Source organism: Arachis hypogaea, chromosome 3 (assembly GCF_003086295.3).
Source record: "Arachis hypogaea cultivar Tifrunner chromosome 3, arahy.Tifrunner.gnm2.J5K5, whole genome shotgun sequence".
Classification (NCBI taxonomy): Eukaryota; Viridiplantae; Streptophyta; class Magnoliopsida; order Fabales; family Fabaceae; genus Arachis; species Arachis hypogaea.
The window spans coordinates 133,304,195-133,374,003 of record NC_092038.1 but is presented as its reverse complement, the minus strand read 5'-3'; the positions used below and the strand labels follow the sequence as shown (position 1 = coordinate 133,374,003).

Sequence of the window (69,809 nt, the reverse complement as noted above, 5' to 3'; positions counted from 1 at the left end):
CCAAGTTTAACTCGATTATATCGCTTCCTCAAGAAAGTAGGCAAAACCATCAGGTGATAATCATGAACCCAGACAAAATCATCATCAGGATTGATTATTTCCATAACCTTGTCGGCAAATATTTTGTTTGCACAAACATAAGCCTGCCATAGTATGCGGTCAAAGCGATCACCATGATCTGGGCACACTGGTAGCATATAATGAAAGAGAGGCCAGAGCTGCTGCTTGCAAAACCCAAGATAGAACTTTTTCTGGAGATCATGCGATAGGAAGGTAGGTACACAATTGAAGTCATCCAGTAATCTCTGGGCAACTTCTTCCTGCTCACTGGCATCTATATCAACCTTAAGTGAACCCACATAAATTACCTCCGTATCAGAAGAAAAACCATCTTTCAATTGTAGTAAAATTGAATCCTCATCCCGACTGAAGCACCACTTAGAATTTTCTGCATCTCTTTTAGCATGCAATGGCAGCATGTTTGCGACAATGATCTTCCGCTCCCGGCAACCAGAGGAGCTAACATCTGAATCCCCATCATTAGCACCACAACTATCAAGGTCAGAGATAATTCCAGGAACAGTCATAATCCTTGGAAGAGCTCTTGGGGTGCGAGGAATATCCAGCAAATCTCCTCCAGAAGCTAAGTCAAAGAGATTAGCATATGATCTTGATGCCATGGCCAGTCAAGGAGTATCTTTCTTTTATGTCCTTCTCTCCTATCAAATCATAACTAAATAATAAATAAATAAATTACTTCTTTCTAGGGTCCCAAGAGAAAAGCAAGAGGCAAAGAAGCACACAAGTAAGTACTCTAGTGATCCAAACATGATAATGCCCAAAACAATTACTACAAAATACAATCCTCAGGGCATTCATGAACACTGTAATGATATAACTTCATGTAGATGAAGAAACATCCTCACTTTGCAAGTTTACCAGTTAGCTAGTTTTCATCTTTACCACTGACAGTCACTATTACCAGACAACCACTGTGGTTCAATTTTGTTCATGAGATATCCATTCACTCTAACATCACATCTTAACTCTTAAAACCATCACATAAGAAAGAGAAGATGAATTTAAAAATGATAACATCGTTTGTTCTTATCCATATGCACACACCACCTACATGAATAAAATTCTATTTCCCCCATAAATTTATTGTGTATAGAAATCATCTTTGCGACATTAACTCCACGGTTAAGAAAAATAAAACTAGTATAATTTTCAGCAGCCACAACCAAAGAGTTCAATCCACAAAATATAAAACCAACTTAATCTGTCTTCACAGTTTAAAATACGTGTGAAACAGAGAATAATGATAAACAGCCCTTCATTTCACATGATCTCAAATATGATAACCACCTTTCACAAAATACATAATGGTCCAAAAATCTCAATCCAAATCAAATCAAAAGAAACAATCACTTTATCATCTTCCCGTCTAGACCATTCTGCAAAAAAAAAAGTCACAAAACAGTGAACTTCAATGGATCATCAAAAAAGAGCACAAAAAGTTGAAAAACAAGATAAATAACTTGATCATGTGATGTGTATCCCAAAACCAGCACACACACAAAATAGCAGATTGGGGTTCGAAAAACGGTTAGATCCTTAAACGACGAAAAACACCGAATCAGCAGTTAGCACTTAGCAGTTCGAGATTCACAACCAGATTCAACCTAATAATCACCACGTTAATACGAGTAACTTCACTTCAAACGACGCCGTCGTTTTAACATCAACAACGATTCACACTCCATTTAACAACCAACCAACCAAGCAAGCAAAAGCAGAAGACGCAAACCCACTGAACCGGTAAACGATCAGCACCGTTTCGTTCCGGAGACGAAAATAACAAAACACACACAACAGAAAACCGTGTAACTGCCTAAACTTCACAGAACCATCACAACACACACACAAATAAATAAATAATTCAACACACAGATAGTAACGGATCACAGAAAGCAAAATCAAATTCCAAGTAAATAAATAAATAAATAAAAATGGAGATAGAGTCACAAGTCAAGTGTTCAGGACTCCGAGTCGAACCTTTCCGGCGATGGTGATGAAAAAGAAAGTTAGAGTCTGCGTTTTAGAGAGAGAGAGAGAGTGTGTTTGGAGAAAGGAAGAAAAAACGAGAACGGAAACTCTCGTAAGAGAGAGAGAGAGAGAGAGAGATTTTATAATTTTTTTTTTTATATTGCATGGGTCACTGTAAAATAAGGAACTCGATGAGTGGATGGATAGAGTTTTTTTTTCTTTAATTTTTCTTTTCAAATTTTTTATTTGAAAAACATTTTGTGTCTGATTGACAAGTTGGATAGAAATATGAACGGATAGGCTGCATGTGTGTCCATTTAGCAGCAAACTTCAACTGCAGTTTGCTTTTCTAACCATGGTTCACAATTCATCCGCTTTTACTGTTTTGCCCTTTTGGTTTCTAATCATAAATTTTTTTGAGTTGAATTCTTATCTTATTTTAATTTTATAATTAGATTTTTTTAGTATAAAAAATATTAAAATTAATTAAATATTTTTTTATAGGTGGAAGATATTTATAATTAAAAATTTAATTAAATTTTTTACTGCATTTATTTTAAAAAATATATTTTATTAATTTTAATATTTTTTAAATAAAAAAATCTAATTATAAAATTAAAAATAATATAAAAACTCAATTAAAAAATATATATATAAACCTAATTAAAAATTTAGTAAAGCTACAAAAACCAACAAAATAATTAAACCTTTTACAAATACTTAAAATAAGGTTTTATTATATATATATGATATAACAATAATTAATTATTCTTTATTTCATTCTTACTTTGTAATAGTTAAATACAATTGTTTTTCTCCATAACTATAGTTTATTGTGTTTTAAATATACATGCTAAGATATTTTAAAATTGTTATTACAATGAGAATCAATTTATCTGTTATAATGTAACTTTCAATGGCCAGATTATAACTTTTTGGCTCCAATTAAATTATGATATTTCCATAACACTAAAGCCTAAAAGTTGTCACGGCGTATTACATTCTTTTTAAAGCACCTTATATTATATTCTTTTTATATTAAAACATGTGTGTGTTTGGGTGTTTTAATTAAGGCAAGTGGGTTCCTTATCACCAAATGTGGTTGAAGTTGAATTATCTTATCCTCAATTTTCAAGTACATCCAGCACATTTCATTTTGTCAGACCAAGCACCTATGACCTAACTATTCTCACGCTTATACAAGGACTTTTACTCTTTAATAATAATATATATATTATTAAACACACACTTTCTCTCTATATGTTTAATAATATATTTTTTTAGACAAACCCTTAAAACTATAATAGCCCTTGGTCAATGATTAACCAATATTACACTAAATTTTTTATATTCTGCGATTTTTTTACTCATCTAAATTAGTAATGATTTGTATCATTTTTTTTACTACATCTCTATATTTCTCTTAATTTTTTTTTGCAGTGATTGAAATTATATTATTTTAAATTTTAACATTTGGATTAAATTTTAATTTAATTTTTAATATTTTAAATATTTAATTTATGTCTTAAAAAATTAAATAAATTTAATATTATTTTACTGTTAAATTTGATATTAATAATTAACAGAATGAGTAATATCAATATTAATAATATTACTAATTAAGTCATATCTCTTTTTATATATTAAAAAAATATCACCAAAATTTTTTTGTGACACTTTTTTTTTCTTTTTGCAAAATTTTAAATCTTAATTATTAATCATATATTAATGATCAAAATAATACTTTATTCATATAATAACTGTGTAATTTATTTTTTTTCCTTAGATATTTCTGCCATATACAGCATGTGTTGGTCCTTTTAATTATTGATTATTGTGGATTCCTCCTACTTAAATAATTGTCTAATCATCGGGGTCACGTTCGTACAACTTGCACATAATGGTGTTAGTTTCTAATTGCTCCATTTTTTTTATAAAATAAATAAATTTAAACCAAACAAATTATCTAATAATTAATTAACCGGGTTCGAAATATATTTATTATATCCCATCGGCAACCGGGTATTTATATAATTTATTCTATTATAAAAAATTTTTTTAATATATCAATATATTAATATTTTAATAAATTTTAACCGTTACTCTTAATTATATATATTATATATATTTTATAATTAAAATTAATAATTAAAAATTATTAAAATATATGATACACTTGAAAATTTTCGTATATTATAACTATGTCTAGTTATAAAATATTATTATTTCACACACGATATGAATGACCTTTCGAAATAATTCCGATTCTTGAACACATGAAAAGCCTTGGGCTACTTTTATAGTACTAGCAATTATCAATGAATAAAAACGTTAAATGTGACCCTTCATGGCTAAGATGCCTGAAGAATGTTAACAACTAACAAGCCCTTTTCTATTTTAGTTAAACAATCTTTTATCATCATAAATCAATATCACAACAACTAATCCTTATTAATTGTTGTAATTCCATTCCTACAAATAATAATAATAAATTTGGCAAAAATTTTTGCTTTATGTGTAAGAATGGAAATGTACTAGAATAATTTCACTCTTAATAAATTAGATCAGTAATAAATTTTATTGGTCTAAACTTATCCTATAATTTATTATAGACTATTTATTATTGAGTATTAGATCGGACCGGTTGATAAATCTAATTTAGTATAAAATATGTTAAAAAATTTAATAATTTCTAAAAGTAATAAAATAAAATAAAAAAATATTAAATATATTTAATTAAACTATTTCATAAATTTGAGTCTAACCTGTTAAAAAAATTTTAAGTTTTTAAAATAATTAAAACTTATTTTTTGTCAGTCCAGACCAATTTGGATAGGGTTTTTTCACCCGCACTCATGTGGCCCTTGACACTGCCTGCATGAAATGCATGCTGATTTAACAATGCAGCTGTATACTACTAGATACAGATAGATAGAGAGTATTAATTAATATGGTCCAATTATGGCTGCTGAAGATGGATAAGAGATTGATCCAAGTACTTTTTACCCAAAATATTCATTATTTCATACCAAACTCATCAGCACCATTCACCACTCATACTCATTGTTCATCAATGAAAGTCACATGTCACAGCCTATCTTAATTATTTAGGGTTTAGATAAGGCCTTTATTTTATTTTTTTAATTTTAGTTTAAACAAAAAAATAATTCAAAACAAAAATACCTATTCTAAATCAAAAATAATAATTTGCTGAAAAACATCACTAGACTTGGATCAGATCAATGATTAGGATTATTTATAGCTCTATATCTAATTATTTAATCTGTTACCTTATTTACTTTTTTAATTATCCAATCAAATTATACATACCAAAATCTTTAAAAAAAAAAATTAATTTTGTTAATTAAATTAACAATTTTAAATGTATATCCACTACTAAAATCATGCAAAAAGTGCAGAACGTTCAAACAATCCGTTTCACATACTCCCTTAGTTTGGAATAATAGAACTTAATTATATTATAAAAATATAACCCCAAACTTAATTAGCTCTATAGCTATATATGCCTAAAAGCCTAACACATCCAAATTAAATGACCAATGACAAAGGCAAGTAGGCAACCCAATTCATTATGAAAGATTTTTAGCATAGACAATAATTTATCATGTTATAGTAATGGCCTAATAGGATTCAGATAGCTTTTTTTTTTTTTTCTAAACAACAAAATTAGAATCAAAATAAATTTATATTTTATATTAATTTAATTTTAATGCACTATTTTCGATAAAATAAAATTTACTTATACATTTAATTATATATTATAATATTAATAAAAATAATTATTTTTTTACATTTGATACATAAATGATTATTGAAATAATATAAATGAATAATTGTATAAAATATTTTATGTGTTCAATACATAAAAAATAAACTCATTTTATATAAACATAAACATGCCTAGCAAATTTAAACCTACACCTAAGTAAATGAAAATTCGGTAATTGATTTGCCAATATACCGATTATTGTTGTTTTAAATAACTAGTGTATTTAATACTTATTCATTCATCATTTTATTTATTAAATAAATGTGTGTAATAATAAAAATATGATATTAATTAAAATGATAAGTGTTTTACATGCTAAATTGGGAGATTTTTAGCTCAATTTTCAAAAATATAAAAAACAAAATTATGAATATATACATGATGCTAAATAAAAGAAGTATTTCTAGCTCAAAAGATTGTATATAGTGTATCGTTATATCATATACTATCTTAAGTTCTTAACATCTCATAATTCAGTGATTTTGTGACCTTAAAATGACAAACAAATATTTGTCCCTTATAAAAAGCAGATGAATAAAAGTTACTTTTTTTTTTTCCAAATAAATATGCTATCTTTACCCCGAAAAAAATATATACTTCTTGTAAGGGCATTTGTGGTAATTATGTGCAAATAAAACAGAAAAGGGTTTAATACTTTAATGGGACGTTGGGCTACTTTGAAGTTTGAAAAGAAGACGAAGGGAGGAATGAATGAAGCGATGAGCTGGTAGCAAGTAAATGACAGCTAGCTAGTTAGCCTAGGGTGAAAAAAAAATAAAAATAAAAATAAAAAAGAAAGAAAATAAAAGAGGGCAAGGGATTGCAATTGGTAATTACAATGATGGAGGCTCTTGGAACGAGGGAAAAAAAAGAAGAGCTTGCACCTTTTTTTTTTTTATTCTTGTATATAGTATAAAAATAATTTTTTTATATTGATTTATTATAATAAATATTTAATAAAAAATAAAATTCTAAAATAAATAATTATAAAGTGACTTTGAGTGTTGGGTCATGGAGAGGCTGAGTCAGCTCCAACACACGCCATTTCCTAGCTGGCATTTGTGGATAAGTTCAGGCCACACGCCCCCTACCCTACACACTTTTTCCCATTTTTATTTTCACCTACCTTCTTTCCTCTCTTCCTGTTAAAACCTAAAAGAAAATTAAAAACAGAAATTCCTAACGCATGTTGGACTAGTTTTTTTTTGGTGACTCTATTGGACTAGTTTGAACTATCATTTTTTTTTTTAAAAATTAATAACTTTTATAAAAAATAAAAATAATTTTATGTTTGAATATTTTATTTAAAAAAATCTTTTTATTTATCAATTATATTTAGATAAAATAAGATAAAAATATTTTTTTATTTATTATATATAAATTATTTAAAAAAAATAAAAAAATGTAAATTATAATTTTTTTAAAAAAATTTGATTTTTTTAATGTTTTTAATTGTATTATTAAAAATTGACCAAACATATTAAAAAATAAAAAAAATTGAAAAAAATATTTTTTTATCGATTTAACGGTGTCTAAATAAATACATTAATTTTTAATATATTTTTTTATTATTTAATCAGTATAAATATTAAATTATTTTTAATAAATAAATTTTATTGCATATGTAAATTTTAAAAAATATGAGTATAAATTATATTAATTTATGTATATAAAATTCTAATAAATATAAGTATAAACTATATAATTTTTATATATAAAATATCTGTAAATATAAATACAAATTATTATTAATAAAATATAATAATAATTACTAGTCATATAACATTACTCAAATAAAAAAATAAATTATATTAGCCGCAAATTGTTTGGGATAATTGACATTCCGCTAATATTTGGTTTGATGTTATTTGCATCAAGAAGCTAATTCTCCTCATTTCACTGCGTATAGAAGGATTGTTTTAGAGTAATAATATAGTGAAAAAAAGTTGGGGTAAAAAATATATTGAAAAAATAAAAGCATCATATATAATGCATATTTTTTTTTTAACAATTCAGTTACAATTCGGTTAATTTCACTCCTTACCAAAAAATATTCCCTTGTTTTAAATATGATTTCTTCTGTGACTTAAATAATTAGGTAGCTCTTTTAGGTGGAACTACCAAATTATGGTTTTCCTTTCTCCTGTGTAGATAATATGTACCCATTAATCCATTAATAATGCCCAATATCCTAACTTCTGGATCATCTTATTTTAATCCCTTTTATATATAGTTAAAGGAAATGTCACCAATTGATTGATTACCTTACTACAAACATGCAAGTAGCTATTGTGCACCAACAACGTGCCAATTTTAATGCATTGGCATTCTATCCAAACAAAACCACAATAAGTGGCAAAGTGTCCATTCTCATAAATTTAAAGAATTTAATTAAGTCATTTATTAACAAGACAGAAAAAATAGATTTTTTTGTGAAATTAAAAAAATAAATTAAATACATAAAATATAAAATTATAATAAGATTTAAATTGTAAATTATCATATTTAGTACAAATTTTATAAAATTGATCAACTTATTTAATTATAATATTATAAATTATAAAAATTAAATCGAAATTGTAGCTATTATGTTATTAAAGTTATTATTAGTGAAAAATTTTTAATTTTTCATAAATATAATCATATATACATTAAAAATTTTGAGCTTTTTAACTTTGGATTTAGTTATCTTGTGCTTTAAGACACATTTTAAGAGGATAATAATAAAAAAAATTTAGCTAATATGTATCTTAAAGGTACGTGATAAGTTTATTATTAGTAAAATTTTTTAAATATTTTTATTTAATAAATATAAAATAAATATATTAAAAACTTAAATGTTTTATATTTTTAATAATTTTTTTTAATTTTATAATTTTAACATGTGTCCTAAATGCACAAATACACAAGATAGATAAATCTTAATAAAAAAATATTATATTTTGTATGTATTTAATGTACTAATACTAATAATAATAATAATAATAATAATAATAATAATAATAATAATAATAATAATAATAATAATAAATTTTAATAAAAAATTTATAATATTTTTAAAATATATTTTTTTTATTCTTAACTTATTTAAATTTTTTTATTAAGACTTTAATAATTATATTCGAAACATTTATTAGCAAAATTGTAAATTTAATGAACTCGTATGGTTAATATTTAAATTTGTCTTTAAAAAATTATTTATCTTTTAAATTAATTTTTAAAAAATTAAATTATTTATATTAGTCTCTAAAAGATATTACCATAAGTCAAATAAGTCCTTCTATTAAAAACGTTTGATTAGATAATAATGTGTTACATACATTAAATGACATATAACATAATGACATGACATGTTAATATTTTGGTTAATAATTTACGTTAATGACATCTGACATGCCATTTGTTATTTTAAAATTTGACATATCACAACTTTATATAAAATTAAATTAATTTCTCAAGTATACACATGAATTATTTTTAAATTTAAAAAATCAAAATGACTCATATGTATCTTTTAGAACTAATTTAACTTTATATAAATTTATGTCATATTACTGATACGACACATTAACCAATTATTTTGTGACATAATATTAACCGGACGGATCTACTCATATGGGTGTGGGAGCAAGTGTTTCCACTACAATTTAGAATTTTATTGAGTAGTATATAATAATAATATTTATTTGCCTCCACTAAATTATTAAATTTGACCCCATAATAATTTTTTATTCAACTTTCGACACTTGATAGCCAATTTGAAAACTTCATATTAGATGTCCATTATAATGATCAATTTTCAAATTTAAATAAGATTTGTGTTTTTTCTTAGAGATCGACTCGAAAGAATATTATCTATCCATTTGTGTTTCTTCTTTTAAAATTAGCTTTATTAGTTTTTTCATAATAACTACACTAATTGACTGAACTTTTCAACTATAAATATCATCAAAAGCTAATTTATATGAAAGTTGAGTTTTAAATGATTGTTTAACGACATATACAAAAAAAAGACATTTTAATTATATTATCAAGCTTCAAAATATGGAATATAAAAAATTAAATTTTAAATTATATGTTATTATTTAAATTACTATTTTAGTATTTTAATTTGTAATTAGATATTTTGAAACCTAATCATATTTTTACAATAACAAAATATAATTATAACAACAATTATGCTACGTATAAATAAAATAATCACTTGTACAGAATAAATCTTAAAATATAAATTTTGAAATACAAAATACATATTAAAAATAAGTTAAATTATATATATATATATATATATTTATACACAAATTTATAATAGATAATTTGATAGCTAATTTTTTATGTAAACGTAATATTTTTATTATAAAAATTATTATAATATTATATATATTTTGCCCCACTATCAAAATTTTATGAATCCGTCAATGATATTAACTTGTAATATTATCATATTATGTGTCACTAAATGTGACATGTTATTTGATAAAAAAAATTGACTTATGATATATCTTCTGAGATTAATACGACTAATTTAATTTTGAAGGAACCAATTTAAAAGAGTAAACATCCTATCTTGTCCTTGTTCATTTTCACGAAGGACAAGGTGCCCCTTGTAAAAAATAAAAAGGGACATTTTATTTTATGACAATACGATAAGTTAAAAAATCTGATAAATAGTAATAAAAATTAGTTTTGTGAAGGGTTTTATTTGTAATTTATGAGAGTTTTAAATTTCTACAAACTATTAATAAGTTTATTTTTAAAAAATTTCTTCGCCAGTGGTGGTTAAGTGGAGAAAGACCATTGCTGAATGATGTCGCAGCAAAAAAAATAATTACAGTACGGATACTTAAAAAAAAAAGCATCGAATAAGAAATAAAATAATATAATATTAATATTGATGATATTTATATTAATGATAATGACAATAGAAGAGATAACGATAGTGATAAAGTATAATTACATAATAAAAATAGTAGAGATAGAAGTGATAATGATAAAGATAAAAAAAGTGGTAGTAGTAATAATTATAATTAATTATATTGTTGAAAATAATTTTGTGAGAGTTTAAAATTCTTACAAATTATAAATAAAGCTCTCATAAAACTAATTAAAGTTACTATTTGACGAATATTTTAACAAAAGAATCGTATTATTTTAAAATAAAAAAATTGAAGATTAAAGTGATATTTTTTTGGATAAAAGATATTTTATTTTTCGTAAAATTAGACAAAGACCAATTAAATCTTTATTTTTTACATAAATCTCTCGGATATGAATTTATATTTATCTATATACTTTGTTAGATATATAACAACATATATAAATAAAAGTTGGGAACTCATATTTTAACATACTTGCAGAATGAACATTCTCATACTATCTAGAATAACCATTTGAGTACTAGGGATAATAAACATTTTTTCAAAAGCTTAAAACTGATTTTGGAGTTCACCAAAGATCGAATTCTTGACTTTTCGTATCTAGCGCTTTAATACCATGTCATGATACCACTAATCCCAAAAATTTCAACTAATAAAAAAAGATAACACTGATAATTATATCTCTAATACTCCCAAAACCTCTATTATACATATTGTATAAATATTCTATTGACTCCTCATATTTTTCTATTTATTAATCTTCTTTTTAGTACTCTTAGTTTGATAATCGATGATGATGGCTGTAGAGAGGTTAGCTTAGTCCGAAACATAGTTGTTTAGTTTTTTGTTTTTGGTTTTTTGTTTTTTCTGGGGCCTAGGCCTCGTTTTTCTACCCAATAAAAAATATTAATCCTTAATTCTTATATATCGATGGCGTCACGGTAATTAAGAGCAACATGGAGCCTATTGTGTCAAAATAATTTCCCTGAGGTTCACCAAACTCACTAATTTCCTAACATTATTATAAGTAAAAATAAAAAATAAATAAAAACAGGGCGTTCATTTTTAGCGCATTCATCCATTCGTTCTAGCCTAGGCACTTACCCCATTTTCCTCGTCACACCAAGTCTACTTCATCCAGCGAACCCACGCGCCGTGTGTTTACGTGCTCACGCGCATCACCATCAAACACGAGCCCAAGCGAGTGGGGCCCAGTCACCATCAAACCCAACCCACGTGACCAGCACGTGATATGAATGCCTTCATGCATCTCAATTCTCAAATCTCAATTTCATATTCTTTCTCATGATTGAAAATGAAATATAGAAGAATTATAACCAACGAAAAATATAAAATCTAAGAAATTATATAGATTTTTTTTCCTTTTTAAATGTTTGCAGTTGAGCCAAACTTAATGGTTAATTTTTGTCATTTTTAAAGTTTGTTTTTTTATTTAAATTCTATCTATTTTTATCTTTTATTATCTTTGAATTTGAACTTTTAATAAAAAAAAATTTACGAGAATAATTTATGTTTAAGTTATTGTAATAAATTTAAATATATTACTAGAAAATATTAAATACAAGTTGAAAAAATAATTAAAAAATTATATTTTTAATAAATAAGAATTTAATTTTAATATACTAATAATATAAAAAAATTATAAAATTATCTACCTATATTTATAGTTTGAAATATTCTCAAATTTATGTTCATTGAGACTAGAGGATCGTCCGATTTAGCTTAGCTCAAATAGGGCATATCGAGTAAGGACTACCAATATAAAAAAATTATAAAATTATCTACCTATATTTATAGTTTGAAATATTCTCGAACTTATGTTCATTAAGGCTAGAGGATAGTCCGATTTAACTTAGCTCAAATAGGATATATTGAGTAAGGACTACTTCTTTGCATCAGGAATATGGTGAATATGGAGGTATTGATGTTATAAGGTTTTTAAGTCGGATGAAGTTTGGTCCAATAAGAAAGTAGCGATGCTAGCTAGAAATATGAGCTTTGATCTTAGAAATCTTTATTATAACCGGTTTATCTATTCAGATATTGAGTGAAAATTTAAGTGGGAGCCTCCGCCTAGCGATACTTTTAAGGTCAACTGCGATGCTAATGTTCTTCAGAGAATCCAGTGAGCTGGTGTTGATTGTATTATGAGAGATGATAGAGGAAGATGAGTGCTGAACCGTTCAGGTGCTCTTTCTTTTTGGTTTGTTTATCGTTGTGAGCTGCTGGCATCTTGACAGGGACTGATGTTAGTTTGGAAAACTGATTGCACTTAGTGTTATTTATGAGACGGACTCATTTGATACTTATTTTATGTTGAGTATCATAACCAGCCACAAAACAAATGAGAAAAAAGATATTATGTTAAAAATCTAAAATCTTTTGTTCAAAGACTGGGAGATCTCGGTTTCATCTAATTCAAAGAAAGTTAACGGTGTTGTTGATTAATTGGCTAAATCTAAAACAAAAGGTGAATTAGCTCATATTTTCTAGATCAAGTCTGATAAAAATTTGGAACAAATTCTAATGTAGAAAACTATTGATTCTAACTAATTTGGTTTAGTTTATATTTTGTTTTTCGGTCTTTTAATCTTCCAATCATAAAAAAATACGTTTAGATAATAACTTTGTAAATAATAAATTTAAAAATTTATTATTTTAGTGAGATAATAATATACTATTAACGATTTATCTAAAACTCTTTTATACTAAATTCTTAAAATTTTGAATAGATAAAACGTCAAAATTGAGATAATTCATATTACTTGACCAAGTGCCGCCTAAAACTTCAAAAATAACAAAGTTAGATTAGGTGTCTTAAACATCAATCCACTATAAATTTATAAAAAATTATCGACAATATCCTGTTCTTAACATAGCAATTGTGAAAGATATTGATTATCATTAAGTAATAATATATCATAAAACGATTAGCTACCAACTAAATGACTGTGTAAAAAAATTTTTTAAAACCGTGATAGTCAGATAAATCATAACCAACAATCATCGTCTACAACTAAGCACCAAAGAATAACCATCCACGTTCACATAAAAAGTGAACATTCGGCGACGGGAAGAAGGCACAAATCGACTGCGACGGAGGCGTTAGACGTCCGAGTTGTTACGGTGCCGCGAGCTCGACTCACACAATATGTGCATCCTCCCTATGTACGGTAGCCTGTGCGGACGACGGCGCCAGTCGAAAGAGTGTCGGCGCGATGTCCGACAGTGGCTGGTAACCGTGGCGGCACTGTACCGGTTTTTGCTTTGAGGAGAGAGTGAGAGGAGAAGTTCACACCGTATTGAGAGAGAGAGGTATTCTAATTTGATTTCATAACTGACGGGAATCATGATTTGATTCAAATTTTAAATTGGAAACTACTCAAAATTAATTAACTGCCTCTAATTTAATTAGGTAATCCTAATTTGATTCCAGAGGTCGGTTGGTGTTGGACTGGTGCGGCTTCAAAGGTTTATGATGCTTGTATTGGTTATTTGTGACTCAGTAAAAAGATGTTTAGTTGGGAGGATAGGGGTAATTGGCTTTGGCTTTGGCGTCAACATATTCCGGAAAAGCACAAATTTTTTGCCTGGCTATGTCTTCGAAAGGCTCTTCCTACAGCTGCATTTCGTTTTAGGAGGGGCATTTTCGCACACGGATAGTTATCCACGATGTTTTTCAAGTCAGGAATCAGTTTTACATTGTATTTGAGATTGTTCAAAAGCCCAACTAGTTTGGCAACCTTTAGGGATCTCCGATCAACCAGTGGATTTAATGAGTTAGTTCTTACAGAATAGCAAACAGCGTCCCTTTATATTCTTTTCTGGTCTCTGGTGAATTTGGCGTTCGAGGAATAACGGGATCTTTCATCCTCACGAGCATTGGACCACAGACAAAGTGATTGGTATGGCTTTGTCCTTAGAAAAGGAGCTCCGAAATATTTTTTAGTTGCAACGACTGTCTATCCCCTCCACCATTAGTGGCTCTTGGATTCCCCCTCAGTGGGTACCTTTAAGATTAATTGTGATGCTAGCTATCCTGGCAATGGTGCTCGAGTTGGTGTTGCTTGTGTTAGCAGAGATTGGAAGGGAAGGTGGCAACGAGGCTGTCTGGGAACAATTGAGAGTCGTAGCATTTTGCAAGGAGAGTTGTTTGCTATTTAGAGAGGCTTTCTTTTAGCATGGGACTCGGAACAAAGAGACATTATATGTGAGACAGACTGTGTGGATGCTTTTACTATTGTCAATAATTTACAGGATTACTTTGGGTTTATTGATCTTTTGGTGTTAAAAATCTGAGATATCATGTCTTGGAAATGGCGTGCTGATCTCTGGTTGATCTAAAGAGATGCAAATACAGTAGCAGACATCATGACAAAGACTGCAATGAGGACCCTTTCTATTCCCCAAGTAGAGCTTCCGTTGTCATTGGAAGGAGTTTAAAAGTAGTATTCAGCGGGACTGCCTTTCTTAAGCAGTTTTTTGTTTATTTTTTCTTTCTTAGTTGTTTATTTTCTTTTAAGTCATAAAAAAATCCTAATTTAATTCCATAGCTGATGGAAATCATAATTTGATTCAAATTTTAAATTGAAAACTATTCAAAATTAATTAATTGCCTCTAATTTAATTCTAATTTTAATTTAACCCCATTATAGACATTATATAAAATATACATTGACTCCTCATACTTTTTTATTATAAAATTACATTAATAAAAATAATTTTTTATATTACTTCTATAAATAATTATTTAAATAAATAAATATAACATAAATAATTATATAAATATTTTATATTATTAATACATTAAAATTAAACTCATCACTAATATATGAAATGTATGACAAAGTATTCCGATAAATAAATGAAATAAAGTACTAGATAAATATTATCTTGTGCTGAAGCAATATTATTATATAAAGAAAGTGTACGAAAATAGTTAATATTAATTATATTTTATTATAAAATTAATTTTTAATTATTATTTTGAAAATTTAAAATATAAAATCTAATATTTAAATTTTAAAATTTCATATTTAAAATTTAGAATTTATTTTTAAAAAAAATTAATTAATGTTAATTGGAGAAATTAGTTTATCTACTTCAACTCATATATAAAATAAATATTGGAGAAAATATATTTTATATTCTTAAATTTTGTCAAAAATTTTAAAAATATTCATAAATTTTATTTTATTTTAATTTTATTTTAAATTTTTATTTATATAAAATTAATTTAGTAATAATTTCATGAAGATAACTTTTAAGATAAATAAGACAAAAATAAAGTTTAATTCTTAATTGCTAAGTATTATAGTTAAACTCATCTTAAACTTTAAAAAAATTTAGTTCTCAAAAATATATTTGATATAAATAAAAAAAATTAAAATAAATTTAAATAAAATTTTAGATATTCTAAAATTTTTTGATAAAGTTTAGAAAAAAATATATTATATATAAAAATATTTAAAGAAAACTAAAAAATGTGGGACCCGTCTTATCCGGTCGCCGGGTTTGGTGGAAATGACGGTTAGAGGGAAGTGCTTTTGTTTCTCTGGGCTGATGTTTATCCACAAAAATAAATGTAAGACTCGAAATTACGGAAATGACATCTTCAATTGCCTCTGTAAATGTCAAACATACTTAATACCTATAGAAATTTTTTTTATGAATAGAATATGTTTATGCAATTTTATGAATACGAGACACTACTCTTAACTTTAAAAAAGGTTGCTATTCCAAAAATGGATTGTATCCTAAAACAACCTAACTCCTCTAGTAATCCTTTTTTTTTTATTTAATAATTTTGAATTTTAAGACGGATAAAATGTCCAATGAAAATTAATCTCTACTCAACACTTGAACTGTAGGATATGAATTATGATAGCATATATAGCTCAACAAAAAGTTTGAAATATTTGTCCCATTGACTTTTTTTTTTGGTTGGCTTTCACAAATTCAGAACTACAAAAATTTGAAAGGGACAGGTAGAGGAGAAGGAGCCAATGCCTTTTGCATTTGAACAATAGAAATCACTGTTGTTTTGATAGATCATTAATTATTTTGTCCATTTTAGATACCGTTGAAATTGTTAATTAATGGAGTGACATGTGATATGAGTATAGCTAAGTGGAAAATAGATATGGCGGCCAAAGCCAAATCTTTCTACTTTCTAGCTAGTTTCCATGCCACTTTTCTACTTGTGGTGTTCACATTATTCTGATTAATTATGATATCTGAAAACGATATAAATCTTATTATTTTTATTTACTTCAAAAATGTTTTTTTTTATAATTATTTTATCAAAATTGATTCACTCTAAATGATGAAGATACTATATATAGTCGCATGTAGTAGAACCATGTTGATAATTATTTCACAAGTCACCGTATGTATTTATATTTATATTTAGTACGAATTTTCGTGGATCTAGATTTGCTAGTTTTAGTATTCAACGAAGGCTAGAGGCTAAGAAATTTATTTGATATTATTTATTTTTTGGTTGTCCCGTTTTTAACTCTTTACTTAATAGTATTTCTTTACTTTTTTTTTTCTTGATTGAAAAGACATTGTTTGCTGAAGAATAGTTAGAAGAAGTTCGATATGATTTGATTATTTGATACCAATATTTACAAGGAAGGAAAATAAATTAAGGAAGAAAGCTAGGGCCAGCAATTTTAGTATTTTGTAACAATTAATTAGCTATCAATAGTGATTTTAATGATGTGAGATTATATTTAATGGTGGGAGATCACTCACTTTTGATTTGATGGTTAAGTGCTGGCCAAAAAACATAAAAGTTGCTGACCCTTAGACTTTTCATAAATTAATCAGTATGGTAATTGGTAAGCATATGCTAGTTTATTAACTTAATTAAAAAAATAAGGTTTAATTACTCTGTTGGTCCCTATAGTTTCACCAAATTTTTAATTAGGTCCCTATACTTTTTTTCCATTCAATTGGGTCCCTACACTGCTTTTAATTTTGTAATTACGTCCTTTTCATGTTAAAAATGTTAAAATTAACATAATATTTTTACCAGAATGCGTGCGGTCAAAGATTTAATTAAGTTTTTAATTATAAATACCTTCAATTTGCGAATAAATATTCAGTTAACTCTAATATTTTTTACACTAGGAAGGACTTAATTACAAAATTATAGTAGTATAGGGATCCAATTGAAAGGAAAAAAAGTATAGGGACCTAATTAAAAATTTGGTGAAACTATAGGGACCAACAGAGTAATTAAACCAAAAAATAATGACTCAACAATGAAAAATCCAACAAAATTAGTGTTAGTGTTCCTTGTGCTATCTGCATACAGTTTTCTTTTTTTAGTATTTTTTATTTTTAAAAATTTATAAATTTCTTTATTGTTTTCACAATATATTTTACAAAAATTAAAAATAAAAATACAAACTAAACACACTTTTTTTAAAGTTTTTCTACTTAAAAAAAAAAACAAAATTTTATATTTTATCCAAAAAATTGTATTCTTTCTCAAAAATTTATATGTTTGTGTTATACGAAATTTGTTTTGTTTAATTTTATGTAAATTACAAAAATGATAGTTAGTAGTTACTAGTTAGCATCTAAATATTCCTATTCAGTGGTGAAATATATGCATGAGAATATTTACTAATATATGAATATTATTAGTACTCTCAATACTTTTTTTTATTGGATATTGTGTAATATTAGTAGATCACAACCGTAGAATATGAAAAAGTAGTTAGTATACTTTTTTTTATATATATAAAAGGTAAAAACTGCATTTAAGTTTGAGTTAAATACAGCTCTAATTAATTCCATTGTCTCATGAATAAGTTTGAAAACTTACATCACATCAGTGCAATTTTTCATCCAGTGAATTCAATTGAATGTCTGCATCAAAATATCCTACCAGATCAACGAACAAAATTAAACAAATCATATTAGGCACTGCTAAATTCTATTCACCAAGAATTCAACACTTACTCCATCTGATGCTGATGCTGACCAGCAACGGCAAGAATCATAAACAATGTTATGACATGTCTCTGCCCATAAAGATTATCATCAAGAACGTAGTGCTTGTGAAGCAGAAGAGCTCACACATGAAAATTGTAGTAGATTACTCAGCATATCAACTGTTATACATCAAAAACCTATATGACAGCACTCCTCTGTCTAACCCTAGCTTTCTCAGAATCAATAATAGACTCCACAAGCTTCACCACATTCTCAAGCTTCCCATCTGCATTCACTATACAATAATCAAAATTCTTCACGTGCTTCACCTCCTCCTTCGTCGTCGCTATCCTCACAAGCAGCGACTCCACCGTCTCCGTCTTTCAATCCACCAGCCTCTCCACCATCGCCGCCTCACTCTCCGCCACCACCAGAAAAATAAAGACCGCCGATTTTCCTACACCTTCCTCAGCGTCTGCGCACCTTGTATATCAACCCTAAGTACAATATCATAACCCTTCGCCATGAACTCTCTGATCTGCTGCTTCGGCACACACCCTTAGAGTCACCGTACACGAGTGCGTACTCGAGAAGTTCGTCGCCCTCCACCATGGAGAGAAGTTCTGGCCGTGAACTTCGGTAGGGCGCTTCGGGCGCGTGGTGGCGGTTATGACGAAGTGAAGGTTGCGGCGGGAGTCCCGGAGGCGTTGGATGAGTGCGTCCTTACCAATGCTGCAAGGACCGCAGATGACGATTATGAGCGGATTCGGTTCGGGTCGGATGGGTTCGGAGCTGAATGAGAATCCGAGTGAGGATTCGAGGGAGCGGTTGGCTTTGTCGATGGAAGGGATCCGGTTGGTGTCGCCCATTCTAGATGAGTAAGAGTGGCGCGTGGGTATAGAGAGGCGCGTGAGGGAGTTGAGGAGGGTGGGTTTGGATTTGGCGGTTATTAGTGGGAAGGTGGGGAGGGAGTGAGGGAGAGAGGTACTCAACTACCTTCGGAACATGGAATCGGGACTTGGGAGAGTCAAAGGCAAAATTGTCGCTCACTGTAAAGAGCAGCAAACGTAATGCTTGCTTGCTTGCCTGCCTCCCTCGCAGGTAATAATATTCACTCTCTTTCTCAGATTCTATATCATCTTCATATTTTATTATACAGCCGTAATTTATTAATATTAGTATATCACACAATATTCAATTAAAAAGAGAGTACTAAGAGTACTAATAATATTCATACATTAATAATATTCATGAAATGCTCCTTTAATTATGCCAGAAACTTGCTTAGCATGGGAATATTCCGATGTTGATTTTTCTTTTATTATTGTTATTGAAAGGTTAAGTTTGGAGGAAGGTGTATATAACTATATATGTCCATACTTCACGGAGTCAAGTGTAAAATATTCGAGAATTATTTATTAAATATTCGTATTCGATCTAGTTTTATTTTTTTATTTTATTAATATAATATATATTAGTTGTTTAAAATTGTATTTATTATTGTTAATATATTTAATCTATATATATGTATAGCTCCTATAATTTTATTTTATTTTTTTAAAGAAGAGAAAGACAGAAAAAGAAAAGGAAAACTATGTGAACGAGTGCAAATTAATCAAAAACAATCTCGAATGATCTTTACTTAAAGATTAAGAAATTTAAAGCTAAGGAGGGCGTACATTATTTAATGCCCCTTTAATTGAAGAATATGTTTCTTAATATATACTGCCATTCATGCAATTCATACTGCAGAAAATTAAATAATTCCAATATATATATATATATATATATATATATATATATATATATATATATATATATATATATATATATAAGAGATGATTGAATACCTAATACCTAATTTGGCTCCATAATAAAAAAACTAATCAAAGTGAAGGTAGGTGGTTATGAAGGATATGAAATGATTTATGTTAGAGTAAAATCGGTGCAACACCATATTGATAGAATTGTAGATAGATATGGTTTTTGCTTATTGTATTTGAAGTATATTAAACTTTTTTTTTTGGTGAATGAAGTATATTAGACTTTTTTTTTTTTTGTTATCAAAGGAAGGATTTTATTGATTTGTTGAAATAGATGGTCTAAAATAAGATAACACTAAAAGAAGATGGTTCCACCAATTACATTGATTAACATGAGCGAAAGTTAATTTGAAAAAAGAAATAAACAAATAAGAAATAACATTAGGAAAGAGGGAATTAGAAACGAGTGTTCCTGCTCGAAAAGAAATCCTCCACGAGTTTTTTGGCCTCTTTAACAACTTCAACACATGAGATCGTTTTATCTTCGAAGACTTGCATATTACACGCCAACCAAATCTTTCATAAGGTGATTGCAGCAATGTTCCGTCGCTGTTTTCTATAAATTCTACCACCGCATCAAATTATTATCTCTCTTTATCATTTCTATAACACTTTAGTATTTTTAAGTAAGCCAAAATTATCAATTTTTCTTCATACTTAGTCAGCTTAAGGATAATGAATTAAACAATGAATAATTGATTCTGTTTCATTTATGCATATAGGAATATAGAAAATATAAAAGTGTAATTATTTATCATAAGTGAATATATGTATAGAATAAAATTAAATTGAAAAAATTAACTTCTGATATATTTATACATGTAATTATTTTTGTCATTATATATGGGTTTCTTTTGTCATCGTATATGTAATGTGTTAAATTTGTCATTATGCAAAATTATCCCATACTCTTTTTTTCTTATTGTGTTGTGGACAACGTGCATCAAGCCCATAACTTTATTGTTGATGTGAGAGTTACGTTGAACCTAACTAATCATATATTGTATGTAGTGAAAAAAAAAAAAATCTAATCATATATTATATGCAAATAGTCATTTTTTATCATAAAAAATTTAAAAATCGACAAAATTAATTATAAAAAATAAATAAATTGAATATATCCATGAAGATAAATTATGTTCGACAAAAAATATTCCATCGTTAAATTTTTATTAATTTTATTTAAAAAACACATTAAATTCTAAAATTAATCTTACTACTAATCATTTTTAACTTTCAAACCTCATGTTATCTTTTATGAGTATAAAGTTTATTTAGTTCTTCCGTATTCAGTTTTGTTAACGTCCAAATTTTTTATGGTAAAAAATAGTTATTTACTCATTGTATGTTGATATCTACTACACATTTTTAAATATTAATATTTAACTTCGCTTTCTCCTCTAATCTTTAAATTTTATCGAGTGTCTTTAACACTTAAATTTAGATATTTAAATAAGAGTTAAGTGATAACTAGATCATCAAAATTTTAACTTAGTATTAATTAGTTTTTTGAAGGAAAAAAGTATTAATTAGGTCCTTCATGATGTCATTCCGTTAATAAATAGTATAAAACGAAATAAATTATCTATGTATTTCGTTATTTATAGTGGTGTGTGTCCCCTTACTATCACATGAGAATGAAAACAATGTAGTTTAGACAATAAAACATTTATTATCTTTGGAGTTTGCATATAACCTTTATCAACAACTATCTATTTATTAAGAATTTTTGTAAAGCATGTGAAGTTTCGTTCCAAAAATTATTATTTATATAACAATCTTTTATAAATAGACATGTCACAGTAATTAACGGTACATATAAGTATCACTGTTAAATTTTACGTGATAAATTAATAGAAAAATATAACGTGTCTATCTCTTATTATTATAGAGAACTAAATTAATATTTCTGTTACGGTGGGTAACCGGAGATTAATGGGCTGGATGGCGTTGGTTGGCCCAAATGTATGAAGGAGGTGGCTTTCGAGTGGATCTGCTACTCGGCGTTCCTCCGTCCGACGTGTACACGTGAAAGAAGGGGGGGTACCTGCAAGGACACTCCGATGCCTAAGTTAGCAAGAGTGTGAGCAGGTTTAGAGAGTATTGGAACTTTTTTATACCTGAATGGTGTCAGTGTATTTATAGTGGTGAGCCAATAACCACCGCTGAAGTAGTGCCACCTTTTTAGGTGGATAACCGTTCCCATATCTTAGGGAGGTTAAGATATGGCTCTCTGAAGTGGTTAGAGAGTTTCTAGGGGCAGTTACTCATTCGAATGAGTGTTATCTGCCAGCTAACCCTCGTATCCGACTTCTTTGGAGCAGGTCGTGTTTAGTACCGACTTCTTGGGATGAAGGCTGGTACTGGGTGAAGGCCAACCCTTTGGGTTGGGCTTCTTTGCTTGGATCCTGGGCCATTATTATTGGGCCAGGGTATGAACAGTGCCCCTACTCGAGCCCAATTTCTTTTTAAGATTTGGGTTCGAGTATTCTACTCGGGGTCGTAGCCGATTTGTAAGAGGACCAACGTGATGGTTTTGAAACCGACGTGACTTTTCGTGACCTTTTGGTTCTGACAGTTACGTCTAATCAAGCGTCGTGTCCGTTAGGGGTGTGCGTAGGGATTTAATGGCCTTGGTAACGGTGCATCTTTAATGATCGCCCCAATTTTACCATTATGCCCCTAACGTTCTTATAAATGCTTTCCCTCTCTTTCATTGTTTCGTTTCTGCGATCTTTCAAAATTTTCCTTGCATTCGTTCGTGTTGCACTCTTGCGTTTTCGAAGGCTTTTGCTTCCAACCCTCATTTCCAGATAAATGTTAGTTCTTTAATATGCCTTTGTAGATAAATTTGATTTGCAGACTTTAGTTTCGCATCCCCCTTCCTTTAGAGACCGTGTTGGTGATTTTTCTTTTCCCCTTGTAGGTTTTGTCACCCCTTTTTTAGAAAAAGAAATGGCTTCTGTAGATGCTCTCTCTCACTGGGTCGATGTCACAGTCTTAGGGGAGGAACCCTCAGTCGATTCTGAGTTTATCACCCATCTTCGTACCCGCCACAAAATTTGTTCTTCTGAGGAGGACGAGCCGAAGTATGAGTTAGTGGTCCCGGGTCCAAAAGACCGGGTTTGCTTTGGGATGGCTAATGAGGCGGCCTCCCATTTTTTCTTTATGTATGAGTGTATGATCACCCGTTTGGGTGTTTTTCTTCCTTTTTCAGACTTTGAGATGTCTGTTTTACGTCATTGCCGAGTCGCTCCTACCCAGCTTCACCCCAACTCTTGGGGTTTTTTGAAAATTTATCAATTCATCAGCCAGGCTTTAGAGTTCCCGATTTCTTTAAAGATTTTTTTCCATCTTTTTCATATGACAAAACCCTTTAGTGGGCTAAACAATAAACAACAGTGGGTATCGTTCCGAGCCATACAAGGTAGGAGGATTTTTACCCTTTTTGACGAATCCTTCCACGACTTCAAAAACTATTTTTTCAAAGTGCAAGCTGTAGAGGGTCACCACCCCTTTTTCCTGGATGATACTTCTTCCCCCCGCTTTCCTTTATACTGGTTGGAGGCCTCCCCTTGTGAAAAATATGGTCTTGACGACCTGGATGACGTGGAGGCAGCCATTGTGGGGTTCCTCCGAGAAGTTTGGGGGAGGTCTCCATACTTGGACACGAAAAAGTTTCTCCAGGGGTCTCTGAGTTTTATCCAGGCGCAAATAGGTAGCTTTCATTTGGTTTTCCGACTTGTCTGATTAATTCTTCCGACTTGTCTAATCTATCAATTGTTGCTTTTTTCAGAAATGGCAAAAACAAATGCCCAGGAGTCTTACCAAAGAGTTCAGGAGGCCAAGGCGAGGTCTCGTGCCAGGTCTGGTGGTGCTAGGGCGGTTGTCTCTCCTCCTCCTCCTCCTCGGAACGTCGGGACTCCCTCCCAACCTATTGTGATTTCCTCTTCTGCTTCCTCTTTGCCACCCCCCTCCGTCCGACCTACTCCTGAACCAGAGAAGAGGAAGCGTAAGACCTTAGAGTCTGGCGCTTCTGGTGAGGCGGACGCTCTTGCGTTCGTCCGAAAGAACATTTATCCTCATGCTCGTATGAGCATAGATGATGTTTCTGTTCGGCACTACCTCACTGCTGTGGTTGAGGAGAGTCTCAAGACGGCGGGAGTTTGTGGCAAACTCTTAGATATATTTGAGAAGACTCCTCTCAACTCTTTAGGGACGACCTCGAGGGTCGAGGAGCTGGAAGGCAGGCTTCGCATATATCAGGAGCACGAGAGGGAGTTGGAGGGGAAAGTCGCCAAGCTGAAGGAGGAGAGGGACAGCCTCCGGGAGAAGGAGAAGAAGTTGCAATCCCAATGTAACATGGAGGTGGATTTGAGGAAGGCAGCGCAAGCCAGCTACAACAGTTTATTTGCTGATCTTGTGTCTGTAAAGAATGACTCGCTGAATGCCCGGAAGGCCTATACCGAGTTGGAGGACTCTATTGCGGATGGTGCTAATGAGGCTTGGAGGGTTTTTAAGGATCAGGTCGGAGTCATTGCTCCTGACTTGGACCTTTCTCCTTTGGACCCTGATAAGATTGTTATTGATGGTGCCATCGTGGATCCTCCTGTCCCCGTGGTGGAGTCCGAGTCCGATTTGAAGACTCGGGGGCAGAGGATCATAGAGTCCCCTCCTCGCTCTAAGGACGCTCCGAGCTCTTCTACCGCTCCTCCGACTTTCTCTCCAACTCCTGGTCCTGGTGGTGGTGATCCTTCTACTCCTCTTGCAAAGAAGTAATTTGTTGGCTATTGGGGGTCCGACCTGTGGGCCCCCCTTTTTTAAACTCTTTATATTTATTTGTTGATGTTTGAACAACTTTTGGTCCTTTAAGGCCGTAAACAAAATAGTTTTATCATACCCTTTTTTGATAAGGGTTTAATTTTAATGATTAAATAAATACCCTTTTTGGATAAGGGTTTTGAGTTACCTTGTGCGCGCATGCTTTTCTATTCGTAGTTCTTTTGACTTTTGATCTTTTCTGGAAAAAAACCTTTTCTTTGGGCTTGTCTGCTTTTCTGAATCTTTTTGATCTTCAGGGCAGCCTTATAATATTTTCTTAGTTTTTTTCCTATCTCTTTTTGTTATTCCTAGTACTCAATTTCGTTTCATTGAGTTTTTCGTGACTTAGGCTACTTTTGCGATTCATTTTAGTTTTACTCGGTTTCGCATTCCGACTTATGAGTCGGACTGCTCCCGAGTTTATCATGATCGACTTCCATAGCCTCTTTACGCCGACTTGTACCTCGTCGTTTTATCCTGACGACCATCTAGGTCGGTTCATGGGATTTTTATGTTTTGTCGAGCTTAAATCGACGCGTTTTGTAGAAAGAGAATAAAAAAGGGAATTTAAAAGAGATATTAAAATGAAAGAGATCTTTATTAATCGAGGAGGTACCTTATTGCTACTAAGGGCTTTTGACAATCTATTTTCCCTTAGCCCCTACTGTGATGCCTCGTTAAAAACCCTTCTCAGAAAAAATCCTTTTATTTTGGGAAAAAATCATGAAGTTGGGAAAAGAGTACATCAGGGAGTAGGGTTCGCTTTTAGCTGTAGTACCTTTTCATATTACAAGCATGCCATGATCTTGGTAACTCATTGCCGTCGAAGTCGGTTACCCTATAATAGCCCTTTCCTAAGACCTCGTTGATCTTGTATGGTCCTTTCCAATTAGCAGCGAGCTTTCCTTCCCCCGATTTGTTGACTCCAATGTCGTTTCTGATTAGGACCAAGTCATCTGGGGTGAAACTCCTTCGAATGACTTTTTTGTTGTATCTTGCGGTCATCCTTTGCTTCAACGCTGCTTCTCTTATCTGGGCTTCTTCACGGACTTCGGGGAGCAAGTCGAGCTCCTCTTTGTGCCCCTGTATATTCCCGATCTCGTCGTGAAAAACCACTCTTGGGCTTTGCTCATTGACCTCTATTGGGATCATGGCTTCTACGCCATAAACTAGTCGGAAGGGTGTTTCTCCAGTGGCGGATTGGGGGGTTGTTCTGTAAGCCCATAGTACTTGTGGGAGCTCTTCAGCCCAAGCTCCTTTCGCATCTTGTAATCTTTTCTTCAGCCCTGCCAGTATGACTTTGTTGGCCGCTTCGGCTTGGCCATTGGCTTGTGGGTGTTCCACTGAGGTGAACTGGTGTTTGATGTTCATACTGGCTACTAGGCTTCTAAAGGTGGAGTCGGTGAACTGGGTTCCATTATCTGTGGTAATGGAATAAGGTATCCCATACCTTGTGATGATATTTTTGTAGAGGAACCTCCGACTTCTTTGTGCGGTGATGGTGGCCAGTGGTTCTGCTTCTATCCACTTTGTGAAATAATCTATTCCCACTATTAGGTACTTGACTTGTCCTGGCGCCTGGGGAAAAGGACCTAACAAATCCATTCCCCATTTTGCAAAGGGCCATGGAGAAGTGATACTAATGAGCTCCTCTGAGGGGGCCACGTGGAAATTTGCATGCATTTGACATGGTTGACACTTTTTCACAAAGCCCGTGGCATCTTTCTGCAAGCTTGGCCAGTAGAATCCAGCTCGGATCACCTTTCTGGCTAATGACCTGGCTCCGAGGTGGTTCCCGCAGATTCCGCTATGTACTTCCTCTAATACCTCGGTGGTTCTTGAGGTCGGTACACATTTTAACAATGGTGTTGATATCCCCCTTCTATAGAGAATATTTTTCACCAAGGTATAGTGTTGTGCTTCCCTTAGGATTTTCTTGGCCTCCTTTTCCTCCTTGGGGAGGATGTCGAATTTTAGGTATTCGACTAAGGGGTTCATCCATCCGAGGTTTAATCCGACCACTTCAAAGACTTCTTGTTTGTCTTCCATTTTTACCACTGAAGGTTCCTGGAGAGTCTCTTGAATCAGGCTTCTGTTATTTTCTCCTGGCTTGGTACTTGCTAACTTGGATAGGGCGTCTGCTCTGCTGTTTAGATCCCGAGTTATGTGTTTCACCTCGGTTTCTGCAAAGCGCCCCAGGTGCTCCAAAGTTTTTTCCAAGTACCTCTTCATGTTTGGGTCCTTTGCCTGATATTCTCCACTTATTTGGGAGGTCACCACTTGGGAGTCGCTGTATATCATCACCTTCGTAGCACCGACTTCTTTTGCCAGCTTCAATCCTGCGATCAAGGCTTCATATTCTGCCTGATTATTTGAAGCTGGGAATTCAAACTTGAGGGAAACCTCTATCTGGGTTCCCCTTTCATCTACCAATATTATGCCTGCGCCGCTTCTTATTTTGTTGGAGGATCCATCTACATAGAGTTCCCATGTAGTTGGTTTATCCTCTTGATCTCTTGCGTATTCTGCAATGAAGTCGGCGAGGTACTGGGCTTTAATCGTCGTCCGAGCTTCATACTTCAAGTCGAACTCAGAGAGCTCTATTGCCCATTGAACCATTCTTCCTGCAACATCCGTCTTTTGGAGGATTTGCTTCATGGGCTGGTTCGTGCGGACTCTTACTGTGTGAGCTTGAAAGTAAGGCCGTAGCCTTCGTGAAGCTACTACTAAGGAGTAGGCAAACTTCTCTAGTTTGTGGTACCTTAGCTCAGGGCCTTGTAGAGCTTTACTGATGAAATAGATTGGGTGTTGACCGTCCTCGTCTTCTTTTATCAAGGCTGCTGAGACAGCCTTGTCTACCACGGATAGGTATAGGACGAGGTCTTTTCCGGCTACAGGTCAGGTCAGGTCAGAATAGGAGGTTGGCTCAAAAACTTTTTGAACTCCTAGAACGCCTCCTCACATTCGGGAGTCCATTCAAACAGGCGTCCCTTTCTCAAGAGGGAGAACAGTGGAAGGGATCTTAGTGCTGATCCTGCCAAAAACCTGGAGAGAGCTGCAAGTCGGCCGTTAAGTTGTTGGACTTCTATTAAACAAGTCGGACTTCTCATTTCCAGGATAGCTCTACACTTATCAGGATTGGCTTCGATCCCTCTTTGCGTTAGCATGAATCCCAGAAATTTTTCTGCCTCCACCGCGAAGGCGCACTTTGCAGGATTTAGTCTCATCCCGTGCGACCTTATGGTGTCAAAGACTTGTGAAAGGTCAGGCAAGAGGTCGACTTCTTTCTTGGTCTTTACCAGCATATCGTCGACGTATACTTCCATTAAGCTCCCTAGGTGAGAGGCAAACACCTTATTCATCAACCTCTGGTAGGTGGCTCCTGCATTCTTTAATCCGAATGGCATGACCACATAGCAAAAGTTGGCTCTGGGTGTGATGAATGATGTCTTCTCTTGGTCTGGCTCGTACATCGGGATTTGGTTGTACCCCGAGTAGGCGTCCATGAACGACAAGTATTGATACCCCGAGCTAGAGTCTACTAGGGCCTCAATGCTTGGTAGTGGATAAGGGTCCTTGGGACATGCCTTATTTAAGTCGGTATAGTCGACGCACATCCTCCATTTGCCATTTTGTTTTTTGACTAGCACTACATTGGCTAGCCATGTTGGGTATTTTACTTCTCTAATGAAGCCAGCTTCCAAGAGCGCCTGTACTTGCTCTTCCACTACTAGGGCTCGCTCTGGGCCGAGCTTGCGTCTTCTTTGTTGCACAGGTCGGGACCCCGAGTAGACCGAGAGTTTGTGGGACATGAGCTCGGGATCTATCCCAGGCATGTCGGAGGCCTTCCAGGCGAAGAGATCGGAATTATCTCTTAGGAGCTTAGTCAACCCTTGTCTTAGGGTTTCCCCTAGGTTGGCTCCTATGTGGGTGGTTTTTCCTTTCTCTTCGCCGACCTGAATCTCCTCGGTTTTTCTCCCGGGCTGTGGTCGCAGCTCTTCTTTAATCCTTGCTCCCCCGAGCTCTATTGTGTGGATTTCTTTGTTCTTTCCTCTCAGGTTTAGGCTTTCATTGTAGCATTTCCTTGCCAACTTCTGATCTCCTCTCACCGTTGCTATCCCCGCTGAGGTCGGGAATTTTATGCAGAGGTGGGGCGTCGATACCATCGCTCCGAGTCGATTAAGAGTAGCTCTGCCAATTAAAGCATTATAGGCTGACCCCACGTCGATGACTATGAAGTCTATACTCAGAGTCTTTGATTTCTCCCCCTTTCCAAAGGTGGTATGGAGGGGCAAAAATCCTAGTGGCTTTATGGGTGTGTCGCCTAATCCGTACAAGGTGTCGGGGTAGGCTCTTAACTCTTTCTCATCTAATCCCAGTTTGTCGAAAGCGGGCTTAAAGAGGATGTCCGCTAAACTCTCTTGGTCTACTAGTGTTCTGTGGAGATGGGCATTTGCCAGGATCATGGTGACTACCACTGAGTCATCGTGTCCCGGGATTATTCCTTGCCCATCCTCCTTTGTGAATGAAATGGTAGGGAGGTCGGATGACTGCTCTCCGACCTGGTAAACTCTCTTGAGATGTCTTTTTCGAGAAGATTTTGTGAGTCCCCCTCCCGCAAACCCTCCTGAGATCATATGGATATGTCTCTCTGGAGTTTGTGGTGGCGGGTCTCTTCTATCCATATCATCTCGCTTCCTTTTTCCATGAATGTCCGACCTTTCTATGAGATATCTGTCAAGCCGACCTTCTCTGGCCAGCTTTTCTATCACATTTTTAAGGTCATAACAATCGTTTGTGGAGTGCCCATATATCTTATGGTACTCACAGTAATCACCGCGGCTCCCCCCTCTTTTATTTTTGATGGGCCTGGGGGGAGGCAGCCTTTCAGTGTTGCAAATTTCTCTGTATACATCCACTACAGGAACTTTTAGAGGAGTATAAGAGTGATATTTTCTTGGCCTATCGAGGCCGGGTTCTTCCTTTTTCTTGGCTTCCCTCTCCCTCTCTTTTGTTGAGGGAGGGTGACCAGGTCGCCCACTCAGGTCTCTTAGCTTAGCATTTTTCTCCATGTTGATGTATTTTTCAGCTCTCTGCTGTACATCACATAAGGAGGTGGGGTGTCTTTTGGATATGGACTGTGAGAAGGGACCTTCTCTAAGCCCATTGACTAGCCCCATGATGACTGCTTCGGTGGGCAGGTCTTGAATCTCCAAACATGCTTTGTTGAACCTTTCCATATAGGCTCGTAAGGACTCCCCGACCTCCTATTTTATTCCCAGGAGACTCGGTGCATGTTTTACTTTGTCTTTCTGGATAGAGAACCTCATCAAGAATTTCCTTGAGAGGTCTTCAAAACTGGTAATCGACCTCGGAGGGAGGCTGTCGAACCACTTCATCGCTGCTTTTGACAAAGTTGTCGGAAAAGCTTTGCATCGCGTGGCATCGGAAGCGTCAGCCAAATACATCCGACTTTTAAAGTTGCTCAGATGATGCTTTGGATTAGTGGTTCCGTCGTAGAGGTCCATATCGGGGCTTCTAAAGTTTCTCGAAACTTTTGCCCTCATTATGTCCTCGCTAAAAGGATCTTTCTCCCCTAAGGGCGAATCTTCTCTACCGTCGTGGGAGTTCTGACCTTTGAGGGAGGATTCTAACTTTAAGAGTTTTCTTTCTAACTCTTTTCGTCGCTCCATCTCCTCTTTTAGGTTCTTTTCAGTTTTCTTTTGTCATTCCCGTTCCTGTTCTAGCTGCTCGAGGCGACTGTGGACTAATCCCATGAGCTCAATTGCGTGGGATGGTCCTTCTTTTTCTGATTCGCGCCCCTCCGAAGAATTTACCTTCGGGTTTTTGATTCCGGAGGTGCCTTCCCTGTGTTGATCATTGGCCTCCTGGTGAAGGGTCTGGTCGGCCTCATTGTTTCCAGTGTTCAGATTCTCTTGTTCAGAATCTGTCTCCACATGACCCTCTTCAGGGGATCTATCCGCCATCACTGGTTGATCTCTCGGGTCCCCGGCAACGGCGCCAATGTTACGGTGGGTAACCGGAGATTAATGGGCTGGATGGCGTTGGTTGGCCCAAATGTATGAAGGAGGTGGCTTTCGAGTGGATCTGCTACTCGGCGTTCCTCCGTCCGACGTGTACACGTGAAAGAATGGGGGGTGGTACCTGCAAGGACACTCCGATGCCTAAGTTAGCAAGAGTGTGAGCAGGTTTAGAGAGTATTGGAACTTTTTTATACCGAATGGTGTCAGTGTATTTATAGTGGTGAGCCAATAACCACCGCTAAAGTAGTGCCACCTTTTTAGGTGGATAACCGTTCCCATATCTTAGGGAGGTTAAGATATGGCTCTCTGAAGTGGTTAGAGAGTTTCTAGGGGCAGTTACTCATTCGAATGAGTGTTATCTGCCAGCTAACCCTCGTATCCGACTTCTTTGGAGCAGGTCGTGTTTAGTACCGACTTCTTGGGATGAAGGCTGGTACTGGGTGAAGGCCAACCCTTTGGGTTGGGCTTCTTTGCTTGGATCCTGTACCATTATTATTGGGCCAGAATATGAACAATTTCTTTTCTTAAAAAATTAACTAATATAAAATCAAAATCTTTAGGAATTTAATTGTCACTTTACTCTCTAAATAATTTTCATTTTAAACATTGGGCTCGAACTAAAAAAAAGGGTGTGGCATTATACTGACAAGTAAATCCCATTACTATGCTCAGTATTTTCAAAGCTTAGTGATTGTATGAGTTGCATATACTTTCCTCTAAAGCTAGGGATATAAACATGTACAAATATATATATATAAGATAATAATACATGAAGTTTATTAAACATAGTACATCATGGAAACCTCTAAAGCTGATGCATGAGGTACACTATGTACATAGGAGGGTGCTCTGCTATTTTTCCTTAACAATTCATAACCAAAATTAACCAACAATTTTTTCAAAGTGCTGGAACCTGGTTTGGCTCTCATGTATGAATGTCCTATAATGTATGCCACCCCAGCTTCCCTAGCTTCCATTAGATCCTTCAACTCCTCCATTGCATCACTCTCCATCTTCTGCTTCTCCGGCACAATAAACCGTACCTTTTTCTTTTGTCCCTTTCCATTCTCATCACTCATAATAATGTGATGAGTAGAACTAGAACATGTGCCTACAACTGCCATCACATCATGATGATCATCCTTCTCAGCCTCATTGCTTGAGTTCCCGGTTCTTATGAACTCAGCTATGCTGCATACAAGGTCTTTCTCGAACTCATCGTCGTCTTTGTGGATGTCACGGTATCCATATCGGACGATACACCGGTAGATTCTGAAGTTTCTTGGCCCTACTCTGCCTACTAGAAACCGCTCCTGGGGTCTAACATGTGGAATTGGAACATGCTTGATGCAGAGGAACACCAGCACTTGGTGGAAAGCGGGTAAATTGGTTACAAAGTGTGAGAATATTGCTGGAATGCCGGAAACTAGCTCTGTGTGAACAACCCCAATGCCGCGAACTCGGACAAAGCCTAAGCTTGGTCCGAGGCTCAGTAGCCAGTTCACTGAAACCTTGTTTTGGACATCCAATTCATACTTCTTTAGAGTTCCATAGTGCCAGCTATACATTACTGAAAGAAACACAACTGACATAACAATTGGTACCCATGCTCCTTCAAAGAATTTCATAATGGAAGCTGAGAAGAACACAGCCTCAATTGTTCCGAAGAAAACAACAAAGGCCAGTGCTAGCAAAACATTCTGGTTCCAGCACAGTATAATTACCAGTGACATCAAGCAGGTTGTTACCAGCATTACTGAGATAACAGCCAAACCTGTCATGAGTTTAGTTGTTATGAGTTTAGTTCGCTTCTTTTTCTAAAAGCTTAAGCTGACAGGAGAAGGCACGTTACCTGATGCATTGCCGAGACGCCTTATGTCTCCGAAACCAATAGTTACAGCCAAACACATCAGCATCAGTAGCCAATTTATCTCAGGGATGTAAACTTGGCCATGAATCTTTGAAGATGTGTGAACCACTTTAACCCTTGGGAAGCAGTTTAGTGCTGAGCATTGCTTGATAATTGAGAAAGTTCCTGTGATGATGGATTGGCTGCCAACAACTGCGGCTAGTATTGCTATCACCACAACAGGCCACCTCAACTTCCCTGCAAAAACACAAGAAACTGAGACTGACTTCCACTCTCTTCTTCTTCTTCTTCAGAATGAAAACACTTGTGTTGTGTTACCTACCTGGGACAGATACATAGAACCCAAACTCATACTCGTGTTTGATGTCGTGATGTCTCGAAAAATATGCAGCTTGTCCCATGTATGCTAGAGTTAAGCATGGATAAACCACAGCAGTGAAGGCAATCTACACAATTACAAATGTATCAAACTTTGAATGAAGGTTGTACAGAAAAATATGATGGTAAGGTAGACATACCTTGATGGATAATGGTGAAAAGTGTCCAAGATCAGCAAACATGGCCTCTGATCCTGTCAAAGTTGAAAGAGTGCGTTAGAGCACAAAATAGAAAAGAAACTAACCTGTTATGCATAGTAATACTTCAAAAATCTGCATGAAGAAAAGAAACTAACCTGTTATGCATAGTAAAATTCCACCAAGGGACATCCACCCTGCTGTCTTTGTTTTCTTTATGAACTGGAAAACATAATATGGGGAGAGTGCTTTGTATACATGAGGGTTCCAGTAGTAAATGTTGTATATGCCGATGGCGGCGATGCAGAGAAGCCATGTAAGAACTATGGGGGCGAAGATGAAGCCAACCCTGTGTGTACCATAACGTTGAAGTGCAAACAAGCCTATCAATATCAAACATGCAGCTGGAACTTCTACATCTGCAAATTACCAAAGGCAATTTATAAAGTAACAACACAAATCCGTTATCATTCTTGAGAAATTGAGACCATAAGTAAATGATGATGAACTCACATCTGTGGTGCTCCTTGGACACTGAAAGCTCAAGGCCAGACACAGCTGAGAAAACTGCATTCAATTCACGAAACCACTCATTCCAAAAACTTAATCTGGCCGGAGAAAAAATTATTAATGGTTATATCTTTAACACTTCCTTTCAAACAAAAATCTCTTCTGGGTTTGTTTGATTTACCATGTAATGAAACCACTTATCCCAAAAACTTAAGTTGATAGGAGAAAGCAATATTACACACTTACACCCCCCAAAATTTTCAATTTCTGATTCCCAAAAATAAAAAGAAAACTTGTCATAGTTACCAGAAATAGCAGGTTTAAGCACCCCAACACCAACGACCATGCAAGTTCCAATGAGAGCAAGAACCAACAGAACACTCTGCAAGAACTTGTGCTTCTCCAAGGTGTTCTTCACCCTACAGTTAAGGCTTCTCTCCGGCACATCGGCGCCAAAGCAGCGGCTACTCCGGTACTCGGAGAGCTCCTCATCCTCCAGCTGGCAATTATGGAATGATCGAAGCCTGGCATGGCGGCAGAGCAAAGAGTAGAGTGCAAATGTGCCTCCTTCACCATTGTCATCAGCTCTAAGCACTATGAACACATACTTAACAAGAGTAACCAATGTTAAAGTCCAGAACACCAAAGACAGAACACCAAAAATCTCTTCATTGGTGTCAGTGTGACCAATGTCTTCAGAGAATGTGTTTCTGTACACAAAGAGTGGTGAAGTGCTTATTTCACCATACACCACTCCAAGGCTCTGATATGCCAGTGTCAGAACTGATCTCCATGATTCTTTCTGCTTCAAAGTTCAAACAAACAAACATGCTTGTTATACACTACTAATAACATTCTTCAAATTAAAAAAAAAAAAAAAACTTGAACTTGTTTTAGGGTGCCCAATTACCTTATTAGAGTTATGAAAAATCCTACTTTCCAGATCCATGATATGTAGTCTTACAAATCTAAAAGAGGCATCGCATTGTTCTTCTTCTAACTGAGTTTAAAAGGTCAAAAGAATTAAAGAAGGCCCCAGTATCAAGTACTTTGGAAAAATCGATGTATATATATAGGTATATACATAAAATTGAGATAATTTGATCTTAATATTAATCTCTCACTCTCTCCTATTTGTTTTAAACTTATTCTGTTTAAATTATATTTCTACGAATTTTCAATTATTAATTTATAACATTTTTTATTATTTAAATAAAAAATAATAAATAAAAAAGTAAATTCAGAACATCTAACAAGAAGATAATATATGTAAAATAATTAAAAAAAATGTAGCAGAATAATTTTACAGGCAAAAGAAAAAGCTGTCTTGTTTATAGTATTTGAGTTAATATTATTGTTTTGTGTAGGAAGGTACTTTCCAGATCCATGATTCGAATTTGAGGGTTCAAATTGCAGAGTGCATGTGTTTCAAGAATAAGGAAGGAAGATACATAGGAAACATCATTCTGAATATTTTAATATTAATTAATATTATGGATTGGAAAAAGAAAAACACACAAATTATCTAAGCTTAGATGACCAGCCACCACCATCCTTGTTCTGTTCCTCTACATTGGTTGGACAGGACAACCATTAATTTATATACATATCAACATATGCTTCCATAATAATCAACATTTATTCCAATAATCAACATTGGAAAAAGTTAGATGACTCTATAAAATATTTTTACATGTCGAAATTAAACTTGGGACTTTAAGCATAGCAGGTAGTTAGATAAACTCTACACGCAGTTAAAATAATTACTTACCTTTCAAGTTAATAACCGTTCGTTATTCTCCATTTTTTTACTGACTTAAATATTAGAATTCTCTCATGTACACTTTATCTCACTTTATTTCGTTTGTTTTTTAGAAATATTTTCATTCAGAATGACTTTTATATCAAGTAGATTCAAATTGCTTGGATCATATTTATTATTTAGGTGTATGTAGAGTTTATGACGTCATTTTCTCTTTAATTGCTGATATAATCATATTCTGTAGCGGAGTTCCTCCGTTGCCAATATTGTTGGCTGGTCCAAGCTTAGCGTTTTTCAAACCTAATTAAAATGCATATTTCAGCAAAGAAAATTTGACATTGCAAGTTTGCAACGATAAACACTATTTAATATTAATAACTATTTATTTATGATTGATACACACTGGATCAGAATTCAGAAGAGAAGAGGTGCAAAGATTGGACTCAACAAACACCAAGTTTATAATTAGAAAGGATCATACTAACATTATTTCAGGTTTATCTTTCACACGCCCACTTATATATATGTAATACATAAAAAATTAAAAATATATAAAGCTTTTTATTAAATAAAATTAAGCAAAAAAAAATATATAGTGATTATTAGTATAAATATTTTATGACATAATTTTCAAACTTCTAAATTTATAGATTTATGTCATTACAAAAGCTATTAGATTGTTTAATATTCCTTTGTAACATTATTAGAACACTATCTTTAAATATTTGTTTGTGTGAAAAGAACCATAATAACTTTGTTATTCAATAATTTATTTTACTAAAAAATAAATTATTATCCTTTGAATTGGTAAACACATTTTTCTCTAATTTCTTATACTATTTTAATCGGCAAAGTTTCCATTAAAAAAAAAACAAACGATCACACTACTATTTTATAATAATAATATATATATATATGTGTGTGTGTTCTATTTTAATAATGTGAGTGGTTATTGTTATTTTTAATTTTTTTATTATATTAGTAAATAATCTTTAAAATTAAAATAGAGAAAAGATAATTAAATAAAACAAATTAAAACAATCTTTAAAGTTATATTTTACTCTAAAATCTACGTGAAAAATTAGTTTTGACTAAAACAATTAAAACAAAATCAATTCATTTATTTCAGTCAAATCAAATAATTATTATAATTAATTAGTTTCATTAATATGGTCAAACAAAATATTATATAATTTGATATTTATCTCAATTAAATTAAATAAATAATTAATTATAATATTTTTAAAAATATTAATCAAAATACATAAGATAAAAAATTAATATAAATTAAAATAAAATTAATTTATTTATTTTAATTAAATTAAATAATTAATATAATTGATTAGTTATAATTAATGTAGTCAAATAAAATAATAAATAATTTAATATTTATTTTAATCAAATTAAATAAATAAATAATTAATTAATACGTTTATATAAATCAAAAAATATTTTTAAAAATATGTCATGTCAATTATATTATTAATTGAAAAAATTTGCTTTGAATAATATATGATAGATAGATAATAAATAATAGAATACTAAGGAAGTGGTAAAATAACTTTTATTTGGTGATATTCTTATTAAACCATAGTATAAAAGACAGTGTTAATTTAATGTCTCCGATTATCATTCCATTTGATGTCTATATTTTTGTAGAGTCTAATTAATATGTATTTTTAGAATATATGAAATTTTATAAAAAAAAATTAATTAACAAAAAATAAATATATTAAAATTTAAAATTTTTATATTTTTAATAAAAAAATTTTATTTATAATTTTAATATGTACCTAAAAACACAAAATAGATAACTAAACTAAGATATACATCTATTAATTAATTATGATTTAATATTTAAGGGTAAAGTATATTTTTTGTCCCTGAAATTTAGTAAAAATTTCAAAAATATCCTTAAGTTTTATTTTGTTTCAATTTTGTCCTAAAAGTTTTCGATTTGCATCAAATATACTCTTAGCGGCTAAATTTTCAAAAAAATTAAGACCAATCTAACAATAATGCATGAAAACTATGCTTGATTTGCTTGTGTTGAGAGTTGTTCTTATAAAATTGTTGTTGAATTAGTCTTAAATTTTTGAAAAATATGTCGTTCGGGGTATATTTGATGCAAATCGAAAACTTTTAGGACAAAATTGAAACAAAATAAAACTTAGAGGTATTTTTGAAACTTTTGTAAAACTTCAAGGACAAAAAATATACTTTACCCTTATTTTTTAAAATAACTTGTCACGTACACCAATCAATTATTAACACTAAACAAAATCTAAAAATTTGTTGAAGCTGGATCAAATGTTAGGCCAGATCAAATCAAATAGTATTTAGTATATCTATATGCATAATTGCATATGTTATTATGTTGTGTGGTCAGCATTCAATGTAACACAAGATCTTCCATGTTTCCTTGTGTTGCTATTCTGTCGACCTATATTAATATAATTAATTATACACTTATTTAATCACATTTATATTCGCAGTTTTATAAGCTTTTTCTATAGGCTGCTTCCATTCTACTGCATCGTTGATCTATTAAATAATAATTTTTTATTATTAAATATAATTATTGTATTTCTTTTTCCTTCTTTGAAAAAAAAAAATACTTGAGCATACTAACTATAAGACAATTTCATACTTGGGTTATTTTTTGAACAATAATCTGAATTTTGATTACACCGATAGTTAGTTATTTTTTAATAAACACTTTATATTGCAGATTGAAAAAAAATACTTCCGATCCTTGATACATGTAATTTTTTGACATTAAACACCTACAACTAAAACAATTATTTTCCAATTTAATTTTAGAATTTAATTTTATAGAAAAAGAAAATATACAAAATTTCACATTAAAAATAGACAGATAACAAGTGCCCCTTTTTTTTCTTATCCTTTTTGTTCCCCACCAACCCTATTCTTATTTATACACACTGACACTAACTTGAATGTGGTTTTCATAAAAAATTCTTGGTTCAACTTCAGATGAATTATGAGAAATGGGGCACAAGACCCAAGACCAAGTTCATAGGGTAAATACATCCCTTTCTTCATGAACATTTGCAGACAAAGGGACCAAATTATTCGGGGAGTTTCCCTATCTTGTTCCAATATTTTTCCCACAAAATTTTATCTATTATTAAAACAAAAGTTTTAAAGATAATGCTTCAGTATATAATACTCAATAACTGTATATGATTTTTATTTAAAATAATAAAATTGATTTTTAATTAAAATGATAAATTATGATGTTTAATCAATAGTTGATTGATGTTAGCCCCTATTTTGGCCAAAATGAAAGAAGAATCAAATTTTTACATCATCATTATTATTATTATTATTATTATTTCATGTTTTGGAGCTATGGACTAGTACAAGCATCTCTAAAGAAGATTTGAACAAGAATATGAGTCTTCTCTCATAAATTACAGATTCTGAAACAATTTCAATTTCAGACATAAATCTAACTTGTGTACACAAAATTACAAGGCAACACATAGAATGAAAACTTCATCAGCAATCACCATTGACAGAGAAGAAAAGAAGAATAGGAAAAATACCAAACAACATTGCACTTGACAATTATCAGAAAGAACCAGCAAGGATCATGAGTCTCAGACCATATATGTCATCCCAACTTGAATGATATTGGTGTGAGGGACTTTCATGTTCGCCGTGCCGCCTCTGCAGTTCTTCCTAAGAAATCCATAGAAATAGTTTATCACTAACTTCTTAAAGAAGAAAGAGTTCTTCTTTGCCCTCACATCTCCATGTCCAAGCAAATAGGTGCATCCTGATTCCATTGCTTCTCTTAGGGCCGAGAGCTCATACTCGAGACCAGGATCTTCGGCCGAAGATGACATATAACTGGAAGGTAATGCTAATGGCAATGCTAATGATGCAGCTTCCTTAGAGGTAGAAGTAGTTCCTTCTCCTTCTAAATTTTGACCTTGCATAAGTGGAATCCGAAGCTCCTCTGTATCAGGATGATGTTCAGTATCCATTGATTTCACTGACACATTATCCGTTTCTTCGGTTAATGCACCCTCCAATTCTAAGGCAGCTTCTTGAGCTTCCCTTCTCAAGAATTTCTCAAGGCTCTCAATGAGAAGTTGCTCGAATGCGTGGTGATCTTCTTTCCTTACATCTTTGTAACCATACCTTGCAACACACCGGAACATATGGTAATCTTTCGGGCAAACTCTTCGAAACAGAAACCTTTCCTCCTGAGGAACCACAGGGATTGGAACATATTTAATGCAGACAAAAACTATGGTAGAGTGAATAGCAGGAAGGCTTAGCAAGAACTGCAAGAAAATGGAGGGAATGCCTTGGACAAGCTCATTATATAACAATCCAATTCCGGGAACTCTTAGTGTTCCAAGATTGGAGCCAAGATCAAGCATCAAGTCTGATGAGACTTTCTCTCTGACTTCGCTCCGGTACTTCAATACACTGCCATAGTTCCACGTGTACATCACGGAGAGGAAGAAAGTAGCAAAGGCAAGAGGAAGCCAGCCGCCTTCAAAGAGCTTCGAGAGGACAGCAGACATGTAAATCAGCTCCACGGAACCAAATAGTAATGGGAAACACAGCGCCAAAAACAGATTAGTCTGCCAAATCAGAAGCATTACAAGTGTCACCAAGGCAGTGCTAACCATCATGACACCAACTTCAGCAATGCCTGCAACAATTACATGAGATGCATTAGCACAGATTAACCACAAATTTTCTTCAGCATAACATATTATATAAATATCATTTGGTTACTTTTAGTATTTGTTGAGTATTTGATACTATCCATTGCATAAAAGATGCTGATAACAGTGATACTACAAAATTATGAATCCCATGATCAAGCTAAAAAAAAGAAAAGAAAAAGATAGAAGATTCCTAGAGAATAGAAGCAGGGAACACTTTACCATATGCATTTGCAATATCAGTAGTGCTTTGGAAGATTGAAACAACAATTATGCACATGATCATTAGAAACCAGTTCATTACAGGGATGTAAATTTGTCCCATGAACTTTCTCGAGGTATGAATTATCTTGAGCCTGGGGAAGCATCCTAAAGCCATAGATTGCTTTACACACGAAAATGTAGCCGATATCATTGCTTGACTGGCAATCATAGCAGCTAGTGTGGCTACAACAAACACTGGCCAGAAGAGACTTTCTGTTGCACACACAAAGTACAAACAACAGGTACAAGATGATTACTACACTTGAAATAAAAATCAATTTTCCACCCAAAAAGTACAGTGATTTTGTGTGCATAGAAGCAGTAATCATTTCATTGAATATCACCTGGAACAGAATCATAGAATATCCTTGAATAAGAATGGGGATTCTTCATCAAATAAGCAGCTTGGCCCATATAAGCTAGGAGGAGACAAGGAAATACCACACTAGTGAAAGCAATCTGTATAAGCATGAGACTCAGTTAAGTACAAAACAACAAACTAAGCCTTGTTTCACCTCAGATCAGGTGACGCCACAATGTTCTATCATAATCATATTCGTTTTAATTATGTTCAAACTATGAAACATGCGATGATGCAAACTTAAATGCTTCACTTTTCAAAACCAAACAATTAAAGGATTCACAAACCTGTATTGCTGGTACAGAAAAATGACCCAGGTCTGCAAACATTGCTTCTGCACCTGTGGTGAGGACAAACATACATCAATTATGTTCTTAATGAATGAATTATTAACTTCCAAGTCCTGTAAAAGTTTCGTGGTATTTTCCATCATGTTCAGTTTAATGCAATATATCGCAGCATGCGAAAATAATGAAAAGAAATGCAAACTTGCTATTGACTAAAATGTTCTTTAAAGAACTAAACTTACTAGACAAACAAAAGAAAAAAAAGGTATAAAATAAATAAATAATATATACCTGTAATACACAAAACACAACCACCAAGAGCTGACCATGCAGCTTTGCCATTTTTATTGAAGAAATAATATACATAAGCTGGATTGATAGCTCTCAGAACCGTAACATCATAATTAAATATGTTATATAGTCCAATAGAACCCAGAGAAAAGAACCATAAAGCAAGAACTGGAGCAAACATGAAACCCACTTTACTGGTACCAAACTGTTGGATGCTGAACAAAGCTACTAGGACTGCAATTGAAACACCAACCAAAGCACCTGCAAGTAAGAACAGAAAACAAATATCTGACCCTTTTTGTGCAAAATGCTAATCTCTGCATCCATAGTTCCATAAGCGAAAACATGTTTTCTCAAGATAGATTGTTATATTTCTACTATTGCTTTTCTACTTCCAATTAAGACTACTAGAAAGAAGAGGAAAGTATACTCACCTGTACCAAATCCTTTTACTTGACCTTGTAGACCACTTATGGCAGACATTACTGCAACAGAAAAACATACCATGAATATTCTTAAGTTAGAACAAAGCATAGCTTCTCTCAACATCAGTCTTAATAAGACACAAAGAATTGTAAATGTTCCGAGAAAGAGGTGGGATGGTATGTTGACTACTAATAGGAACAGCAGGAGAAAACTGCAAATTCAACTAGTTCAGCTCAAAGATAAGTTGTTACAGTCACACCTCAAGTTATCATTTGATCATCATATGATGGAAACAAAGAATTTGCAACAGGGTTTCATGACAAAAATTTGATTTTACATGTACCTGATATTGCTGGGGTTAGAATACCATCTCCAATAATCATGGAAGTTCCCAACAAAACCAAAACCAACAAAATATTTTTCAAAGTTGCTCTTCTTTCCAAGGTCTCCTTTATTTTCAAAGCCCTTTCTAGCTCTGGAGTAGGCAGTTTGAGCTTAAAACTAGATATGTGCTCGTCAGCTTGTTGACGATTTGGTAGCATATTCACATTTGCATACCTACAAATCAGCGAGTATAGCGCAAACGTTCCTCCTATAATTTAACAATCATAAGAGGATTACAATAAAATACAAGTGTGGAATGAAAAGATTACAGAAGTGAATTATTCTGAGTGGGAAAGAGAATACTAACCTTCTCCATTATCATTTGCTTTGAGCACTATAAAAACATACTTGGCTAGTGGAACAAGAGCTATTGTGTACATTACCAATGATAAAGCCCCCAAGACATCAACATCTGATTCAATTGGAACCTTGCTGAAGACATCAGAAAAAACGTATAGAGGACTCGTTCCCATATCGCCATATACAACACCAAGAGTCTTAAATGCTAATAGAAGGGTGGGCCAAAGGGTCATATCCTGATTTACATAAGTAGAATAGATTATAAAGAGTGAGGTAGCTCTATTTCAGGACACTTTTCAAACATTTTGTGTGTGATGATTACAAGTATTTCGTTAATATACAAGACCATGCAACATTGTACATCCAAATAGGATCCCCCTCCCCTATTGAGCATAGAGTCATACTTGCTCTCCCAATTAGTGTTCTCTCCAAAAATGTTTCTCCGAGGCCTTAGCATGGCTTTACTGCTACATCAACACCCTTCTTTGTCTTGTGCATTTTTTTTATCTTTCAATACAACAATACTAATGGGTCATATAATCCCATGCCAATGATAACCGGTGAGAATATTCACTTTAGCAGGTAAAGTGGAAGATTTTTCCAGTTGGATCAATAAAATGAATTGAGTTCCATTTTTAATTTTATTGATCTAATAGTAAAAAACCCTGGTACTTTAGAGGACCTAAATTCTATGATAACCTCTTTCAATGTGCAAAGAACCTTAAAATAATATAATTGGTGCCTTTTTCCTTCACAAACTACAGGCATAAAGTACAGTGAAATACCTAGAGAACAAGCTCAAAAACTAATCTGGAACAAGTTGTTTTCAATATGTACAATTAATAAAATTTAATTAGATCTAAAGCACTAATATCATTATAGCACTAAGTAGTTCTTGTTTCCAAGAGCTTGTAAGAAGAAATGAAAACTGAGAATTATACACTGACAACAATAGTAAAATAATAATAATATACCTTAGTGTGGTGACCATGAGCTCCACCAATTTCCATGGCTTCAACATCAAAGGAATCAACCCTTTTGGGCTTCTTAACAAGCCTTCTCCTAATTGTTGTTCCATACCCTTCTCTACCATCACTATCATGGAGCCTTGACCATGGAGGAACCTCATCCCAATCCACCACTTCACTGCCATCAACCCACCTTGAAGATTCACTGCTCCCACCACTGCTGTTGCTCCCTTTCCTTGCCAACAACCTCACACTCCCACTACTCTCCTCAATCCTATCCACCTTCATTCTTCAAGCACCACACAAACCAACAACAGAGAAAGAACTTAAAAACCCAGATACCAAATTGGATCAGCTTCTGAAAGTGTGAAACTTTATCAGCAGATTTTCATGATTTTTCAGGAAAAAGTTCATTTTTTTTTTCCTGGGTAGTGTTGAATCATATAGGACTGTGTCTGTGTAGTACACTGCAGACCCTAACTGCTGTTACAGTTGAAACATCAGAAGAGCCAGTTTGGCCCCCAAAGTGACACATTACAATTTACAAGTCATCAATCAATGGATCAAGATAATTCATTTTTGGGTGCATATAAATTTTTATTTTATTTTCTTCAATATTTAGTTTGATGTCAACTTAATTTCCCCTCTTGTTAATTAATTAGGCATGGATATTGTTGATTACTTAATTGATTAATTGTTTTCACCAAAATAAGTATATTGAGTTAACAACTTCACATGACAAAGTCTGCAAGAGAGAGAGTGTCATCTTTGTCGTTATTATTGATGAATACAAACTTATGGAATAAATTATGATTGCTTTTTTATATATTATTATTAAAAGAAAGCAACTAAACAAGTACTGGCTATTATCATATTAATTAAGACGTTAAAAATAAAAAGCAACCCAATAATACACTAATAATACAACTAAAAAAATTAAATAAATTCAATTAGGCATCTTGCCAAAATTAATATATTTTTAAACTCTTCAGATGCTCAATTTGATATTTGTATTTATCTATAGCTATAAATTATCTATAAAAAGTTCTCGGTTTATAATGAAAATAAAACTCAGATATTTGTGAAAATCAAATACGGTTAATGTGCAATGGTGCTTACATTTGTCTTCTTGTTTGAACGCTTGACCATTGAGCTTGCATAATTATGAAGCAGATGGAACATGTACCAAACAACAGCGACACTACCGTGAGTCCGTGAAGTGTCCCCACAACAATTTCATTTTCCTGGTATTCTATTAATTTAAATTTAACGGGATAATCTTGATCAATTGTTAATATAATGCGTACGCCAATGCAAAGATTATAACTTATTCATGCCTTACTTTTATATGTTTCTGAACTTACAAATTAGTTTTTATATATATTTTTTTAATTTTATTTTACTTACATAGGTTACAATAGAAATGGCAATCGGACAGGACAGGACGAGGACGGAAGGCGTCTCTTTACTTTCTGTCTCTGTTCACAGATTTTTTGTTTTTACTTCGATTTTTATCAGAGGAAAATATTGTGGAGGCTACTTAGATAAAGACGCGTAAAACGTCTTTTTTTAAAGATGTTTTCATGTTGTGTTTTAATTGGTTTCTATATAATTTATTCGGTGTTCCTCATCACATATTATTAAATTCCTTAAAAGATTGTCTTTCCAAAAACAATAAAAAATATTTAATTTAGACTAAAACAAAAAAGGTAAAGATTAACTATTAGATTTTTTTAAAAGATTATTTACATAAAAAAATATATCACATTCATCAATATATATATATAAAACAAGCTCTTAAAATTTTTATAAATAAAAAAATAATTAATTTTTATTCGTATAATATATAAAACAATTACTATATTATTAATATATTATAGATTAAAGTTTACTAATTTAAATTTTGTTTTTATTTTTAATATAAGCATTAGAAATAAATAAATTTTTTATAACAAGATGTAATGTAACAAAATATATATAATATTAATTAGTTTTTAAAAAATTCTGAAAAGATGATTTTTTCTAATAAAGTATTATTAAAAAATTAACATTATAAAAACTAATTTCAACCAATATGATATAATAGGTTATTAAATATATTTAATACAAAACACATTGAATATAAATTTTTATTGAGTTTAAATTTTAAATAATTTTTAATTGAATTTCAAATATTTTATTTTAAAGAGTTAGAATATTTTAACATCATTTTTTTCGTATCTTTTTAATTGAGTCTTTGATTTTTTAAATTATAAACCTTATTTATAATTAAGAGTAATATTTTAACACCATCAATTAGTCACACATATAAAAATACAAGAATAATTCTATTGTCATAATTATAATCTAACTTTATAAGCAATACAATACAATGAAACTATATATAAATAATATAACTAAATTTTTTTTATATCTATAGTCACATTTCATAAATGATATAATTAAATTATATTTATGTTTATAATTAAAATATGAATAAAAATACAAAAAATTATCAAGATAGTTAATTTTTTTCGTTCATAATTTTTTTATTATTTTTGTTGTGAAAAGTTTAATTATTTTAATAATTAATTATTTTTTAAAAAAGATAATTGAATAACACAAAAAAGTCTTATTAAGAGTAATTTATTTATATATGATTAAAAAATAATTGAATAATTATATACGGTAAAAAATTAATATTATTAAAAAATAAAAATAAAATTTATTTTAAAATTAAAAATAAAGTTTATTTAAAAATAAAATTAAAAATCATGTTTTTTTTTCTTTTTTTTCAAAATTTATCTACGAGTAATTCTATAAATATTTTATGATGAATAAAATATTAAACTCGTACTAAAATTTATTCTAATAAAATTTATTTTTATTCTACTAAACGTGAAATAAACTATTGAAAAGAATTTTGTTTCCTCCATTAGAGAAGAATGATAAACTTTCATACTTCTATTATGTTATGGCAATAATTTGGCCTATTATTTTTTAATGTACATAATAATAATAATAATAATAATAATAATAATAATAATAATAATAATAATAATAAAGTATATCACAGTAAAAAAGGAAGCACGTCACCAAATAATTTATCATCCGAATTATATATGAATCAAATTGATAATACGAGGGCTAACACTACAAAAATCAATAATAAGATTAGGAACTTACAAAACCTTTCTTAAGATCATAGAAAAAAAAACGTTTATACTTGTGTGATATATAAAACAATTATCATATTATTATTATTATTACATTATATATATATATATATATATATATATATATATATATATATTAAATGTTCTTGTATTTAGTACCTTTTTTTTGCACTTCCTCTTAGTTAAAAATATAATCATTATAATTTTTTAGTTATTATTGCTAGGGGTGTTTACAGATGGGATATGGTTGAAATTTCGATCCAATCCACACTAAACTCATTAGATCAAATTCGATATTCGCACTTTTTATGTTTGGATCAGATATCAAATATATCCATAAAATAAAAAATATTAAAAAATTTTATTTTTATAAAAAAAGTCAATAATTTTTTTGTTTACTTTTGTAAACATATTTACTTCTATTTGATTAGAGTGTGGATCCGATTCGATCCAATCCGATCATCTTACAGATCAGATCATATTCTCAAATTACAGATCAAATACGGATAAATACTGTGGATTTATATGGATACGATCTAATTTATGAACACCCCTAACTACTACTATAGGTTCATTGTTGCAAAAGAATGCTTCTTTTATTATAAACTATTATTAGATCTTAATTACCATTAAAACAACTTAATTATCAACAAAGACATAATACTTATTGGTCTCTGAAATTATGTTTGTATTTGAATCAATAGTTGTAAAAACCGAACTGGATCGGCTGGTTCGACCGAAAAACTAGTGAACCAGACTAAAACCGAATCTAGTTTGGTTCGGTTTACTACTTGGACCGTTTAAGGAATAAAATCGGTGTGAATCGGTAAGAACCGGTGCAAATCGGTCTAACCGAACTGGTCTGCTTGAAAAAAATTTTTAAAATGTCTCTACAAGATCTCGAACCAAGAACCTTGGAGCAAAAACAACCTCTACTTGCCACTTAGCCATTGCACTTCTAAGTATTATCTTTGACAAATACTAATTATATAGTATACATAAATATCTAATTTAATTTAATTTTTGTTTTTTCTATTTTTAAAATTAATTATATTTTAATTATATACCATTATTAATATAAATATAAATTTCACTAAAAATTTATTAATTTACTTGATCTATTTTATTGCTAGTATTGTGATTAAGGTTAATTGTTTTGATGTTAGTGTTAAAATCTACTGATATTATAGTTAGATGATAGGCTTTGTGAATTAATTATTTTTTTATTGTGTAAAAATAAGATACTATTGTAGTATTAAAATTTTATGATTTTTTTATATTAGTTATTTTTAGAAGTAGTTGAGACTTGATTCTTCATAAAATGTTAGTGAAGATATGTATTTCAAATTTTAATTTTAAGTTTTTAACTATTTTATATTTTATATTTACGTGAGACTGGTTTTATCGGTTCAACCAGTGATTTATCGGTTGAACCAATAAATCAGTGAACCAGTAGCTTGACCGATTCGATTACTAGTTCGGTTCTAACAACTATGTTTCAATCTAATTTCAAAAATTTCGATTTACTCAATTTAGTCTCCCAACTTAATAGTTATGGCTCACATTGGTTCCTAATCTTATTTTTGTCACTGTCTCACAAAATCGTTAACGACATGCTGAGATGGACTAACGACTGTTACATTATACATTCTAGCGACTGTTTGATGTGACAATTGAAATTTTTTTACCTTATTTTTTTCAACTAAACACTTAAAACCCTAATATGAGTCACGGATACCTAAGTTAAAAAATCAAACTAAGTAAATTGAAACTTTAAAAATCAGATTAAAGCTCGAATATAACTTCAAAACAGAACTTTAACTTATGTAGTGATTAATTTAAATGAGAATCAAATAAATCAAAATTCAACATAATTTTTATCAATGTTTTTAAATTCAAAATTTTTATACCAAAATTAACTAGAATTTTTCTTTAAATTAAAAATTTAATGAAATAGTGACTTTAATTATCTTAACCAATATCCTAATTAATTACTTTTATGTCTTAAAAAAATTATATATGAGAAAAAAATAATTAATTTGTCTACTTTAATAAATAGTTATTTTACTAAAATGAAAAAAACTATTTTTTTAGAATTTTTTAAAAACTAATTAATATTATATATATTTTGTTACACTACATTTAGTTATAAAAATTTTATTTATTTCTAATGCTTATATTAAAAATAAAAAAAATTAATTAGTGAATCTTAATATATAATATAATAATAATATAGTAATTATTTTATATATTGTATGAATATAAATTAATTATTTTTTTATTTATAAAAATTTTAAGAGCTTATTTTATATATATATGAGATATATTTTTTTATGTAAATAATCTTTTAAAAAAATCTAATAGTTAATCTATTACCTTTTTTGTTTTAGTCTAAATTAAATATTTTTTATTATTTTTGGAAAGAAAATCTTTTGAGAAATTTAATAATATGTGATGAAGAATACCGAATAAATTATATAGAAACCAATTAAAACACAACATGAAAACATCTTTAAAAAAAGATGTTTTACACGTCTTTATCTGAGTGGCCTCCAAATATTGTTCCCACCCCCATTTTTTACCGCTTAGTCTCGTCTATGTCTGCACCGTAAAATAAGGTGGCACAGGCTAAAATGGGTTCAAAATGCTAGTCTATTTTACTTTATGGCGGATTGGCGGGTCGACGGGCTAGTTCGCTTTACTATATTTTTTTAATAATAAAATTCATTAAAATTAATAAAAATAATAATTAAAAAATAAATACAAATAAAAAAAATCAAATTATAATATAATTTTTTTTATTTTTTACTTCAATAAAATTATTTAAAATAATATTTGTCGTAAATCATCTTTATTTTAAAAAATAAGTCACATAATTTGAGCATAATACGAAATTGTAAAATAAAATAAATAAAGTTAGTAACTAAGAGAAGCATAAAAACAAAACATGAAAAAAAAGTGTTTAAAAATTATATAATTATTAATTTTGTAGCACTATCACTCTTTTATTTAATAAAAAAGAAAAACAAAAATCTTTGGCTCGGCAGGCTGGTCCGCCCCGCCCCACCAAAACCCGCAAATTTGACGGATTCAAAATTCTAACCCGACCTGATTTTTTAGCGAGTTCGGTGAGTCGATCCGACGAATTCAACCCGTTTTACCATCCCTACCCACATGGCCCTATCCCGTGACCGCGAGAACCCCATTTTCTATCTCTTTATATTAATAATTTATATGAAACGTCTAGCAAAAAATTATAAAAAAAAATATCACAAAATATTATTACAACATACAAATAGAGTATTGTCCAAGATTACACGTCGAAAAATATAAATAACACACCATAATCATAGAGTAAAGAGACTGAAAATGTGGGACGACACAGTGTTAGTATTACGAAGAGAAGGAAGGACATTTTTTAAATTAGGATTAGGTTTTTCAATATATATATTATGTGAAATGACTAAAAAATCTATATTAAAATAAATTATTAAGGATATTTAAATAAATTTAATAATTTGAGCATTAGCGGGGATGGGGCAGGATTTCCGTGTCTGTTTCGGGAGAATTTTACCCCATTCCCATCCTCGCTGAAAAATTTTCCATCTTTACGTCCTCATTTGGGGCAGTCCCCACAGGAATTCCCACGTTTCGGAGAGTTTTGTCATTCATAGGTTACGATCTTTTTTATTTTTCAGGTATAAGAATTTAATTTTAATACACTGTCAATGTAAAGTAGTTTTACATGTACATTCAATTACGTAACGCTACATCAGTAAAAATAATTACCTTTCACTTTAATCACGCGAATGGTCATCCAAAAGAACATATGTAATTGCATAATTATGTAAAATTCTTTACATTATTAATGCATCAAAATTAATCTTTTAGTATAAAGTCATGATTACGGTAGCTAAGTCAACTATAATCATAGTAGCTCGGAGTTGACCTACTAATAAAAAATTGATAGATTTTATAGTCCGAAAAGTGGTTATATTTTTAGTCATGAAGTTAAACATGATTATCATTAATCCAAACGAGGTAATTAAAAAGATTTTATTGGTGAGACAAATTTTTAGAAAAGATTAAAAGCTAAATTGGTAATTTTTGTTGTCCTTTTATTTAATTGAATGATAAATCTCTAAAGAATACACTCAAATTATGTTGTTAGTGATAACAATATTTTTAAATTTTATTATTAATTAAATTGTTATCAAATTATTTAAAAACATGAAAGAAATGCACATCTATAAATTAAGACATTCTTCGTTAATAGAAAAGTATTGAGTTTTGAAAAAAATAAAATAATTATTTGATGATGATAAAATATTATAATAATAGATAAAAAATTTAAAGTGGTGTGAATAATTTTGTTTGACTAATGTGCAGACAAAATCTAAAAGAAAGAGTAACAGACAAGCTCCAATGATACTCTAGGCTCAAGATCATAGCATTAAGTTCATTCACTCACTAATGGCTCAAGAAATCGTTGCTAATCACTAACCTAGATAAAAAGAAGTAACACATCTCCAATACAAAAGCAAAGTGATCGAACTCATTTTTTCTCTTCTCTATTTTCTAACTCACGTGAGTAGTTCCAAAAGAAAACTCTGAATTATGACTCAAATCAAAGAGAAAAAGGTGATTACTAAATTAAGAAACAAAAGGAAAAGAAGAAGAAAGTCAGAGGATAGGGCACGAAAACAAAGATCAAATTCAAAGGTGAATCAGAAAATCTTTTCCATCTTTATACTTTATTGTAACTTTTTGAATATGTTTTCCTTCTATATGCACATAAAGAAAAATTTGAAGAAAATGGAAGTTATGAAACTTTGTTACAAATCAAGGATTAAGAACAAAACTTAGAGTCAAAGTATTGATGAATGACTTAAATTCTTAAAGAAAATTGAAAAAGAAAGAAAGAGAAGAAGCTACATAAGAATGCATGTTAATTTTATTCATTGCTGCTATTCTATTTCTTCTCTGCATTGCTGCTGTGTTATTTGGGAAAAAAGAAGTCAAATATATTCAACCCAGGTTCAAATTTGTAAACTTTACTCCTCTATTAAAGAGTAAACGGCCACAAGTTAAAGAAAGAAGTGAGCACGCAAGTTTGGGTTTTCATAGTTTTAATTTCAAGCTAACTCTTCTTATCCTTAATGAGTTTATATTAAATTTTATGTTTTTCAATGTTCATTTTTCTTTGTTTATTTCGGTGAAAAAAGTCATTAAGTGAGATATTCAAAAAAACCATTAAGAGAAAAGACAAAGAGAGTTATTAAGAAAAAGTCAGAAAATTATGTCAAAACTCTTTTATATATTTTTTTGTTTTATACACATGATTCTGAGGGAATTCCTTTGCTAAGTTGGGTGAGCACTTAGTGGTTGCAAGTCTAGGAAGTGAACCTAGCCAAATATAACTTGGATAAAAGTTGAGTTTGTCCCAGATAAGATTAAGTTGAATCCTAGAAAAATTGGTATTTGTGATCATTGTGAATGATAGTGAAAATTCTACTACTGTTGTATAAAAGTTTAGATGTAGGTTACATTACACATTGTGACTAAATCAAGATAGTGTGATTTTCTCTTCTCTATTCTTCTTTTTTTTTATATATATATATATGAGACAATAAAAGTGTCTCCTGTATTGCTTATTTCACATAAGTCACAACTATTCAAAAGTAAAGAGTTGCTCTATTCTTAAGCGCATTATGAAAAGATAAAATAAAATTATCGCTTGAAATTTCAACTTAACAGACTTAATAGCAACTAAGTTTTAAATTTAATCAGAAGCAAAAAACAAAAAAAAAATTAAAAAAAGAGGTCATAGATTCAACCCTTTTTTTTAAGCCATTTATAAATTTTCAAAAAGAATGATGTGATAAATAGAACTTCTTATATAATAAGTGAAACTCTAACATTAACAAATGAGCCATGTCATGAATTTTTTTTGTTAACGGTACAGATCTTTGATCACGACTAAATATTTTTGTTACGGCCTGGCCCAAACTCACGCGGGTCAACCCGACCCGAGTCCTCGCCGGCCCAGTAATGCACCCTCCACCCGACCTGGACACGCGTCCCGTACGGCTTGCACACAGCCGTGGGACAACACCTTTGAGGGTATGGGCTTGCCCACTGAAAGGGCCCACTACTGACATGTATATAAGGGGGAGACTGACTCTCCCCCCGAGGTACGTCATATTCACACACCATTTCCTCTCCGCCTGCACATATTCTGACAAGAGCGTCGGAGTGTCTTTGCAGGTGGCACCCCCCCTCTCCACGCGGAGTGCTCGGGACCTCGCGCACCCGGGACCAGGAGACCACGACCAGACGAGCCTCTCCACCATCACAAGCGTTGACCTCAGGGTCCTGACCCGAACCGTCCGGTATCCGACCTACCGAACATTGGCGCCGTCTGTGGGGATACGTTCATGGATTTCGTGCTGGTCCAGACTGGGACAGGTTCCGAGGTAGTGCCTCCCATACACGGGGGAGGCGCCGTCGCGACGGAATCCCGACAACAGCAACGGTCGCCCCCGAGGGATGCGACACAGACTCACGAGAGACGCCCCTTCGGGGGGACGGGTGATAACCACGCCAGGATAATGCAAGAACTGCGCCACAGAATGCAAGACTTAGAGCGCCAGCTAGCAGAAAGAGAGCGCGACCAACGCTCCCCAGAACGGAGTCCCACCCGTTCCCGTTCGAGGAGCCGCTCGAGGCGCACGCCGAGCCCCCAGTACGAGTCGGAGAGCACTGGGGGGCGAGTACGCCCCAGAAGGAGAAGTCGCGACCCCATCATCTACGCCCGACACGAAAGGCGGCGCGCGTCGAACAGGGGCGACGAGGAAGCCCACCACGAGAACAATGAGTCGAGAAGAACTGCCCGAGGACCCGTCATAATAGGAGCGACCCCTTTCCACCGCTCTGTACTCGAGGTCCGACTACCAAAACACTTCGACAAACCGACAGACATGAAATATGACGGAACGCAAGACCCCCTGGAACACTTGACGGCCTTTGAGGCCAGGATGAACCTAGAAGGGGTGGGAGATGAGGTCAGATGCCGCGCCTTCCCAGTCACCTTAGCGGGCCCGGCAATACGGTGGTTTAACAACCTCCCGCAAGGCTCGGTGACCCAATTTTCCGACATCAGCCACGCCTTCTTGGCTCAGTTCACAACCAGGATTGTCAAAGCCAAACACCCAATTAATTTGCTGGGGGTAACACAGAGACCCGGAGAGCCGACCAGGAAGTACCTGGACTGTTTTAATGATGAGTGCTTGGAAATTGACGGTCTGACGGACTCTGTGGCAAGTTTGTGTCTAACGAACGGACTCTCGAATGAGGACTTCAGGAAACACCTCACCACAAAGCCCGTCTGGACAATGCAAGAGATCCAGTGCGTGGCCAAAGAATACATTAATGACGAGGAAGTCAGCCGGGTTGTGGCTGCCAATAAACGGCAGCCCGCCTACAACCAATCCCGGCACTTCGAAGCCAGAGAAAGACCAAAGGAACACGCCAGGGACGGCGGTCCGAGTAAACCACCCAAACCGTTCCCCCGAGTTGGAAAGTTCACCAACTACACCCCCCTCACGGCATCGATCACTGAAGTTTACCAACAGATAGCAGAAAAGGGGATACTGTCGAAGCCCCGACCACTGAAGGACAGGACGGGAGGGAACAAGAACCTCTACTGCGAGTATCACAAGGGTTACGGGCACAAGACCCAAGACTGCTTTGACCTAAAGGACGCCCTCGAGCAAGCTATCAGGGACGGCAAACTCGCCGACTTCTCCCACCTTATAAGGGAACCAAGGAGACGCAACCGGGACAACGACAACGAAGACAGATCCCGACCAACAAGGCGACGACAAGAACCAGAGGGTGACGACCACGGTCTCACGGTGGTAAACGTGGTGACGGCCAGGAATACCGCCCCGAGGTCGAAATCGGCGCAGAAGAAAGATGCCAAGGTCCTAGCGGTCTCCACCTCACCTGTTAGAAGTCTTAAGGGTCTCCCACCTATCTCTTTCGGCCCGGAGGACCAATGGTTTGACGAGGTGCCGGAAAGTCCGCCCATGGTCATCACGGCTAGGGTCGGAACTGGCCTCGTCAAACGAATCCTGGTAGACACGGGGGCAGACTCAAACATCATGTTCCGAAACGTTTTCGATGCCCTGGGATTGAGAGATTCCGACCTGACGACCCACCAGCACGGTGTGGTAGGGTTAGGAGACCACTTCATCAAGCCAGACGGAATCATCACACTCCCGACCTCTGTGGGACAAGGGCAAAGACGGAGGACAATCATGGCAGACTTTGTAATATTACGAGATTCGACGGCTTATAACATCATCCTGGGGAGAAAGACCATTAACGACCTGGGGGCAGCTATCAGTACGAAACTACTGGTGATGAAGTTCATCACCGATGACGGATCCGTGGGATCCCTCCGGGGCGACTTGGAAACGGCGGTCGCTTGCGACCACGCCAGCCTTTCTCTCAGGAAAAAATCCAAGGAAGCGTCAGGGGTTTTCCTGGCCGACCTGGACGCCAGGGTAGACGACAAACCCAGACCAGAGCCAGAAGGAGACTTGGAAAAGTTCAGAGTCGGCGAGGAGGACGATAAATTCACATTCATAAACAGAAACCTCCCGCACGAAATAAAGGAGCCTTTGATGGAGATGATCAGGGCTAATGCCGACCTCTTCGCCTGGACACCTGCCGACATGCCAGGGATAGACCCCCAGCTCATGTCGCATCACCTGGCCGTAAAGGCAGGAGCCAAACCAGTGGCCCAGAGAAGGAGGAAAATGTCGCAGGAAAGGGCGGACGAGGTAGCCAAGCAAACGGCCAGCCTCTTAGAAGCAGGATTCATCCGGGAACTGGACTACTCGACTTGGTTGTCGAATGTGGTTCTGGTTAAAAAACACAACGGGAGGTGGAGAATGTGCGTAGACTACTCCGACCTCAACAAGGCTTGTCCCAAGGACTGCTACCCCCTACCTAATATTGATGCACTCGTCGACGTAGCGGCAGGGTACAGATATCTGAGTTTCATGGACGCCTACTCAGGGTACAATCAGATACCGATGCACCGACCCGACGAGGAAAAAACGGCGTTCATAACGCCAGGGGGCATCTATTGTTACAAGGTAATGCCATTTGGTCTAAAAAATGCAGGAGCCACGTACCAAAGGTTGATGAATAAGATATTCAGCGAACTCCTGGGCAAAACAGTGGAAGTCTATGTAGATGACATACTCGCAAAGACCGCCCGACCTGACGATCTCCTGAGCGATCTTGACGACGTTTTCTCGTCCCTACGACAACACGGCATGAGGCTTAATCCGCTCAAATGCGCGTTCGCCATGGAGGCCGGAAAGTTCCTGGGCTTCATGATCACTCAAAGAGGAGTGGAAGCCAATCCCGAAAAATGCCAAGCGGTCCTTCAAATGAAGAGTCCGGGTTGCATCGAAGACGTCCAGAGACTTGCTGGGAGATTGACAGCTTTGTCCCGTTTCCTCGGCGCATCGGCAGCAAGGGCCCTACCTTTCTTCAATTTAATGAGAAAGGGAATGACGTTCGAATGGACACCAGCGTGCGAAGAGGCATTCAACCACTTCAAGCAAATCTTGGCGGCACCACCAGTCCTCGGGAAGCCCAGAGCCGGAGAGCCGCTCTACCTCTACCTATCAGTAACCGAGGAAGCGCTTGCCGCGGTCCTCGTTACAGAAGAAGCAAGGACACAACAGCCCGTCTACTTCGTGAGCAGGGCACTCTAGAGACCAGAGCTGAGGTATAGCAAACTGGAAAGACTGGCGCTGGCGCTCCTAGTATCCTCCCGAAGGTTAAGACAATACTTCCAGAGTCACCGTATAGTTGTGAGGACAGATCAGGCGATTCGGCAAATACTGCAAAAACCTGATTTGGCTGGTAGGATGATGACCTGGGCCATCGAACTCTCACAATATGACCTACAGTACGAGCCTCGACACGCAATCAAGGCCCAGGCAATGGCAGACTTCTTGGTGGAGGTAACGGGCGACCCTCCCGAGGAAACGGGCACACGGTGGAGGCTTCATGTGGACGGAGCCTCCAACCAAACGTCCGGAGGAGCAGGGGTCATCTTGGAAAGCCCAGCAGGGGTCATCTATGAGCAATCGACCAAGTTCGAGTTCCCAGTGTCGAACAACCAAGCAGAATATGAGGCTCTCCTAGGCGGACTAATGCTGGCTCGGGAAGTCGGGGCGACGAGGGTAGAAGTATGCAGCGACTCCCAAGTCGTCACCTCGCAGATAAACGGAAGCTACCAAGCCCGGGACCCCCTCCTCCAAAAGTACTTGGAAAAGGTTAAGCAAATGACAAGCCAGTTCCAGGAGGTCATCATCCAGCACGTCCCAAGAGAAAAGAACACGCGAGCAGACCTTTTGTCGAAGCTTGCGAGCACAAAGCCAGGATCGGGTAACCGGTCGCTCATCCAGGGCATGGTGAAGGAACCAACGGTCGCCCTCCACCTGACGGAGTCGAGCCCCTCATGGCTGGACCCCATTACCAACTTCCTGGAACTCGGCAAGTTGCCTGAAGATGAGAAAGCAGCCAAAGCTTTAAGAAGGGAGGCGGCCAGATATGCAATCATACAGGGACAACTATTTAAAAAGGGACTCAGCCAGCCCCTATTGAAGTGTTTGCACCCTGACCAAACGGACTACGTGCTTAGAGAAGTCCACGAAGGGTGTTGCGGACACCACATCGGGGGCAAAGCCCTAGCAAGGAAGCTCATCCGAGCAGGATACTACTGGCCAACAATGATGAAGGACTCAAAGGAATTCGTCAGAAAATGCACGAAGTGTCAACAAAACGCCAACTTCCACAAGGCACCGGCCTCCGAGATAAGCTCGCTAACGACTACACGACCTTTTGCACAATGGGGAGTCGACCTCTTGGGACCCTTCCCGGTCGGCCCAGGACAAGTCAAATACCTCATTGTAGCCATTGACTACTATACCAAATGGGTAGAGGCTGAACCGCTGGCCACGATATCGTCCTCCAACTGCCGGAAGTTCATGTGGAGGCAGGTGATAACCCGTTTCGGCATACCGGAGGTCGTTATCTCGGACAATGGGACCCAGTTCACCGACAAGAAGTTCATGGAATTCCTCTCTGGCCTGGGGATAAAGCAAAAGTTCTCCTCAATAGAACACCCCCAAACTAACGGGCAAGTAGAGGCCGCAAACAAAGTCATCCTTCTCGGTCTAAAGAAGCGCCTAGACAGTAAGAAGGGAAACTGGGCTGACGAACTCCCCTCCGTCTTATGGTCATACCGGACAACCGAGCAAAGCGCCACGGGGGAAACCCCCTTTCGCCTAACATACGGGGTCGACGCGGTGATACCAGTCGAAATCGGCGAACCAAGCCCCCGACTACTACTCGCGGGCATGAGCGAAGCGGTCGAGAAAGACCTGATCGAGGAAACAAGGGAGATGGCTCACCTAACAGAAACGGCGCTGAAACAAAGAATAGCCCTGCGTTACAACGCAAAAGTCCTCAAACGAGACTTCGAAGAAAGGGACCTCGTCCTGCGACGCAACGACATCGGCGTCCCGACCCCAGGGGAAGGCAAGCTGGCGGTAAATTGGGAAGGTCCCTACAGGGTAAGGGAGGTACTCGACAAGGGCGCTTACAAACTCGAAAAACTTGACGGCAAGGAAATACCCAGAACATGGAATGCAGGTAACCTAAAGAGGTTCTACTCCTGACCCACCGGCTCACCGACCAGGGAGCCTAGCCAGATAGTTAGTATTTGCCCCGTCCACATGTTAATTCATCTTGTTTACTTACTTTGTCAAATACTTACCCAACTGACGAGTAATTTTCACTTGTTCAAATTTTTTACTTGTTAAAACTTTCTTACTTCATATCTGTTCCTCATGAGCAAAACCTAAAACGGCACCACGGGATTGATCACCCCGGGAGCCAGACGGCTCATAGGCCTCAACCAATTCAACGACTACGCGACCGAATCGGTCCGAACTGCTACCAAATGCGAAAACGGCGAGACGGGCACAAGAAGTAAGCCCGCCCAGAATAAACGGTAACACGATAACGGCAACACGACAAAATAATGAAACAAGCAAAAATCATAGCAATCAAACGACGATAACTTATAAAGCGTCAAAATACGGAACGGACAAGTAAATTGTTCAAGGCAAACAAAACGACAAAGTATCAGCAGGTTGTTCAGCAAATGCATTACAAAATATCCTAAGTTACGAGACTTCACTTCCTCGGCATGTCAACAATTTTCCCGTCCTGGATAGTCTTGAAAACACCAATTGACGACGTCTCGAAATCAGGAGCAGCAATCTTCAGCTGAGCCTTCAGGGCATCCTCGGTCATCAAGATGGCATTCTTCCCTTGCTCCTTGGCCACCTTAAGCTTCTTCTTAAGCTCAACGGCCTCTGCCTTAGCGGCCTTCGCCTCCGAGACAGCCTGCTCCCGCTCCTTTTCCAAGGCGACAACCCGACCCTGAGCGGCGTTCAGTTGACCTTCCAATGTCATTTCACGCTCAAGAAGCCGGGCCACGGTCTCATCGGACGCCTTCAATCTCTCCGCAACAAACGACGACTTCTCCTCAGCAGCATTAAGCTTTCCCCCCATCTCGGACAGCTGACCCTGGAGGAGTTCAACTTGAGCCTTAAAGTCATTGTTCGCCTTAACAGAAGACTCAAGTTTCCTCCGAAGCGCCTCCATACCGGATAACTCAAACTCGGCCTTCCGAGCTATCACGGCCCCACGAAGCAAGGTGCGATACATCCACCTTGCCTGCCCGGACAGCTCGGTTGCATGAAAATGCTCTTCTGTCCCGGGTATCAGTTGGGAGTCAATGAACTTGGAAGCATCAAAATTCCTCTCCATTACGGTAAGGGCCCCTTCCAGGCTGGAAGACATCTTTCGCTTCTTGGGAGTGTGGATAAGCTCCACATCACTATCCGGATGAGGGGTGAGAGTCACGTGCCCGTCAGCGCCCCCTTCCTCATGGACAGGAGAAGCCTGACCCCCCGCGGCCTGTTTTCCCGACGTTTCGGTTTCCCGGACAGGGGAAGCCTGACCCTCTTTCTCCCCTGAAGGACCCTCCGACTTGCCGACGTCCTTCTCTTCGGCATTCTCGTCATCACTTACCTCAAAAAAGGTCTTCATCAAATTCTCAAGACCGGTCACGGTGGCAGACATTTCCACTACAACAAACAACAAGCACGACTAGTCGTTAGATCGGAAAGAGAAAAAACAATGACAAACATAGGCAAACAAGGAAAACAACTCACGAATATAGCTCCTGACGGCCTCCCGTTCACCCATAAGAAGATGGGGGTTCACGGGGTTCTTTTCAAAGATAGCAAGAAGGACGTTCGCTATCTGCTTATCTACAGCCGACAACCTTTTGTACGACACTTTAACAAAAGGATTCGACCCCGCGCCAAAGCTCCAGTAAGTCTGGATGAGGCGCTCCCCCTCTAACGACAACCAGAAGGGGTGACGACCTTTGACGGGACGAACCTTGAAATACTTATCCTTAAAACCATGGTAGGAGTCCTCAAAAAGGCTAAAAATCTTCCTACCCTGGGCAGCACGAAAAGAAAGAAATCCTTTCCTCGCCTTCCCCTGTTTGGAAGGGTTGGTAAGGTTGAAATAAAAGAGAAAAACGTCCACCGACGCCGGCAACTCCAAGTACTCGCAGACCATCTCGAAACAGCGGATCGAAGCCCAGCTGTTCGGATGAAGTTGAGACGGGGGGACGGATATCCGGTTCAGCAGCGCCATTTGAAACTCGGAGAACGGTATCCGAATGCCAACTTGCGTGAACATGGACTTATAAAACCAGATCCAATCGGGGACGCGGGGGGAATGAAAATTGAGCTCATAAATACGCTCATGAGGAGCAGGGACAATGGCCTCGTAGTTGGCCTCTTCGTCAGTACCCCCACACAAGTAGCCGGCTTGCCGGAACTCCGTCAATTCCTCCAAACCCATCTGGTTGGGTGAACTCCTTATATCGTCAGTCACCCAAGCATACGGGTCGTAAGCCGCAGCAGATCCGGAAGACCGGGAGACAACGCGAGGCATACCTACAGCGGGGTACCACTCCGTTAGTCTATGAGGTCGGGAGCCCGAAAAAACTCAGAAACTACACCTTTTCAACTCAATCATGACCAGATACGGCTAAAAACTACGCCTACCTCACAAACCACCCAAAAAAGCCTATCCTGGAATGGTACCCCTTCCCTAACTCACCTACCCCAGCACTGAAAAACCTCTCAACAAAAATAAACCAGCCATGCAACAAACGCAAACAGCAATCACACAACAACAGAACATAATACAGATACCAGAAGAAAGAAACCAGAAGATTACCTGGAACGATGAAGGAAATCTGGAATGAAGGTTGAAGCAAGAGGGAGTTCGCACAGGAAGCTTTGGATGTTAGGGAGAGAAGGAGTTGGAAATAATAAGAGTGGGAAGTGGATAGGGAGAAAACTGTTTAAAAACCACCCCCAAAAGCGCGAAAGGAAGCAAGGGCAAAATGGTCTTTGCGCACGGGTTTTTTCAAATCATTATGAGCATTAAATGCCCAGCGCGGAGAACGAAACGGCAAACAGATGCCACAGCAGATCAAGGGACACGCGCACAAGAGACGCGTCCCTCCCACGATCAGCCGACCCAACAACAACGCACGAGTGTAAACATCATGCGCCACCGATGGCCCCCACGGCCATCGCTGACGCGTCGGGGGCACTGTTACGGCCTGGCCCAAACTCACGCGGGTCAACCCGACCCGAGTCCTCGCCGGCCCAGTAATGCACCCTCCACCCGACCCGGACACGCGTCCCGTACGGCTTGCACACAACCGTGGGACAACACCTTTGAGGGTATGGGCTTGCCCACTGAAAGGGCCCACTACTGACATGTATATAAGGGGGAGACTGGCTCTCCCCCCGAGGTACGTCATATTCACACACCATTTCCTCTCCGCCTGCACATATTCTGACAAGAGCGTCGGAGTGTCTTTGCAGGTGGCACCCCCCCTCTCCACGCGGAGTGCTCGGAACCTCGCGCACCCGGGACCAGGAGACCACGACCAGACGAGCCTCTCCACCATCACAAGCGTTGACCTCAGGGTCCTGACCCGAACCGTCCGGTATCCGACCTACCGAACAATTTTTAATACGCTTTTTAATTATTTGAGTGCATTTTTTATTATTAACAAAAATTCAAAAAAAATTATGTCAACGTCAAGATAATTAAAATGTATTTTTTGAGATTTATTCTTAATTGAAAATTACTTCTATGGAACTACAAATGGTCAATGAATTGTTTATGGTCGACAAAGTTTTTGAAGATTTATCAACACGAAATAAAGATATGATGAATATAATATATTACAAGGTGTTGTAGATAGTTGTTTTGGTTTTAAACGTCAACTAGAAATTTCATCATGTTAGAGGTGTGGAAAAAATCTGGATGCAACGGTTGTGGAGAGAATAGAAGTTGAAAAAAAAGTGAGTTGGGTGTCAGAGAGATGAACCTTTTGAAATTGTGTGGAAAGTTTACAACGAGGAGATTACTAGTACAGGTGCATTGGAAGAGGTTGTTAATGGCATAAAAATATGAAACCTTGATCGCCAGTGAAATTGACCATTTGAATTAGCAATGTACTTGGACCAAAGGAGATATCATCGCCAAGAAAAGGAGCATAATACTAACAAATGAGAGAACCAAAGTGTAATCAGATGACAGAAGAAGGAGAGATAAAGAGACGATCATGAGGAAATCAAGAAGCAATGCAGGCTAGTGTGGTGGTTTTATGTTGGAATCCGTTGATTTGTCTGTTTAAACAAATGTTGAAAGTTTGAATTTCAGTTTGTATATATAATAATTTATTGATCAATGACAAAATTTTTAAGTAGAGATCAAATTAATCCTTAACTTATCGAGTTATGGAATACCATATAAAATAAAAAAATATAAAATTAATACTAAATTATAATTAAATAGATATATATCTACTTAATATACTAAAACTGGGTTTTCCCCTAGCTAATGAAAGTGAGGTGTCAATTCCTCATGAATTAATTTTTTCGCCAAAATGAATGCACTATTTTCTCTTCTAAATTTATTTTATAAAAATATCTTTATTATAATTATACTATAATTAGCATTTAAGTAATAATGCATAATTATACTAATTTAGAAAAATATCTTTATTATAGTTATATAAAATCAATATTTAATGCATTATTAAACTACTTATCAATTATCAATCCGAAATATTTTTAATAATAATAATAATAATATGATATAATAATTATATGATAATGGCACCAGTTATTAATAATCAATTTATATTTCTCTAAATAAATTTATTTTAAAAAAATATCTTTATTATAATTATATTACAATATAACAATATTACAATTAGTATTTAATGAATAATGCATAATTATACTAATTTAAGAAAATATCTTTATTATAATTATATAAAATCAATATTCAATGCATTATTAAACTAATTATCACTCGAAAATAATTTTAATGGCAAGTTGTTACCTTAATGGTGATCTATTTATGTTGATAATAATAATAATAATAATAATAATAATAATAATAATAATAATAATATGGTATGATAATGATATGAAATTGACCCCGCTTACTCTATTCACGATAAAAAAAAAATAATGATTCTAATCATGATATGATATGATATGATAAAATCATATAATTTTAACAAAACAAATATATAGTGTATAACTAACATAAATAATCAAAAATTACTTTAATAATAACTAATTTACATATTTATTTTTTTTAAATAAAGCCTATATATAGAATTTTTTTGTAGTACATGAGCCTAGATCAGTCAACTCAGTTTCTTTAAATTTAGAGTAAAGTATCGTTTTTGTCCCCAACGTTTGGCGTAAATCCTATTTGTGTTCCTAACGTTTAAATCGTCCTATTTGTATCCCTAACGTTTGTAAAAGTGATTCAATGTTATCCTGCCGTCAATTACACATCATGAGTGCTTTAGTTTGAGTTTTAAAAATCTCTTCTTTAAGTTATAATACAAATGTCTGGGATAGAATCGATGATCTACTCCGAAAAATAACTCATCAAATGTTGAAGCTAATTCCTACAACATTTACATAATTCACTTTTCTAGGGACATAATTGAATCTAAACACAAATAGTGGGTATAATATTAAAATCGACCACATCCAAGTGAGACCTAATTGAGAATGAATACATCCAAGTAAGAATAATTGAAAAATATAATCTGATTTGTTAGTATAATTGATAGTAGGATAACATTGAATCACTTTTATAAACGTTAAGGATACAAATAGTACGATTTAAATGTTAGGGACACAAATAGGACTTATCCCAATCGTTGAGGACAAAAACGATACTTTACTCTTAAATTTATTATTCTTCTTTTACTACTTCATAGAAAGTATTATTCGTTTTTCATTGAAGTTGATCCTTTTAAAGTACAACTTATAATTTTGTATATTATTTTTTATATACTCATTTTATTATATTATTCTTTTGATAATTTAATAATTTTTCTTACTCCAAATTATTCTTTTGGTCTAATGTTCCAATGCAATTGTCTTTTGTCACAATCTTTTACAATACATCACATCCATGAAATATCTCATCGAGTTGTATTCATTGATTCGTGTTCTAACTATATGGATGTAAGCGTCCAAAGAAGATGGTAAACTCTATTTTACTGAAGGATGGTTGGATCTACTCACATATTATAACCAACCTAATGGAATGTGGGTAAAATTAGTTTTATTGGGAGGAGCTCGATTTTTTATTGAGAAATTGTTTCCATGGAGTTTTGTAGGCCAAATTCAAGTTCCATCCCCTCCATGCTTTCTACATTTGCCCGGAGATCTTTGAAGTGGAGCACATATATAATGAGATTGAATTCTCTCAATTTAAGTTCAGTTTTGCTAAATTTGTGTCAAACTCGTATATGCAATTTCAACGATTGGTAATATATTTAAATTTTTTATTTTAAGATTTTCGTTATTAAAATAATTTTATAACATATTGTGTTTTTTTCAGAAATTACCGGCCTTCTTTTGCATCAATGCAATGCCATTGAGGGGAATAAGGGTCAGTTTAGTTTTTTGGTGTGACAATTCTATATCTTGCCGTATTGCATGTATAACAGATGATGAAGCTTATTTAACAAGAGGATGGTTCTAAATGTCCAAACTTATGATGTTTCAGTTGGTTGTCGTTACGAGAATGACTCTAATCTATACGTGTCTAAGAACTAGAATAGATTAAATATTATTTAAGTAATTTAGTTCTAATATTGGTATTTGATTAAATTCGTTTTACATGAATTTAAATTTAAATTGTTGCTCAATTTATATATTACGACTATTTTTATTGGATATGTTATTTTTAAATGTTTTAATATAAGATTTCTTTTTTTTGATATTTAAGTTTTTTTTTTGTTGAATATATGTATCACCTTTTTTTTCTCTTTTTGTCTTTTAGATTAGTAATGTAATTCCTAATAAAAGTGTACTTAAAACAAAAAAGAAAAAAAAATTAAAATATCACTATTTAAAGGAAAAAAATGTACATGAAAGAAAATAAAACGAAAAATTAAAATTGCTCTATTAAAAAAAATTGTATACAGTTTGCATATGAATGGGACTAGGATTGGAAGCTATATATGAATATCAAACATAAAAGCTTATTGCACGCATTGTGAAATAATATATATATATATATATATATATATATATATATATATATATATATATATATATATATATATAAGAAAATAATTATAACAAAAAAATATTTAACATATGTGATTTAAATATTTTTATGTATGATTAATATATATGTATGTATAAATAAAGAAATATTTAGAATTATTTAACAAAATTAATATATATGTATATATAAATAAAGAAACTATTGTAATTTATTATGATTATACATAATTTTTTTTCTTTCAAGTGAATTTATTCTAATTATATTACAATTAGCTCATGAATAATGTATAATTATATTATTTTAAGAAAATATTTTATTATAATTGTATCAAATTAATATTCAATGCATTATTAAACTAATTATCAATCATCAATATTTTTATTCATTCTAATTATATTAATTGATATAGTTTTAATTCTCATTTATGTGTAATAATTTTATTAGTAGATAGTTGTATCTACAATAATTAATTCTATCCACAATTTTATTAGTAGATAGTTGTATTAATAATAATTCATGCTATAATTCTCATCCATCCTAATAATGGTTCGTTAATTATATGTTTTTTTATCTTGTGCTTTAATGAGTGAATAATAATAATAATAATAATAATAATAATAATAATAATAATAATAATAATAATAATAATAATAATAATAATAATAATATTGTATGGACACAAGATTAATTAGTTAGCAAATTAAATTTTAATTATTATGTTTTATCTTTTACTCATATTTTTATTCATTAGTTATTTTACTTTTTATATTTACGGTAAATATTGAATGTAAAAAAAATAATATTGATTATTATCTATTTTATTTATTTAGATTTATAATTAAATTTGATATAATTGTAGCAAGTATCTATAATTAATAGTAACATGATACTATAACTTTAAGTTGTATAATATAATAAAAAAAAACGTAGCAATTTATATTTGCTTCCTATATAGCAGTAATATTATATATTTATATATCTCTTCTTTTAGCTCTCTTTCCTAAAAATATTGGCACATAATTAATGTAGATATATAACATATATACTGACTGTTCATACCCTGGGTCGAGCTGTCCAATCCGGGATGTTAAGCGACACGGCGACCGACCTCTTCAGGTCCGACTATCCGATCTCTTCTTAAAGGATTGGCCAAATCAACAGAAAAAGCCCAATAAAAGGCCCAAATAGAGGAACACGACCCAAATCCAAAGGCAATTCAAGCCTATAGAGATAAAGGCGGTTCCCTTGAAGATAAGCTGACTTCACTTGAAATAAGATAAGATAAGACAAGATAACTACTTATCTTATCAGAAAGGTCAGCCCACACTATTATAAATACACTGGAGCACCCAGGTATAACTCATACTCTGATTCTACATAAAACCTGCTTAATACCCGTGCTAACTTAAGCATCGGAGTCTCTTGCAGGTACCCCCCACCCTCCGGTGACCAAGGATCAGCAGTGCTGTAAGTCCAGCAAGTCGGATACAATAGCTCCGGCCGCCATCAGCCAGCCGGACACATTATCTCTGACCAGTACAGAAGATCTCGTCCGAGATCGACCTCCAGTTTCAGGTAACCCTCGGAACATTGGCGCCGTTGCCGGGAAAACTGGAAGTCATCCCACCACCATGGCGGACGGCCATGACAACGACCACGATTCAGATCTGGAAAACAGAACGCCGCACAAAAACGCGGACACCACACTGAAAGATACCCCAGAATCCAACGGAGATAAAAATTCATCAAATCCGGGAGCAATAGAGGCGCTTCAAGATCGGTTGAAACAACTTGAGAAAGAAACCCAACAACAACAAGAGATCAGAAAGGATCTACAAAGAGAGATACGACGACGCCGAGAATTGGAAGAAAAACTACAGCAATTAGAAGCCGATCTCAAATCAAAAACCCCTCGGACTACTCCTGAGGAAAAGTCACGCAAAGAACAAGATCCATTCACAAGGGAAATCATGAAAACCAAAATTCCAAAAGACTTCAAACTCCCGGATATGATTTTGTACGACGGCACCACAGATCCTAACCATCATCTCAGCAATTTCAGAAGCAGAATGTACCTTACCGATGCCTTAGATGCCGTTCGCTGCAAAGCTTTTCCAACAACTCTCACGAAGACAGCAATCAGATGGTTCGACAACTTACCTCCAAAGTCCATCTCAAAATTTGACGACCTGGCCAAAAAGTTCTTGGCTAGATTCTCCATCCAGAGGGATAAGGCCAAGCACGCCCCCAGTTTACTGGGGATCAAGCAAGGAGATCGGGAAAGTCTCTGCAACTACATGGAAAGATTCAACAAAACATGCATGGACATACAAAGTTTACCAACAGAGGCCGCCATCATGGGACTCATCAATGGCCTGCGAGAGGGACCTTTTAGCCAATCTATATCAAAGAAATACCCTACCTCCTTAGACGAAGTACAGGAGCGAGCAGAAAAATACATCAACATGGAAGAGAATGCTTGGCTAGGAGAAACCTCAAAATCTGGGGCCCCCTATCGAGACAAAGACAAGGAATCCAAAAGGAAAGAAGATCGACAAGGGGAGAAAATAAAAAAATACCATAATTACACTCCTCTCAAGGTATCCCTGGTCGACGTATACAAAGAAGTCTGTCATACGGAGAAAATTTCCCCAGCACGGCCACTTAAAGGCAAAAGAGGAGGAGGAAACCGGAAGGAGTATTGCGAATACCATCGAGTCCGAGGACACTCCACCAACGAGTGCTTCGACTTAAAGAATATCATAGAAAAATTGGTGAGAGAAGGAAGATTAGATCGCTTTCTGGCTACCCGAGATGATGACCAAAGAAAGAGACGAAGGGACGAAGATGACGGACGAGCTGAGCGATCACCTCGGACACCAGAAAGACACGTCCACATGATACACGGGGGATTCGCAGGAGGCGGGATCTCCAAATCATCCCGAAAAAGATATCTCAAAGAAGTATATCATGTCGAGGGAAAGGAGGAAGCACCCGACATCCCTGCGATAACATTCACTAAAGAGGACGCATCCGGCATCATCTCAGGACACGACGACCTCATGGTCATCACTATTATACTGGCAAATGCCAATCTACACCGCACATTAGTAGACTAAGGAAGTTCTGCCGATATCTTATTCAAAACAGCCTTCGACAAACTCGGCTTAGACGAAAAGGAGCTTAGAGCATACCCGAATAGTCTGTTCGGACTAGGAGATACCCCGGTACAACTACTAGGATACGTATCGCTACACACAACCTTCGGAAAAGGGAACCAATCCAGGACCCTCAAGATAGACTACATCGTGGTCGACGTAAGTTCAGCCTACAATGCCCTAATAGGTCGGACAACACTCAATCAACTCGGTGCAATAGTCTCAACTTCACATCTATGCATGAAATTCTCAACTACAGAGGGGATAGCCACGGTAAAAGCAGATCAAAAGATGGCACGCCGTTGTTATAACAAAAGTCTAAACCTCAGAGGCAGAGGAGAAGAGTTTCATACAATTGAGCTTGACGGAGTTCAGCGACGAGGAGAACTCCGTCCGCAGCCGGAAGGCGAGATAGAGAAGGTTCAGATCGGAGACATCTCGGACAAAACAACTAATATCGGAACGATCCTAAGAGGAGACTCAAAAGAATTACTGATACAATTCTTACGCGATAATGTCGATCTCTTCGCATGGAAAGCCGCAAATATGCCGGGTATAGACCCCAAGCTAATGTGCCACAAGTTGGCGGTCTATCCGGGATCCCGGCCGGTACAGCAGAAACGAAGAAAACTTGGGCCAGAGCGATCCC

At 34.5% G+C, this 69,809-nt stretch overlaps 3 protein-coding genes and 1 pseudogene across 6 annotated transcripts in view; all 4 read right to left on the bottom strand.

The window, feature by feature from the left end:
- Positions 1-2,337, bottom strand: part of LOC112733940 (probable alpha,alpha-trehalose-phosphate synthase [UDP-forming] 9) — a 4,858-nt gene extending 2,521 nt beyond the window's left edge. Inside the window, exons 1-3 of one of the 4 annotated variants that reach the window (XM_025783071.3) lie at positions 2,059-2,337; positions 1,369-1,457; positions 1-719 (exon numbers count right to left, since the gene is read on the bottom strand). The exon at positions 1-719 is cut by the window's left edge and continues 1,311 nt beyond it. In XM_025783071.3, the coding sequence (XP_025638856.1) occupies positions 1-680 (680 nt within the window). In that variant the 5' untranslated portion in view covers positions 681-719; positions 1,369-1,457; positions 2,059-2,337. Of the gene's footprint in view, positions 734-1,368; positions 1,458-2,058 lie in introns of all 4 variants that reach the window. The other 3 variants (XM_072227794.1, XM_025783072.3, XM_025783070.3) reach the window with 3 other exon arrangements.
- Positions 2,338-18,517: 16,180 nt separating this feature from the next.
- LOC112736064 (guanylate kinase 3, chloroplastic-like) lies at positions 18,518-20,274 on the bottom strand (annotated as a pseudogene).
- An 11,824-nt stretch (positions 20,275-32,098) lies between these two features.
- Positions 32,099-35,942, bottom strand: LOC112733938 (potassium transporter 6). Its single transcript, XM_025783068.3, has 8 exons — positions 35,181-35,942; positions 34,577-35,072; positions 34,274-34,327; positions 33,919-34,179; positions 33,764-33,816; positions 33,568-33,691; positions 33,228-33,482; positions 32,099-33,149 (listed from the first exon to the last, which is right to left on the bottom strand). Exons 1-8 carry the CDS (start codon positions 35,217-35,219, stop codon positions 32,155-32,157), a joined length of 2,277 nt encoding a protein of 758 aa, XP_025638853.1. The 5' UTR covers positions 35,220-35,942; the 3' UTR covers positions 32,099-32,154.
- Positions 35,943-39,355: 3,413 nt separating this feature from the next.
- LOC112733937 (putative potassium transporter 12) lies at positions 39,356-45,006 on the bottom strand. Its single transcript, XM_025783066.3, has 9 exons — positions 44,032-45,006; positions 43,065-43,293; positions 42,717-42,965; positions 42,382-42,432; positions 41,948-42,208; positions 41,657-41,709; positions 41,353-41,467; positions 40,967-41,221; positions 39,356-40,728 (listed from the first exon to the last, which is right to left on the bottom strand). The coding sequence occupies exons 1-9, from the start codon at positions 44,311-44,313 to the stop codon at positions 39,659-39,661; spliced, it is 2,565 nt and encodes an 854-aa protein (XP_025638851.1). The 5' UTR covers positions 44,314-45,006; the 3' UTR covers positions 39,356-39,658.
- Between the last annotated feature and the right edge of the window lie 24,803 nt (positions 45,007-69,809).

Excerpts from the sequence above, each read along its gene's own strand:
- LOC112733938 (XM_025783068.3), bottom strand. The coding sequence starts at position 35,219 with ATGGATCTGGAAAGTAGGATTTTTCATAACTCTAATAAG. Across the intron at positions 35,073-35,180 it reads TTTTTCATAACTCTAATAAG|AAAGAATCATGGAGATCAGT; the intron begins GTAATTGGGCAC and ends ACTTTGAAGCAG. Across the intron at positions 33,483-33,567 it reads GTTCTATGTATCTGTCCCAG|GGAAGTTGAGGTGGCCTGTT; the intron begins GTAGGTAACACA and ends GTGTTTTTGCAG.
- LOC112733937 (XM_025783066.3), bottom strand. The coding sequence starts at position 44,313 with ATGAAGGTGGATAGGATTGAGGAGAGTAGTGGGAGTGTGAGGTTGTTG. Across the intron at positions 41,710-41,947 it reads TTGTGTTTTGTGTATTACAG|GTGCAGAAGCAATGTTTGCA; the intron begins GTATATATTATT and ends TCCTCACCACAG. Across the intron at positions 41,222-41,352 it reads ATTCTATGATTCTGTTCCAG|AAAGTCTCTTCTGGCCAGTG; the intron begins GTGATATTCAAT and ends TGTGTGCAACAG.